The 72,089-nt window shown below is 41.0% G+C and overlaps 1 protein-coding gene and 1 long non-coding RNA gene across 6 annotated transcripts; both read right to left on the bottom strand.

Annotated features, from left to right (window-relative positions):
* Positions 1–21,351: 21,351 nt before the first annotated feature.
* Positions 21,352–70,619, bottom strand: srrm1.S (serine and arginine repetitive matrix 1 S homeolog). Of its 5 annotated transcripts, none has more exons than XM_041583160.1 (18): positions 70,439–70,619; positions 64,826–64,915; positions 61,972–62,094; positions 58,982–59,152; positions 57,630–57,733; positions 53,873–54,073; positions 51,146–51,334; positions 49,428–49,547; positions 48,109–48,371; positions 47,407–47,487; positions 39,074–39,160; positions 28,536–28,671; positions 28,384–28,425; positions 25,780–25,881; positions 23,990–24,460; positions 22,783–22,975; positions 22,531–22,692; positions 21,359–22,227 (listed from the first exon to the last, which is right to left on the bottom strand). In XM_041583160.1, exons 1-18 carry the CDS (start codon positions 70,457–70,459, stop codon positions 22,123–22,125), a joined length of 2,661 nt encoding a protein of 886 aa, XP_041439094.1. In that variant the 5' UTR covers positions 70,460–70,619; the 3' UTR covers positions 21,359–22,122.
* LOC121400607 lies at positions 43,227–47,399 on the bottom strand. Its single transcript, XR_005965848.1, has 2 exons — positions 44,691–47,399; positions 43,227–44,591 (listed from the first exon to the last, which is right to left on the bottom strand). It is a non-coding gene; the product is annotated as an uncharacterized LOC121400607 (long non-coding RNA).
* Positions 70,620–72,089: the final 1,470 nt, after the last annotated feature.

The following is a 72,089-nucleotide window of genomic DNA, read 5'->3' as shown; positions in this document are numbered from 1 at the left end:
GCTCCCCTGCGGTTGCAGGGTATGCTTCCTGAGTATTTACGCCCCTGGGTAATTGGCCTATAGACACAGGGAACCCAGGAGCTACTGCCACCTTTCGACCAGGCTGTACATTCAGAGTTCCCACATCTCTCCACACCAATAGCCACAGCAGAATGGAGAGCAGGTCCCTCTTACACTGAACACCAAAAACAATGCCAATAGGACTTTAAAATCTTTCAGCACAATTTTACATCAAAGTGCGAGCGCAGTTGTGTTCATTTTTATGTAACGGCTGCAAATTGTGTCAGACATAGTGCTGCTTACTGTTTCATTTTGTTCTGAGAGTGACCATTTCCATATGATCATTATGTGTGTGTGTGTGTCTCACACTGTTTCATTTTTTCAGTCAGTCGATGTGATTACCTGTGTGTCTATGTGAGTCTCCTTAATATGTAATATAATATGAAAGATTATCCACACAATTGTGTCAGAAAGAACAAGGCAACAAATCCTGATTTTCTCAAGGATTGTTGCCTAGTTGTTTATAAACAAAGGTCTCACTTCTGCTATAGAGGGGTATAACATTCTTTTAGTCTTCACATTATACGGATAAAATATTTTGGAACAATTCCAGTGAGTTGTGTTAAAAATCTGGAGCATGCACCTGCAAATGACTTATGACTTATACTAGAAAACTATTTATAAGGCCCATAAATCCACTCCTCTAAAGAATTCATTTAGTGACACCCAGGGCTTCAGAAAGAATAGCATCTTTATACAAGGTAAGGTACCCATGTCACTTTATAGGTGGCACACAGATAAATTAATTTACCAGGAACCAGAGGCAGAGGGAAGACAAGAGGAGGCAAATTAATGACATTTTCTACGCAGATTCCTTCATACTATCTCAGGTATCATATATAATAACCCAGAATCATTACATTTTATGTAAAATACCACACAGTAAAGTGTCAGTTTCATGTATAATACCCTAGAACCCATGACAAAAAATATAACGACAATTGCATGTACATTAATCCCAGAACACATGCAGGATAAATGCAATGTAAACTTCAAATGCCGCCAACTTGTTTGTTGTAGGTACATTTTTTAATTATGCTTTGCTGAGGCGTAGCCTCCTCAAGCCTTTATTAAAGGGGTTGTTCACCTTTATTAAAGGGGTTGTTCACCTTTATTAAAGGGGTTGTTCACCATTAAATTATTTTAGTTTGGTATGATGTAGAGAGTGCTATTACGAGAGTTTGCAATCGGTATTCATTTTGTATTACTTGCGCTTTTTTAATTATTCAGCTTTTTGTTTTGCAGCTCTCCAGTTTGGCATTTTGGCTGCTATCTTGTTGCTAGGGTCTAGTTTAATCTAGCGACCAGACAGTGGTTTGAAAGAGAGACAGGAATATGAATAGAGATGAATGAACCTAAATAGAAAGATAATTAACAAAAAAAACAATCACAATATAATTATAGCCTCACAGAGCAATATTTTTTGTTGCTGGGGGTCAGTGATCCCACTACTTTGAAAGCTGGAATGCGATAGAAGAGAAGGCAAATAGTTTTAAAATGATAAAATCAACCCATGGATGCAAATACATGTAGCCCCTAGCATCAGCCTATTCTCCTAAGCCACCAACTCTACAGCTAAGCCATGCTACAAAGTTGACAGGAATGGAAGAGAAACCACACAATGTTATGCCCAATGTAAATATATAGGCTTATTAAAAGTGCATGAAATAAATAATCAACAAGAAAGTTCAAACGTTAATATTTGACTTAAAAACGACTATATGGGCAGTTCATGAGCAGCAGTTTCTAGTTTTTTGTTTTTTTTAACAATTCTTTTATTTGCACAACTGTTAATCGTACAATCAGCGTGAATCACATATTTGTCATTGTTGTACAGAGCAGTTTCTAGTTTTTAATCCGTTGACTAGATTCTTTTACTGGAAGTGTAAGGCATCCTGAGCCATTCTTGGCATCCAAGGAATTCCAGCATTTTTTGTCCCTACATTTAACACATACAATCAATACAGTCTAAATTAGCAGGGGCGATCCTGGCCCCTCCGCCACCTGAGGCAGCATTGCTGCTGCCTCCCCTCCCCCGGAAATTCGCTCTTAAAGTACCAGGAGCAGCATTTTTGCTGCCCCAGGTACCTAGTGGGGCCACTGACGCCTGAGGCGACTGCCTCAACTCGCCTCATTGGCAAAAACACCCCTATAAATTAGGACTTTGGCTTTGCCAACATTAATCTCCTTTGCTTCAGTAGTCAGTGTAATAGATGTTCTTGCATGTTTAGGGCCATTGTTTTGTTGTCTGAACTGAAGTATTTGTGGCTCGGCTTCAGAACAAAGATGGATGGACTGACATTCTCTGAAAGAGTTTTATGTCATAAATCTGAATTCACAGAGCTGCCAACTCTGGAACTAATTTCAGTGGGCACTTGGTTGATGAGTGTTATATGACACTTGCTCTAAAAGAAACCACCCTCATGCAGTATATAAGTGATCTTTTCAGATAAGAGTGGTTTCTTCATATTGATCTTTAGTTTGTCAAATTGTCCCCATTTGTGTTTTTACAATAAACGAATCAGGTAGTTTTTATTGAATATACAAGAAGCAACACAGTAAAATCACATTATCAGTGCTTATACATGCCATTGTTACCAGATTATAAAACAGAGAGTTGGGTTACATTAGTTAGAGGTGCAACATAGAGAACTATACATCAAAAATCATACTAGGAGAAACAATAGTTCATATAATATTTCAACCTACAATTATTACTGTGTTCTCTGTCTGGTTTACAGGATATATATCCATCCATGGCCCCCAGATTTTATGGAACTTAGTAGTAACGCCTCTCTTAGTATACATCAACCGCTGAACTCTGCAAATGTCTAGCATTGTCTGTTGTCAAGTGGTAAAAGCAGGAGGTTCTAAGTTCCTTGTGTTTTTTTAAATTTACCCTTTGGCCAAAAGAAGCAGCTCCTGGAGAAGGAAAGTTTGATATTGATACATTGTTTGGGTGTTCTGGCAATTGTGGTCTGGACAGCAAGTATTTTTGCAGGGTAATCATGTTCCAACCTCGCATCATCCGAATCATACTGACTTATGCAATTCTCTACTTCTCCCTGCCCAAGTAAATTTGCTTACACATTTAAAATCACTTGTATTTCAAGTGATAGCATTTCGCAATTAGTCACAAATAGTATTAATTTTCTTTAATGGTTGTTTATATAGTTAAATATTTATTTGTACCTTACTCAGCCTAATATTTTATTGAAGCTGTAACCAATCCATTCATGCTGCAAGTTGCAGCTGTATGTAAAGCTGAAATAAAGTGGTTGGCAGTGTTGATTCTATACCTCATACCACTCTGAGACAGCCTTCCTGATACCACCCTTTCACACTTACCTTTTCAGCATTGGCACAGGCAAGGGAGAAAAGTACTCACCTTGCCTTATTGCAGGATTGCCCCTAGTGGTTGGACAACTAGCTAATAAAAAACTTGGCTGTTGCTAAGGGTATGTGTATCAGATGGTGGCCCTTAAGGCCAGTAGAGCATATATAAGTCCAATCATAGAAAGCACTCACGGCACATAATATTCATAAAAAATGCGTTTTGGTCCATATATATATATATATACCCAACGATCATGAATGATTGGTTATTGTGGGTTGCACATAACAAATGGGGTTGCACATAAGATCATCCATTGAGTATACCTATACAAGAGAGGACTGCACCTAGGTATTGTTATTAATTAACCTGTCATTTCTAAATCCTCTTGATTCAAATTTGTATTCATGAAGACAGAGACAGATACCCTACCCAAAAAAACAAACATTCAGGGGCTCATTTATCAAGGGGATTCTATGGCTTATGATGCCTATAGAATCTTTAAATATTCTTATTCACTTGTTTTGGAAACAAAGAACAAACTCCCCGATATATACAGCTGGATATCTAATACAGTAAAATGCATTGGGTTTGATATCATCTACATAGCTGTGACTTTAGTTTTAGTCTACATTTTAATATATGTATCTATTATGGTTTTCATTATGAGAGCCTGTTTTTTTTAAAGATTTTCAGCAATTGATGCAGCTGTTGTGACTAAAAACACAGCTGCAGTATGCCCAAAATTGTGTACAGGGCCCATATCTTCCCTAGTAGTTAGTCTTCTCTAAAGTTCTGACCACACGGGCAGCCTAAACCAAACACAGAACACACTCCCATCAATGCTGGTAAGCACACTGTTCTGCATTCCCAATTTTTGTGATTAAAGTAGGCACTCAATTTGTTAATGTATATATATACAAATAGAACTTTACAGACATAGTTCAGGGTCACAGGTTTATAATGTATGCATTCAAAACAACTTATGATTCAATCTGTGCTGTCAGGCACCAGCCCAGTGATATTTTGGCACACCTACAAAACTTCCTAGAAGAATGGCCAAAATCAATAACAGATTGTTGGGCAACATTGTTCTGGGTCCAAGAATAGAGAGGGTACCTGTATATATATACAATACTTGATCTATCCCTGTCATTATCAATAGGACTGTCTATATTGTGAAGTACCTGCCTGGTTTAAACGACCCACATACCATACAACCTCCTGATTTATTTCATCTTTAAAGAGGATTTTTTTTCTTTTAAATAAAAAAAACTTTTTTTGCCCATCAGTTAAAGGTCTGTATCTACAGCTAAAGGACGAAGTGAACATGCCCATAATTGACAGTGCAATAAAGTCAAGGATTATGCTTAATATTGAATGTGTCAATAGGTGTTATTTTATATAAGTAGATTTTTTTTTTTGTGTTACCTTTCCATTAACTATAGTAATATCCTAATACACTACAGCATGTGTTTTCCTTGTAGCAAGATTTTTTGATAATATAAATCCTATTTCTCATCTCCCTCTTCTCAAAATTGCCTATTTTTTATCCCTAGGATGTCTGCTCCTCACACTCTTTTCCATCCTCAAGTACCTTTCCCTTTTCCCCTTGAATATTTCCTTTTTCCCCACAACTTCCTTTTATGGGTACCTTTTCTTTTTCTACTTGCTACTTACCTTCCCTGGAGGCACATTTCTTCCCCCTTTTCCTCTACAGCAGTGCACACATACACTCCTTTTATAAAATGAATGGTTTGTCATTGGCTCAAACACATCTGTAAATTCCATTTGTATATAACAAACAAACATTGGGAGAAAAAAAGCAAACAAGTCAGTACTTCAAGGACTACAGTTCCTCTGCAATGCAACACCAAATCAGCCAGTAATGTTGTATGTCAGATTGTTAGCCCAAAAGAGTTTCTTACCACTTATTTGGAAACTTTTGAGCTGATGTAATAATGGATGACCTAATGTCTCTTTGGAAGGGCTGGGTCCTTCTAGTGGGTAGAAGCTAAAAATAAAACAGAACATGGTGCAGTAGTCAATGAAGCTGATTCATAAGGCTGTTAACATAACTTAAGACCATGGTGCTGTGAAACGCTGTTCTGCCTGCCCGCTTTTTTTTGTATGCAATGAGAAACCTTTTACCATATTTGGTCTGGACACTGCTGCTATAAGTATTACAAGTCTGTTGCTATCACGTTGTGATTTATTTTTCAATTCCCATGCAGTTACAGTCTGTAGTCCTTTCTGTTTTGATGTTTTATAAATAAATCTGAAAAAATAAAAAGTATTTCCTTTGAGACACCTTTGAGTACATATTGAAATGAACCTTTTTTGTGTGATAGAGACAGTGTGTTTTGAGCTGTTTTGTAGACTTCTTTTTTGTGAACTATTTGACTTTGAATTTTGACTGGCTCAAAATGTATTATCATTTACATGGTTGCTAGTTTCAGCAATATCAGGTAACCAGAAAGCAGATTAATTCTGGAATTACTGTATATGTTGTTTTTTCGTTATCACGTATATCACAATTAAAGCACTTTCAGCCTGCCCCTGCTACATTGATACACAAAAGGCATCTTCAAGCGACTTCAACTCTGCTCCACTGCGTGTATGCACACACAGGCGGATCTATTTCAAATCAATGGAGCATGGGCACACAGCGGATCCACTTCTCTAAGCCTGCAAAAATCCACAGAGCACTGGAGCCTACAGCTCCATGCAGGTCCGGACTGAGCATTAAAATAGGCCCTGGCATTTCAGGTACACAGAGGCCCAATCAGCCCACAAAGAGGCCCAAAGAGCTTCCACCAGCCCACTAAATACTTTCTATGGGACCTTATAGCAGCCCCTCTGGCATTTGCCAGAACCCACAGATTGCCAGTCCGGCCTGGCTCCACCTGCCCACTCCCTAAATACTTTCATTGTATAAGGAATATATCAAATCTTGATTAGCATTTACAATTCAGGAATAACAAGAGTGTTCATTTTCTTTTCTTCATCCACAATAAAAGGCCAAAAATGTGGGATGATATTAATATTAAGTAGGATGGCTCCAGTTGCATAGATGCATAATTGGTTATTAAACTCTTCATGTTGTGGTATGACTAACCCAGGCGCGGACTGGCAATTTGTGGGTTCTGGCAAATGCCTGAGGGGCTACTGTAAGATGCCATAGACAACAACTATTTATTGGGCTGTTTGGGCCTCTGTGTATTTGAAATGTCAGGGCCTATTTTGATTCTGAGTCCAGACCTGGACTAACCAGTTAGTAAAGATGGTCATACATGGGCAGATTAAAGCTGGCGATATAGGTCCTTTAGATCAGCCAGTGTATAGGGCAGTGATCCCCAACCAGTAGCTCGTGAGCAACATGTTGCTCTCCAACCCCTTGGATGTTGCTCCCAGTGGCCTCAAAGCAGGAGCATATTTTTGAATTTCAGGCTAGGAGGCCCGTTTTGGTTGTATAAAAACAGGTGTACTGCCAAACAGAGCCTCAATGTAGGTTGAGAATCCACATAGGGGCTATCCAATGGCCAATCGCAGCACTTATTTGGCACCCCAGGAACATTTTTCATTCTAGTGTCGCTCCCCAACTCCTTTTACTTCTGAATGTTGCTCACGAGTTCTAAAGGTTGGGGATCCCTGGTATAGGGGCTTCCGACATGTCTCCCCGAACCGTCGGCACCCATTCTCTTTGTTGAATGTTCGGATTACAACAAGAGAATGGGCGCCGATGGTTGTAGGACCACATCAACTAGCGAATAATCAAACATCGGAAGTCCCCATACACTGGCTGATTAGCCAGGTCTAAAAGACCTAGGGCCGAATTTCCAGATTAAGCCGAAATCGCCCTGCAGTTGGTGGGCATATCTGGGAAAGATCCGCTCATTTGGCGCCAACGTGTATCGTGTATGGCCACCTTTAGACTTCTCTTTTTTCATCTTGGCTCCATTTTTCTTCCCAAAGACACTATACACTGTCAACTATGGAAAGTGACAGTTTTAAATATTGTGTTGCTGCTGCTGCCTTTATAAAAAAAAGTTACAGCTACAGAATCCAGACAAATCTTGCAGATATACAGTAAATTTTGTGGTATTTTGGGTGTGACCAGATTCCCTTCCTTATCACTCATGAATGTGTGGTGTGAACTTCCTGATGTTTGGAACACTTGTTTCTTGCAAGAAGGAAGTCTTAGCCTACTGTGCCAAAGGGGAAGCAAAATGTTAGATTAGAGCAACAGTAGCTAACAGAAAACTATCATCACACTAATTAAAATCCTATTTATTGATACAGAAAGGTATAACTTGTAAGTAATTTTGTGATTAATGTCTACCTTAACCTGTACATAATACTTAGATTTTGGATGCATTTGTCTTGTTTGGTGGATATGCTTTTTGGACTATCTCTTAGAAAGTTATGATGCTGCAGCAACTTTTTAATGTTTACATTTCTAGATGTATATGAACAGAAAAAAAACATAAAATCTGGGGAATACAGGTAAAATTGGGATACAGGAAATCACGGTTTTGTAAAAATGGAGTACACTACAAATAAAAACTTTATATGCGGGAAAAATCACATTTACACATTTACACATTTTAATAAAAATGGTTCAAATTATTATGTAAAATGTGGGGAAAAATACTTAAATCTCGGTTATGCTCCCACTGAAATGCATTATAACAGTGTTCTACAACCCGTGGCTCATGAACAACATGTTGCTCACCAATGCCTTGTATGTTGCTCTCAGGGGCCTCAAAGCAGGTGCTTATTTTTGAATTCCAGGGTTGATTGAATAAAAACCAGATATACTGCCAAGCAGAGCTCCTGTAGACTGCCAGTCCATATAAAGTCTATCAAATTGCCAATTACAGCCCTTATTTGGCACTTTTGTCATGCTTGTGTTGTGCTAGGGTGGATGGAGATGAAGCTTTATTTTAAATTTTTCTACCAATAAATTTATCTTTTAACTGAGCATCTCTGGTCTTTTGGATCCGTTTGAGTGCTGGTCAGCCCTGCTTCTTTATCTTCTGCTGTACCGCTCCCCGAAGCTCAGGGTCTGGGGCTGGTGCACCCGGACCACTTTCACTGTTTGGTGAGTTACCTTACAATAAATTCTGGAGCACCTTGTTGTCCTCTAACCATATGCTTGTGTTGCTCCCCAGCTCTTTTTACATTTGAATTTGACTCAAGGGTAGAAAAGGTTAGGGACCCCTGCAAGAGAATACAAAGAAACATTTAAAAAAAAGTAAAATCCAGAAAAATGTAAAATGGGGGTACGTAAAATCAGGGTTTGATTGTAGCTGTACAGTTACAGATTATGATTATCATCCTTTATTTAATTTATTTAGCATCAACATATTCCACAATGCTTTATACTGAATATATACCTATCTGAATTTCTGCACCAGCGGTGTTTATACATGAATATTTATATATCATTCACACACAGAGGCAAATGTTATGTCTCTGTCTGGAGGAAACCCATGGAAGCAAAGTGAGACCATACAAAGTGCACTGCTTGGAATCAAACCAAGGACATTGTTCTGCCAAGCAACAGAATTAATAATGTGAAACCATCATATATATATATATACATTTCTTCAGACAAAAAATGTCATCAGCAAAATTTTATTTTGTCCCTTTTATAGAAAGGTAATTAAGAAACACTGTTCACCTAACCCTAAAAAGTAACTGAAAAGAAATGGAACTTGCACAAAGCTAATTGCAGGTACACATATATGTGGCTGTATCTTGTTTTACTGTTCTTTAACATGGAGACCTTTACATCTGAATTGCAGAACAAATGCACCCAGAAAATCCCCTAAAAACAAATGAGGTCAGAAATGCTGCATTTTAAATAATGAACTTACTCTACCAACCTAAAGTTTCAGAATCTTCATAATAGTGGTGATTTAGGCCTTCAAAATTGTGCACATGGGGGTCACCATCTTGGATTTTATCAGGCGTGTCTAAGACACGCACATGTTGAGTGTGCTCTGTTCAGCTATTAAGAAACGAAGCTTATCATCCAAGCTTATCATCGCAATCATGATAAACAGAAAACTAGGTTGGCCTGATGCTACAGGGCTGATTATTAAATTCTGATGTGAATTGTGGTTTCTGAGCTGCCATGTACCAATAATCTGAATTATTTACTAGTCAGCTATATATTGTGGCAGTTATATGATATATAAAGAATATTGGGTATTGGGGTCCCTAAGCTTGGTAACTGACAGTAGCAAAGAGTATGTGCAGTGGATCAGCAGAAAATAATATGGCGAGCTACAATATACTATATAGACATTAGAAGGCACAGATCTTCCCTGTTGAAGTTCTCCAGGTCACCACTCTGCCTTCTAAAATGATTACATTGTCCAGTCCCAATTTTTTGTTCCTACAACAAATCCCAAACAATTTCCACTTTAAGAGAAACATCTGAGATAACTACTAAGAAAACTGTTACCATTGTGAAACAAAATCACCAGAAGAAGCAATGGAGTCTATAGTGGGTATAAAGAGTTGTCTAGCAATAACATATAGCAAAGCCTTTCATACAGGGTTGCAACCTTGCACTGATTTGAATAAATGACTGGACTATGAATAGGAGAGGACTGAATTGAAAGATGTAATAAAATAATAAAAATAGAAATAATAATACATTTGTAGCCTTGCAGGGCATTTGGTTTTGGATGGGGCAGTTAGATTCAGTAAGTGGTAAACCATCCCTTTAAAGAATTCTTGTAGTTTCTTAGCAATGACTTGAGAGTTCCTGAATCATGGACATACTGTATTACTCTAAGGGGCAGGTTTATCAAGGGTCGAATTGAAAATTCAAATTCGAAATTTTAAGTTTTTTAATGGTCAAAACTGTCAAATTCGACTAGGGAGTTATTCAAATTCAATTCGAGTTTTTTTTAAATTTTTTAATTCATTTTCGAGATTTATCATACTCTGGCCCTTTAAGAACTCGAATTCGACTATTCGCAACCTAAAACCTGCCGAATTGCTGTTTACATCAATCGATGAGGTCCAGGGATCAATTTGGCCTTCTTGACATTCAAGTTTTTTTTGGAGGAAAAAAAACTCGAATCAAGTTTATTAAATTCAAATTAAATTCGATTCCAGTTTTCGGGTTGATTCTATTCACGCCAGTTTAAAAGATTCGATTTTATTAATAAATTTTGATTGGTGGCATTTTCGAGTTCATGGGAGTTTTAAAAACTTCACGAGTTCGAAATTTGACCCTTGATAAATGTGCCTCTAACAGTTTCACAGGGACATAGCCCAAATGTGATTTAGAAAAACCTAATTTTCCTCGTATAAAAATCAAATCAAATTGAAATGTTTAAGAAGGAAATACAAGTGCCTTGGTTTAGTAGATATTTACTGTACATGTCTCAGGTACAAAATTGTATCACAAAAGCAGTCATTAAGTTCTTTGATGTTGTACAAATAATGCTCCAATCTCCTAAAGCTGTGCCTACACACCACTAACTCTCTAAACATTTTCAAATAGTTTTATGTTCTGAACACAAGGGTTCACTGATCAAGGCAACTCAAATTCCACTTTAATGCAATATGTGCCATTGTTTTTAGCATGTTCAGCTGTTCCTTCAAACATGCCTCACCATGCACAGGATGCTCCATACAACACAATGAGAGGAAGACAGGCTAGTGGTGCTACATTTTGGACAGAGCCCCATATTACCACCGTTGTTTTCTCTGCCATACAGACATTACCCTAATAGAGAACACCCTTATTCCCATTAGTAGTGATGGGCGAATTTATTCGACAGGTGCAAATTCGCAGCAAATTTTCGAATTTTGCCGTCGGCGAATTGTGCGTGTCAATTGTTGTCAGCGTCGAAATTGACGCTGGCAATTTGTCGCCGGCGCAAAAGTCGTGTTTTGTTAATTATTTACCCGTTTTGAAAATTTCGCAGGAAATTTGCGAATTTCGTGACGAATCGAAACAGGACAAATTCTCCCATCACTAGCCATTAGCAGATACCCGTTTCTGAAATTCTACAATAGAGTTCTGCATCGGGTCGGGTACCCACGGGTACCTGAGGAATACCCAACACCTGACAGGGTTGTGGGCGGAAAATCTTAACCTTAATGTGGGTTGGTTTTCAGTCATACTTTTCCGTGTGACCCCCGTAGGGATGTAGCGAACGTCGGAAAAAAAGTTCGCGAACATATTCGCGAACTTGCGCAAAAATGCGAGCGGTTCGCGAACGGTTCGCGAACCCCATAGACTTCAATGGGAAGGCGAACTTTAACATCTAGAAAAGACATTTCTGGCCAGAAAAATGATTTTAAAGTTGTTTAAAGGGTACAACGACCTGGACAGTGGCATGCCAGAGGGGGATCAAGGGCAAAAATGTATCTGAAAAATCTGCCTGTGTGTGCTTGGAAGAGATAGTGTAGGGGGAGAGCTGTTAGTGATTTCAGGGACAGATGATAGTAAGTTTGCTGGCTAGTAATCTGCTTGATACTGCTCTGTATTGGAGGGACAGAAGTCTGCAGGGATTTGAGGGACATTTTAGCTTAGGTAGCTTTGCTGGCTAGTAATCTACTGTTCTCTTTAAACAACTGCCATACGTTGACCTTGTAGGCATTGTTTGCCCAGTTTTTTTGGACGCAGCCACTGAAGCACAGTTGCCAGAAAAAATATGCCATATAAATGCTGAAAATGGTAATTTTTCGCCATACGTTGACCTTGTAGACATTGTTTGCCCAGTTTTTTTGGTTGCAGCCACTGAAGCACAGTTGCCAGAAAAAATATGCCATATAAATGCTGAAAATAGTCATTTTTTGCCATATACGTTGAGTCAACGTATGGCAAAAAATGACTATTTTCAGCATTTATATGGCATATTTTTTCTGGCCTCTGTGCTTCAGTGGCTGCGGCCAAAAAAACTGGGCAAACAATGCCTACAAGGTCAACGTATACACTACTACAGCGGTGGATACGGATTACGTAAAATATATGAATGCTGCTTGAAAAAAAGTAACTCAAGTGGTTTTTCTAGAGACGATAATATTATCAATATTTAGACAAAATGTGAACAAGCTCACACAGCTAGATGGCGGGTTGAAGAAAACAGTGTGCAAATAATGCCTACAAGGTCAACGTATACACTACTACAGCGGTGGATACGGATTACGTAAAATATATTATGGCTGCTTGAAAAAAGTCACTCCGGTGTTTTTTCTGGAGACGGTAATATTATGGATATTTAGACAGAATGTGAACAAGGTCACACAGCTAGATGGCGGGTTGAAGAAAACAGTGTGCAAATAATGCCTACAGGGCAAATAATGCCTAAAAGGTCAACTTATACACTACTACAGCGGTAGTAAAATAAAAAAAAGTAAAATAAAAAAAAAATGAATATTAAAAAAAAAAATTAAAGTTGGTGCTGCTGAACTACTAGGAGCAGCAGATTAGCACACCAGTCCCACTCCCCAACACTGCTAGACTAATAGCACTGGGCTCTTATAGTAGTAGTAGTAGTAGTAGTAGTAAAACAACAAAAAAATAAATAAAAGCAGTCCTTACAAGGACTACTGTTATTGCAGCAGTCAGCAGATGAGATCAGAAGCAGGACAGCTGCCCACTGCAGCTACATACAGAGCACTGCAGTAGAAGGTAGATTACTAGCCAGCAAAGCTACCTAAGCTTAAATGTCCCTCAAACCCCTGCAGACTTCTGTCCCTCCAATAACAGAGCAGTATCAAAACGATTACTAGCCAGCAAACTTTCAACTGTCCCTGAAATCACTAACAGGCAGCAGCTCTCTCCCTACACTATCTCTTCAGCACACACAGGCAGAGTGAAAAAACGCTGCAGGGCTTCGGTTTTTATAGGGAAGGGGAGTGGTCCAGGGGAGAGCTTCCTGATTGGCTGCCATGTACCTGCTGGTCTGGGGTGAGAGGGCAAAAAAAAGCGCCAACAATGGCGAACCCAAAATGGCGAACGTCGCGCGACGTTCGCGAACTTCCGGCGAGCGCGAACACCCGATGTTCGCGCGAACAAGTTCGCCGGCGAACAGTTCGCGACATCTCTAGACCCCCGTCATCGGGTCCGGTTCATGCGGGAGGCTGGGAGAGGTTTTACATATTTCTGTCCTGCCTAGCTGACTTGATGCAGGCGCGCCAGCCAACCGCTGCCTCTTGTGTGAGTCTCGCGAGAGCGTGTGTGCTACTGTGTGCTACTGTGCTCTGATGATGCACGGCCACACAGCGCAAAGCGCACGCCGCTACTAACATCCTCACTCGCTGATTTCTTGGCGTGTGCGTGGGGCTGTGCCTTCATGTGGCTGTGCTGTGTGTGTCTGTGCTGTGTGTGTCTGACTGTGCCATTTTCACACTGACTCCCCAACACGCCCACCTACGGCTAGGCCTAGCAGGCAGCACCACTACCACCACGGCACCACCTCTCTGTCTGTCTGGCACGGCGCTCACTCAGCCTCACAGACACAGAGAATCATTCTGCGCACAGTGCACACTCTTTCTCCATTTTATTTTGTTTCCTTTTAAAATGTCCTTTTTTAAATGTAATTGTCTTGCAATAGTAATTTTTGAAATTCCTCCAGTAGGGGGCGCTGCAGACAGCAGGGGTAGCGGGAGCATGCGGGTCAAATTGCGGGTCCGGGAAGCAAGTATGTGGGTCAGGTGCGGGTAGCGGTTCCGTGTGGGTCAAATTGCGGGTTGCAGGTTCAGGTTGCGGATACGGGTCGGGTATGGGTCCCAAAAAATGGATCCGCGCAGGACTCTATTCTACAAGCATATATACAGCGAAATGATTCTGCCCTCATATGCAAACCTAAAATTTGTCTGCTATTAAAATGAAGTGTTTATCTTATGCATGAGTTTTATAATGTATTACTACTGTATATACAGGTATCAGACCTATTATCCAGAATGCTCGGGACCTGGGGTTTTCCATATAACTGATCTTTCTGTAATTTGTATCTTCATACCTTAAAGGTGGCCATACAAGGATAGATCCGCTCGTTTGGCGATGTCGCCAAACGAGCGGATCTCCCTCCGATATGCCCACCTTGAGGTGGGCAATATCGGGCAGATCCGATCGTGGGCCCTAGGGCCCAACGATCGGATCCTAGCATTCGGCATACGGGCGGTCGGATCGCGGGACCGCATCAACGAACAGATGCGGCCGCGATCCGACGGGATTTTTAAACCCATCTGATCGAGATCGGGGAAGCCTGTCGGGGGCCCCAATACACGGGCCAATAAACTGCCGACACAGTCTGTCGGCAGCTTTTATCGGCCCGTGTATGGCCACCTTAAGTCAACTAGAAAATCTTTCAAACATTAAATAACCCCAATAGGCTGGTTTTGCCTCCAATAAGGATTCATTATATCTTAGTTGGGATCATGTACAAGGTACTGTTTTATTTATTACAGTGAAAAAGGAAATCATTTTGAAAAATATGGATTATTTGGATAAAATTGTGTTGTTGGGAGACAGGGAAATCTGAGATTTCTGGATAATGGGGTTCTGTATAACGGATCCCATACCTGTACAACATAGTCAGCTGAGTCAGTTAGTTAAATAGAAACCAATTGTTTTCAGTTGAAACACTCTTATGGGTAGATTTATCAAGGGTCAAATTTCGATTTTATGGGAGTTTCTAAAAACTCCCATCAACTCCCATAAATTCGAAAAAAAAAGACCGAAAATTTATTAAAAAAAATAAAAATGTTTAAAAAAGGGTGAATAGGATCGAGCTGCAAATTCAAATGGAGTTTTTCACCAAAAAAATATATTTTTTAAATTTTTTCAAAAGTCCACCAAATGACTCTATTGATTGTAGGAGGTCCCCCATAGGCTAAAACACCAATTTGGCAGGTTTTAGTTGGCGAATAGTCAAATTTGAATTTTTTAAAGGGACAGTACATGGTCAATTTCAAAATTCAAATTTTTATTCCCTGGTTGAATTACACTTAATAAACGCGAAATTCAAATTTAAAAATTCGAATTTTCAATTCAATAAATCTGCCCCCTAGCATTAGTTACGACACCACAGGTAGCATTAGAATACAATATGTTAACTAAATCATGTTAAGGAAAGATCTTGTAAGGATATACTGTAATTATCTAATTTTTTTTAACATTTTCAAGGGAATGCAGTGATGGGACAGGGTTCTTCTCTATTCTGTCTTTTTCATCTTTTTACTGTGCATTTTTATTTCTTTGCATAATAATTCATGCTAAAGACTGCCAATTTATTAGCCCAACTTTAATTGTTGTGCAATATTTGTGAATATCTTTGTGGGGGTAAACATAAAAAAGTAACACACAATATTTTCAAGAAATCTGGCTTCTGGCGCCATCTTCTGTAGAATACAGACTAGTTCTGTTTAGTCAAATATCACAGAAATGTGTAAATTTATCTGTAAAATTATTTTCACGAGAAAAACTGTGAAAAGTAAAATAAACAGCAAATTTATAAACTATGTATTTTTTTATGCTGCTTGATCTCTGTATTTGAAGCCATTATATTTATCGTATAACCCATTCGGGTTCATGGGAAAAACTTAGGAGACAAGGAAATTCCTGTGGTAATAACATCAAATTTTTTTTACACAGCTTGATAAATATGGATTTTTTATACTACAACGTCTTATTTGGTTGCCATTTTCTTTACACATTATGGTAATCCCCTTATTGTGAAATATTGCTAATTGTCCAGCACTTTTCAGTTTGCTTTCCTTTTTTTTGCAGTCATTGAATGACGACTTCCTCATTCCAGAATTCAGTTTTCCAATGCTGTTGTCTGGGTCACTGACTACCCCCCAAAAAATTCTGACGTTCACACCACTAACTAGATCCAGGGGGCATTACTAATGAGATAATATCAAGCTAGAGAGCTGCAAAATAAATTTAAAAAGAAATTGTGTGAACTGATTAAGATTGTGGAACAGAAGAGCCAACCAGGGTGTCTGGAGCAAGGTTTGTAGTTGAGTGTAACAGCCTGCCTGGAGTTGAACTACAGACCTGGTGTTTTTGTGCTGTTTGCATTACTGCTGCTCTATGTAAGCAGACAGTTAAGACCTTTGTTCACTCTTAAGGCTATCCTTGTAATTGCAGTTAGGCATGGTTTGTTTACCCTGTTGCCAATCTGGCCACAGGTGATCAATGTAAGCCACTAGTCTGGCTATAAAACCCCCTACAGTGCACTGACTCATTGCCCAGTCAGGTCTATGTTCCATAGTTCCTGGGTGTGTTATATTGTCTGATCCTGTTAATTGATCATTGCCCGACGCTGTTCTGCTGCCTCTAATGACCTCTCCCTGTTCTTCGACTATACTATTGGATCTCACTACCGCAAATCTGTTTGGTATTGACCCGGTCTGTCCCTTGGCCACGCTCCTTGTTTCCCGTCCTTTCTGTATATGTTATGGTTCCCTTGCCTGCCCAGAGCTTTCCCCCTGGTTCTCCTGTGTGGCATCTGAGTAGCGGAGGGCTCCTCCCAAAGCCAAAGGCGCTGCTGTAGGCAGAAGTGTGGGCTGAGACTGGAACTGTTATGTTTTGGTAGCCAAGGATGAGTAGCGTATAATAGTGCTTTATTAGCAGACTAATGCAGCCATTATACAACAGTAACTTTCACTTTTAAGCTGTCAGGAAGTATGCACAGTATAAGTCTGGGCACAGTGACATCTACAGGCTATTTGAATAAACACCACAGGAACCTTGGGGTTTGCTCTGGGTTTTGGGATACCATTTGTTACATAGAGTTTCATTCACATGAGTAAATATGTTAACCCACAGCTTTTTAACTACAAGACCGCTCCACTGTATGTGCGGCTTGTCCGCAGATTCAGCATAGGCCCTGGGACATATATCTGAAGAACAAAATCATTTGTATAGTTTTTTGGTGGTAAGGTACCAGTCACGGTATGCTTTTGTAAGCATTTCTCCTTTATTCAAGTAAAGATGGAAGAAGCCATTATGTATATGTTGCATTTCCTCATTACAAGGGATTCATTCAGTTTTTGTTCCAGTTTTAACATTGGTTTGGTCCTTTCAGCCTCATGAAAAAAGAAAAAAAACAAACAAAAAATCTAGACCCCTTGAACTTACCTTCAGAGGCATTGGCACAGGTTGAGCGGGGGGGGGGGGCACTACACTTTCTGCACTCAGAGGCAAAATTCTGATTAAAAAATCAGAATTCAGCTCTTACAACCCGTAAATGAAAAGATAAATGCAGAAAGAGAATGTGATTATTCAGAAAAGGGTTAGATCTTTTCATTCCTTTTCGAAAACTTCTAATTTCAGTGATAATAATGGGGATGCACCGAATCCCCGAATACTTGGTGAAAGATTCAGCCAAATACTGAACCCTTATTTGCACATACAAATTAGGGGCAGGAAAAAAATCCTTTGTGATGAAAAGTAACGCGCTTTCTCTACCTGCCCCTAATTTACATATGCAAACTAGGATTTGGTTCGGCTAGGCACAAGGATTCTGCTGAAAACGGCCGAATCCCAAACTGAATCCTGGATTCGGTGCATCCCTAGTTAATAATACATTTTCATAACTTTTTAAGATATAGATTCAAGAAATGAATTTTATAGATACAGTAATAGGGGAATGGTCCAACCATGTTTTAGGTTCTATAGTGGAGTTTCACAAGTGAGGGAGAAAGGTCCTTGAATGAGTTATCCATTCTCCTGTAGGATTTGAGACTCAGGGAGTAAAAAGGTATAGTTTCTATATTTTGGGCTTTTCGATCGTCAAGAGGTAATGATCTTTCAAGTATTGAATATGGTTCTTAGAGGCTCTGTCAGCTCGTCCTGCCTTCCTTTATGCAGAGCTTCTCATTTTACAGTCAAAATTATTTAAGAGTGAGAAAAAGAATGTATCTCATTGGGAGCATGTAATTTGATAAGGATCGTGTTTGTGTAATCATATATTGCATATTTAGTACATTTAATATACAACTTTACTGTGCATTTAAAGGAGAACTAACTCCTAAAAATTAATTTGATTAAAAATGTTATACTTTAATACTGAATTTATCATCCTAAAGTTTCATCTTAATAGCAGCAATGATCCAGGACTTCAAATTATCACAGGGGGGTCACCATCTTGGAAAGTGTCTGTGACACTCAACATGCTCAGAGCAGCTGTTGAGAAGCTAAGCTTAAGGGTTGTTGCAAATTATCAAGCAGAAAATGAGGTTGTCCTGTAATATAAGATGATGCTACAAGGCTGATTATTACATTTTCATGCGGTGCACTTGTTTCTGTGCGGTCTTAGTAATTATCTGTATTAATCAGTATTATATTGTGACATTTCTATTGTGTACTGTATATTTTGAGTTGGTCCCTAAGCTCAGTAAGTGACAGCAGCACAGAGCATGTGAGGTGAATTGGCAGAAAAGAAGTTGGGGAGCTACTGGGGCATCTTTGGAGACACAGATCTTTACTTATAAAGGGCTGTGTTGCCTTGGGCTGGTATAGAACCTCAAAACAATGTACAACATTTCTAGCTTACTTTAGTTCTCCTTTAATAACTAAAAAAAAAAAACGCAATTCTAAGTTGTCATAAGTTCTGAAACTGACCTTATAAATGCATCCCTGTATTATTACAAAGGAGGGCTTTTATCAAGGTTTCATTCGTCAGGTTAGAACTGGCATCCATGTTCACATGCTTATGTGTTATTGATAAACGTTTTTCTTTAAGCAACATCAACGTCTCTGTCTCTAAGGGGTATTGTGGTAATGGACATCCAACTTGGTTATCTTAGACCCAATTGCTTATTTGTTGCTGTGAAATAAATATACACCTGTTTTGTGAAGGCTAGAAAGGCTCTTATTACCAATGGCCATTGGTTTTAGTAATTTGTTAAAGTCCCCCTTTTGGCACTAGTAATGTAATGTTTGCGGTGACTTGATGCGAACGTTGACATTTTAATACTATAAAATGAAGCAAATGAATTTGGTACTAAAATCATGTAGATGCTAGTAATTTAATTTTTTGTGATTGTTTCAGTATTTCCTATTAACACACAAATCATAATTGATCGATATAACAGTAAGTACTGCACCAAAATTTAAAACAAATACAATACTGATGGTCAGCAGATGAAGCATGTATAATTGACACTACATTGTATGGTGTTAGAAACTGTAAGCCAAGTGCACACACAGAAAGAAAACCATTTGGGCAATGCTTCACCATTGACTAAAGTGTAATTGAGTCCAAACAACTTGATTGAAGAACACGAATGTGTGCACATAAAATTGACCACTAGCTGGCTCTCTATTTACAGCCTTTTCATATTACTGTATAACTTGGCCAATATGGCTACCAGAGTGTGTATGGAAACTGGCCAATGAGCTGCCCAATTTTTGTTCATTGAATTCATTGTTATCATGCACCAGAAGCTATATCCAGGGCTGCCATCAGGTTAGCAAGGACCAGTCAACATGGGGCCCCAGTGGAGATGGTTACACTCTTAATTTACACTGCACGGATCACTTTGTTTTAAAAGTCCACCTATAGCACATGCAAATCCCTGCTGCTCCCTTGCAATACACACTAACCTTAGACCTACCTTTTCCACATCACTTCTGGGCAGGACAGCCACCAGGAAACTTTGGGGCCGTGTACAAATTATTTATATAGGGCCCTCCATGAACACAATTGCAAAGTACCAAGGTTTTGGCCACTCCCCTTGCGTGTACTATATAAACAGCTGATGTTACTCTATAATAAGCAGTTCCATTAACGACTGACTAAATTAATGGCTAACTGAGTCAGTCAGTTCAATGGGGGTGAGTGACATTTACGTTAAATTTAACTCCTACCCAGCAACTTGCCCCTGCTTCACTGCTCAGCCTTGTCACTGTTTGATTCACACATTTCTACAAAGTAATGCAAGTTGTTGCATAAGTTACATAAATTGCATATGCACAGGGCCAATAATGTTGCTGTGGGGTCTAATCACTAGTCATTCCACTGCTGAAAAGTTAATGTACCGGATGCTCATATCAAACAGTAAACTGCTCCCAATATAAACAGCTGATGTTTATCTAGAAGTAGACAGTTTTATTAATCTGCTAATTAATTAGTTCAAGGCTCAGTGGAATACATTTAAAACCTATCCAATGATCTTGTAGTGAGGCCAAAAATGTTAATGTGCTAATAAGTCTGTCTTTTAAATGGGGTTAGTAAAGTGTGTGTAAATTATGCAAGTTTCCTAAAAGTTTTTGCATAAGTTATGTAAACAGACCCCATGATCTTGCAGTGGGCCCAATTACTGAGCATTCCAATGCTAAAAAAAAAAATAGCTCTGTATACAAACATCTGATGTTATTCTATAAGTAAATAGTTTTATTAATGTAAGAGCAGACTTTGTCTTTATAGAGCTTTAAAGGGGTAATTCACCTTCAGAACAAAGTCTGAATAGCCCCACCAGTTAGAAGAAACATTTTTGCAGTTTATCTTTATTATTTTAAATGGATAGTTTTGAAGCCAGACCATAGAAGCTGTGGATCACTGCTGCTAAAAGGCTCTCTCCTCTGTTCTCTGCTGCCTTTCAGATAGGGATAACCGACACTGCTTTCCAGTGTGCCCAGAAGCCGACACTGATTTAGATACTGCACATGGCTCCCTTCTCCTGCTTCATTTGCATTTCACTAATCCTATTGGCTAAATCTTGCCAGCCAATCCCATGAAAGATATGCAAATGGAACAGGAGAAGAAAGCATGCACAGAGTCAGTTCAGTGTGATTTTTCTATCTACATGTAAAATACATTAGTATAATAAAAACAGTGGAGTCAGAGGTACCATAAACTGAGGAGTCAGAGACGTATGATTTATGTACACACTCCACAGCCATGTTGTAGACCAGTGGCACTTTCATACAATGCAAGACAACCCCAAGGAAGCACACAAACAAATGTAGTCTTTATGTAGAAATTTACTTTTTAATCCACAAATCTTAAGACAACTTTTGTTTAAGCTTTGGAAAATGAAAACATTACAATAACCAAGATCTGGGTTGAGGTTTTTGATTAAGTTTAGGAGAAGGGAGACAAATGAGTACCCCAAAGGCGTGTGTGTGTGTGTCAGGGGGGCTGCCTTTAATAAAGTAATTAAATTCCAGTGTTCCAAGTTAGCTCATTAAAAGAAATACCAGCTGTAATACGAAGAAAAACATGAAGGTGTTGTATACATGGGGACCAGAGTTAAATTGTTGTTGAAAATATACATCAGTACAGAACACCACAACCTTATTGTAAAAGGGTTTTTTACATTTTAGTTGTGTTGCAATCCTTTCACAAAACAATGTATATTAAACGGCCTCCATCTTTATGTAAATATCGCATGGCATTTCTTTTATACATTAACATTACAAAGAGAAAGCCTGTACAGTTATTTAACTTGGTATATCCGAGGCATGTTTATTGATGGCGTAGGAAGAAATAAATAACCCTGAAAATGCGGGCACAGGCAGTTTCATTTTCTCTAAATTTATAGCCACCCTACTCTCCAGTTACAATCTTCCTTGCCACTAATCATGAAACAATTGAATAGTTCTGGTTTTATGCTTTAAATGGCAAAAGGTCAACTATAGTATAAGTGACATATACGAAACATAGAAATGCATTAACAGTTGTCTGAAACCGAGTAAGAAAAAAAATTTACATTGCAGCAAACTGAAGCGACAACTAGGAATGTGGAGAAACCTGCGATTTTCTCATCGAACGCAGAGCCTTCTCTCGTAAATGCTTCTCCAAATCGTCTAGAGTTTCTTCGCCATCGCTTTCAGTCTCCTGGTGGGGGGGAAATGTACAGGTATTTTGTTTAAGGAGGTACACGCCCGGCATCAGCAGAATTTTTATTATGCTGCAGCAGAAGACAGAAAAGGAGGCAGAACAGTGATTGGTGACCAGAACTAATGGTAAAGGGGTTCTTAACATCCCGCCATCTATTACATCAGACAACAGATGTGTTACGAGTGCATGTACATGAAAAGGCAGCATTTCAACAAGTCGTGACCACCAGTTTAGGTCCTGACTTGGTTCGTAAATGGTAAAATGTAAACCACGTTATGCAGAGATTTCCATTCTTCTCACCTTCTTTGCTTCAGTATCTTCATCTTTATCTACTGGCTCAGGAGAAGCAGCTGAGGCTTTTTCCTTCTTATGTTTTTTGTGTTTCTTGTGCTTCTTCTCCTTCTTATGCTTCTTGTCCTTTTTCTTTTTCTTCTTTTTTCCTCCACCCTCCTGATCAGATATCTGAGGGGTCAAAAAAACAAGTTTTTTTTTGTTTTGTTATGGAACTGAAAACATTTCACCTAACTTATCTATTGATGCGGTTACTCTTACCTGAACAGGTGACTGACTAGGAGTTGTGCTCTTGGCCCTTTTGGCAGGCTCGGGAGCTGGAGACCAGTTGCGGGACTGAGGCAGTGATCTAGGTGGTGAAGGAGAAGCTTGTTGATTTTTAGGAGCTGGCTCAGGCGATCCTGACACTGATCTGGATGTGGTTGCCCTTCTGGCTGGTTCTGGACTTGATTCCCTAAAGACAAATGTTCATAATAAATAGTAAACATATTACATGAAAATAAAAAATGTACAGTAAAACCGTACATTCAATTTTATATCTACCTATATTAATCTATATATAATGATATATATATTTCTCTCTCTCTGTAGGTTTGTTCTTAAAGGGCACCAATCATAACTAAAATCATTTACTAAGTAAATACACTATGTGAAAGTTCAAGAAATCCGATTTTTAAAAGTTAGAATTGTTTGTATAAATCAGCTCACTATACCTTCTGTAAGATCTCCCCTATCTGCACTGCAGTTCTAGCTGAGGCAGACATCTTGGATTTCACTGGCTCCTCCTACCTATATCTTCCCAGCCAACTGCAGCTCTGAAATCTTGCACATGCTCAGTTGAAATTCCTTGATTGCTTAGCAACCCTTCTAAGCTATTTTTAAATCAGCCAAACCTATGTGTTAGCTGCTGTTCAGTAGTGCTGCCACCTGCTGGAAGTTAGTGTGTGCCCTTCATTTGCAGAATAACATCACCAGCAGGGGACAAGATAGGGAAATCTCCTGATACTTCTAGTGGAGGAGTTTACTAAGACAAGGCATTCTGGGTAGAATACTCAAATCAGTGCTACAATCTGAGCATGCTCCTGAAATTTGCATGTTATAGTCTCTGTTATAGTCGCAGTACGGTCTCCCTCAGTGAAAGAATCCATCTGACAAAGTAAGGGATTTTTTTAAAGCCTGCAGCTTTTTTCAAAAAACTATACATGTAGTTTCATTAAACGTGTTTAGGTTGTTCTGGTCAGATTGTGGTGTTTTACTTTGGCTGTGATAGGTGCGCTTTAAGAATTTTTACGTGAGTTGGAACAGATTCATTTTCATATTAAATGCAACTTAGTATTTATTTTGACCTTTCTGTGCTCTGCAGTAAACAAAGCCATATATCTATGCTTTAATATTTGTTGAAATAAGAATAACAATCCATTGTTAAAGTACAAGGTGAATTGGTATTTCAAATTCAATATCCGCTTACTTTTTTATTTTCTTCGGTTCTGGGGTTCTAGACACCCTTCTGATCGGCCGTGGACTAGGAGAGGGGGATGGCTGCCTCCTCGGTGGAGATACTGATGGAACTCTCCTCTGTTCTGAAGGGGAATCTGAGCTTCTGTCTAACCGACTGAGTGGGGAAGGAGATAGCCGATTAATCTGTGGTGATGACCGGGTCTCACGGCCCGATCTGGCTTGAGGAGACCCTTTTCTATGTTTGGATGTCAAAGATGGGGAACGCCTCTTGCCTCCTGGAGAGCCCTTATGTTTGGGTGGTGGTGAGCCGGACATTCTACGTTTTGAGGGGGGAGTTAATGAGACCCTGCGTTTTGGAGGAGGCGGATGAGGTGATGAGTTTCTTCTTTTGGGTGGAGGGGAGGGAGAGTATCTTCTTTGTATAGGTGGAGAATATCGCCTTTGAGCAGGAGAATGCCTGCGTTGGGGTGGAGACGGAGATCTATGGAGAGGAAAAAAACATCATTACCTATAGCAATAACTGGATAAAAAAATCACACACAAGGAAGTACGTGTTTCTGACAAAAAGCACTACTGTGGTCAGATAGCAGCACTTCCCTACATACAAAATTATGCCAACCCACAGGCCCAATGCAGGGGTCAAGACCTAACCCCCAAAAGGGAAAAAAGTTATAAACTAGAAAAGAAGGGTCAGAAGTAAAACAAAGGTGGCTGCTGTGGAATTCTACACCTATGACTAAGCGCCGGAGGGTGCGAAACGCGTAAGGTGGGGTATGTGGGGTTGTATGTACTAGCTACTGTTTTAATGTGAATTACAATAAATTAATATTTTTTATTTGAAGAGGCCTGGGACTTATATCGTTTTTGATATAAAAAATTTTTGTAGTTGAATGCCTTTCTGAACTGGGGCGAGTCCCTTGTGCCTGGCTGATTAATGATATGGACTCCCGATTTTGAATTACAATGCTGTGGAATTCTGCATCCATGTATGCACACTGAATCGTCTAAAGTCTGGAGACGGGCGTGTCGGAACTGTTTTGCTCAGCTATAAGAGATTAGACGTGTATCATTATTTTTAAACTTTTATTGCAAAACCCCCTTTTTCCTCATGGTCCTACAACGGTTCCTTATTCTGAAATTATTTCTACTTAGACTTAAAGGGCACATTTAAACAAAAAAACTGTTTCAGAACCTGCACTTGGACAGTTATATTTTTTTTTCCATATGTCCCTGGGAGGAGATATTGGTGGGACAGCTTTGTTCTGACAAATGCATGCTCGCAATGAGTCTACCAGCTCAATCATTATGATTGTGTGCAATGTGACATGCATGCACATAATAATCGAGAGCTGTGACTTAATACAAAATTAAACTATTTTCCCCCCAAACTTGGGTGCAGGCTCTTTTTTTTTATACCATAGCAACTACAGTTTCTAAGCCTAGCTGGATAATGTTGTCTCACTTTGACAGTGAAGGCAAAATGAAGAAAACTGTACACAATGATTCAAAGATGAGACAAGAATGACACACAAAAAAGAGAAAAGGAAGGTACAAGTTAGCACCACTGGACAAGAATATGAAACAATTTCAAAAGGATGGCTGCAATTAAAATACAGAAGTGCTGCACCAGAGTGCTATAAGGAGGCAGAGATTTCTGGGTATTTTTGTAATCCCGGGGCAAGTTTTGGAATACAATAAATAGATCTACACCTATAAGCTTGCTCAGTCAAAACAATTTAGAAGTAATCTACATATAATATTCATTTTTAAGTAAGGCCATTTACAGAAATCAGCAGTTACCTGCGTCGACGAGAAGAAGAACGACGTCTTCTGGGGGGAGGAGCAGGGGATGGACTTCTTCGTCTTCTTGAAGGGGGTGGAGAAGGGCTTCTCCTTCTTCGGCTAAAAACAAAGGTGTTTTACATATAAATTTAAATTATCAGTACCTCCACCCACTCCATGCACATCTGTCTCTGCTCAAGATATTGCTGAGCACTTCAAAAACAAAATTGACACTATCAGAAGGGACATTACACTACTCAACCCCCCTAGACTTCCACCACCCTCCCCAGTCTCTCCTGTGCTCCTTCACCCGTCACTGATGAGGAAGTCTCAAAGCTTTTGGCCTCTTCTCACCTTACCACCTGCCCACTTGATCCAATTCCCTCAAAACTTCTCTGCAATACAAATCCTTGTCTAATCAAAGCCTGAACTCACCTATTTAATCTTTCACTCTCAACTGGACTGTTTCCTTCTCAACTAAAACATGCTCGTCACCCCCATTCTGAAAAAACCCTCTCTTGATCCCTCCAATCTAGTCAACCTCCGACCTATCTCTCTGCCCTGACTCGACTAACTAATGATCTTTTAACCGCTAAAGCCAACAACCATTTCTCAGTACTAATACTGCTTGATCTCACAGATGCATTTGACACTGAAGATCACCCTCTCCTCCTCCAGTCAGTTGGCCTTCGTGACACAGCCCTGTCCTGGTTCTCTTCTTACATCACCAATCGTTCCTTCAGTGTCTTCTACAACGGAGTAGCATCTTCTCCCCTACCTCTTTCTTTGGGGTTCCTCAAGGCTCTGTCCTGAGCCCATTTCTATACTTACTCCCTCGGCAAATTAATCAACTCGTATGGTTTCCACTACCACCTCTATGCTGACGATACTCAGATCTATCTCATCTCCTGATCTCAACCCAGAACTCCTAACTCGTGTCCTGTCCGCTAGCTCTACCTGGATGTCGCAAAGCTGCCTTAAAGCAAACCTCTCTAAAACTGAAATGTTTCTCTTTCCTCCAACTAACACCAGTAACATTCCAGAAGTATCCATCATAGCTATCAATTCCACTATCACCCCCTCTCCCCAGGCCCAGTGTCTTGGGGTTATCCTAGATTCTGCCCTATCATTCACTCCTCATATCCAGTCACTTAAATCATGTCACTTCCACCTAAGGAACATATCCAAAATACGATCATTTATCACCCAAGATGCTGCCAAAATTCTTATTCACTCTCTCATCATATCACGTCTAGACTACTGTAACTCTCCTTTAATTGGCCTTCCCCTCCAGAGACTGTCACCTCTCCAGTCCATAATGAACACTGCTGCAAAGCTCATACACCTCAGCAACTGCTCCTCCTCTGCCTCGCCATTCTGTCAATCCCTGCACTGGCTTCCGCTACCTTTCATTCAAAGCACTTCATAACTCTGCCCCACCCTACAACTCTGAACTCATCTCTATATACTCACCCAACCGCTTACTACGCTCCTCTACTGACCTGCTACTCAACTCTTCTCTCATTACCTCCTCACATGCTCGCATTCAAGACTTTGAAAGGGCTGCACCCCTCCTCTGGAACTCTCTCCCACGGTCTGTCCGACTTTCTGCTTTCAAGAAATCTTTTGAGAAGCCTACCTTCACTCACTGAACTACCAAATGCAATACCACATTTCTCGCCCACTTAATTCTATCTTGCCCGCTTCCACACCTTGTGTATTACTTCTTTCCCTTTAGAGTGTATGCTCTTTTGCACAGGGCCTTCCTCACCTTTTGTACCGTTATTGATTGTGATGTATGCAACTCCTTATTTTCTATGTATAGAATTCATGTGATTTAGTTGTATAATCACATTTACTTTACAGTGCTACGCAATATGTTGGCGCTATATAAATACATGTTAATAAAAATAATAATATAACACTAGAAAATAAGATTTGTGTCTTTTTCAGATTTGAGACCAACATTGTAAATATTTTTTTGCAGACAGTCCTAATTTGTTTAAGTTCCTGGCTGGGCATCTTCTTTTCCAGGGTATGAATATACATGCTGGTTCCTTGTTAGGTAAACATTTGTGAAGAGATAGGGACTAAAGGATTGACCAGTTGTTATAAAAGGCAACTCCAGACTGGCTGTTAAAAGGTATACAATTATATTTCCATATTTTAGAAGTGACAACCTCAGGAAAATTTCTTGGAGTGGCACTTTTTGAATCATTATTTTTTCATCTACAGTATGAAATACTTGGCCAACTGCTCCCCATAGAAAGGAACAGGCAGCAGCTAAAACTCCAGGGCTGCACACTGCTGTTCCAACTCTAACTCGTGCCTAGGAATATAATTTAATACAAATATGTATGTTTATTAAAGAGACTTATGAATTAACAGCCTACTAACTACCTTTACCGGTTTTCTTTCTGTGCTATAATAAGCAATTTCAACAAAATAAAATACTATGCAAATATTCAAAGAAAACAAGGTATTGGGCAGCAGCATAGCACAGTGAACTACAACAGCTACGAGGTTTCTAAAAACCACTAGGATGTGTTGAATTTTGTCAATTCATGATAATGTAACAAATTTCTCAAAGAACTAGCAAATAAATGTCAAATCTAAACCAACCTTTTCAGCATAGGGGACTGCCACCTCTTTCCAGTCAGCATCCTGATAGCAGGTCGGAAACAAACATTAAGATAATGAAAACCTAAATCGCTACAGAAACCTTCAAAACACACTGGAAACAAAAAGTTCTACAACAATGAAGAATTGTTTACCGTGGTGAGGATTCTTTAGCCCGTTTTCGTGAAGCAGAAGGGCTACGAGAGTGTCGCCTCCTCCTTCCAACCTCTCCATTCTTTACAGAAATACGTTTTGGCCTTTCGTCTTCAGAAGAGGATGAAGAACCACTTTCTGAAATTTAAGAAAAGTTGTTGTTTTGCCTAAAAATAGCAGGACTGAGCAAAAAAATACTCGTTTTAAATATGCATAAAGAAGCCAAAAAACAGGATTTTTGTTACTCACCGTTAAATCTGTTTCTCTGTAGTCGAAAGGGGGACACAGGGACCGATGGGGACACAGGGACCGATGGGGTTAAGCTCCATCCTCCAGGAGGCAGGACACTTGAAGTAATTAAAGGGGCGTGGCCAACGGGCTTTATCCCTCACACTGTACATTCCTATTCAGTTTGTTCCAAAGCTGCTAACGTAAGTATTAAAACTATCAACAGACAGAAAGTAAACCAAGGAACTATTCAAACGTGACCAAGCGGTCACCAGCTCGCCGAGGCGGGAAGCCCTGTGTCCCCCTTTCGACTACAGAGAAACAGATTTAACGGTGAGTAACAAAAATCCTGTTTTCTCTGTCGTCTTAGGGGGACACAGGGACCGATGGGGACTTAACAAAGCAGCCCCAACAACAGCAGGGTGGGAGCGAGCTGTATATACATATATGAATTTATTTGATTACGGATTGCAACACCATCCGTCCAAGAGAAGCTTCGGCGGAAGAATATGTGTCGACTTTGTAAAATTTGGCAAATGTATGAGTAGAGGACCAGGTAGCCGCCTTACAGATTTGCTCTAAGGAAGCTGAGTTACGCCATGCCCAGGAAGCACCCACCGCTCTGGTAGAGTGAGCCCTGAGTCCCTCTGGAGGAGGTTTTCCTTTTGCAGAATAAGCTTGCTTAATCGATTCTCTGATCCATCTAGACAAGACCGACTTAGAAGCTGGCTGACCCCTGCGGGGACCAGATGGAAGAACGAACAGAGCAGGGGATTTCCGAAAGGATTTGGAACGATCAATATACCATCGCAATGCTCTGACAACATCTAACTTGTGTAGTCGGCGTTCCTTATCATTCTTCGGATCTGGACAGAGAGAAGGAACTACGATTTCTTGGTTCACATGAAATGCAGAAACAACCTTGGGCAAGAACGTCGGTACCGTTCTGAGAACAGCTTTATCTTTATGGAATATCAAGTATGGAGGTTCACATGAAAGGGCGCTGAGTTCCGATACTCTTCTAGTAGATGAAATTGCCACCAGAAAAACCACCTTATAAGTAATCCATGTATCAGAGACTGAACTTAATGGTTCAAACGGTGGATCGAGCAATGCTTCCAGCACTAGATTGAGGTCCCAGCCTGCCACGGGTGGGCGGAATGGTGGCATGATGTGTGCCACTCCTTGCAGAAACGTGCGTATAATATCTTCATTCGCTAGGCAAGATTGAAAGAGGATTGACAGAGCCGACACTTGAACCTTTAAGGAGCTAAGCTTGAGGCCCATTTTTAAACCTTGTTGCAGAAAGGAAAGTATTCGTGGTAACTGTAGTTCAAGGAAAGGAAAGTCTGACTCCTTACACCAATTGTAGTACGAGTGCCAAACTCTGTGGTAAGACCTGGACGAAGATGCTTTTCTAGCCTTCAACATGGTAGGTATGACCTCTTCATCTAATCCTTGGCTCTTCCAGATGGAAATCTCAACAGCCATCCCGTCAAAGAGAACAGTCCGGGGTTGTGGTGTGTTATGGGCCCCTGCTGCAGAAGATCTGGTCTGGACTCCAGCCGAACTGGCTGAGCGATTGACATTTCCCGTAGATCGGTGAACCACGTTCTCCGAGGCCAGTATGGTGCTACCACAATTACCGTCAATTGAGATTGTTTGATCTTTTTGAGCACTCTCGGTAGCATAGGAAGTGGAGGGAATACATAAGCTAGATTGAAATTCCAGTGCTGGGTCATGGCATCCACCCCCAGTGCCAACGGATCCCTGTAGCGGGCGAAAAAATTGGATTTTTGTACTTACCGTTAAATCCATTTCTCTTGTACTACATTGGGGGACACAGGCACCATGGGGATAAGGATCCTGTTGCTGGAGGATGGACACTAAACAGTTAACGAAGCTCCTCCTCCGGCACTGGGCTTTATCCCCTGCCTACTTCCTGTAACCCTCAGTTTTTTGACCGAAGAAGGAAGGACCACCCGGAGAAGTCAACTTGCAAACAGAGGAGAAACCTCGCCCCCCTTAAACTTGAACTATAACTACAAAACGATTAAAATCTGAAAATATAGGGAGGGAAGGCCTGTGTCCCCCAATGTAGTACAAGAGAAATGGATTTAACGGTAAGTACAAAAATCCAATTTTCTCTTGCCTAGATTGGGGGACACAGGCACCATGGGGACGTCCCAAAGCTACCCATGAGGGCGGGACCTATATCCCCAGGGCTCAGGAAACAACAGCCTGAAGTACCCTTCTCCCAAATCCTGCTTCTGCTGAAGCGAAGGAGTGTATCTTATAGAATTTGGAGAAAGTGTGAATGGAGGACCACACTGCCGCCCTGCAAACCTGCTCAGCGGAAGCTTGGTGACGAACCGCCCAAGAAGTGCTTAGGGATCTGGTGGAGTGAGCCCGGATTCCGGCAGGCGGAGTTCTACTCTTAGCTGCATAGGCTCTGATGATGGCTGTTCTGATCCATCTTGAGATCGTAGCCTTAGAAGGGCGGAGGCCCTTTCGAGGACCCTCTGGAATGACGAACAGACTATCCACTCTCCTGATACTCTTAGTTGCTGAAAGGTAAACCCTCAAGGTGCGCACCAAATCTAGTGTGTGAAGCTTCTTCTCAATTGCCGACTTGGGATGTGGACAAAAAGACGGCACCACCATATCCTGATTAATATGAAAATCCGACACCACCTTGGGAAGGAACTCTGGAGTTGGTCGCAGCACCACCTTATCCTCATGGAATACAGTGTAGGGAGGCTTACATGATAAGGCTGCCAGTTCCGACACCCGTCTGGCCGAGGTGATTGCTAGCAGAAACACCGCCTTTATAGTTAGGGTAGATAGCGGGATCTCTCGGAGAGGTTCAAATGGAGGATCTTGCATAGCAGATAGCACCAAATTGAGATCCCATGGAGAGACAGGATGACGATATGGAGGGGCCTGCCGAAGGGCGCCTTGAAGGAAGGTCTTAATGTTAGGTCGCAATGCCAACTGCTGTTGGAACAAGATGGATAGTGCCGAAACCTGAACCTTCAGAGAACTAAGAGCCAGACCTTTATTCAAGCCTTCTTGCAGAAACCGCAATATGTTTCCCTCATGCAGGACCTGTGGGTTCTCTGAGTTGTTCTCGCACCAAGCAATGAATGTCTTCCACACCCTGTGATAGATGCGAGCGGACACCGGCTTTCTGGCCTTCATCAATGTAGGTATGGCCTCCGTGGGAACCCCAGAGTTGGAAAGGATGAGGGCTTCAAGAGCCACGCCGTTAAATCCAGCCGTGGAGAATTCGGGTGGAACAGCGGTCCCTGTGACAACAGGTCCTCTCTGACTGGGAGATGGAAGGGAGCCTCTGCTGCTAGAAGCATGAGTTCTGCGAACCAGGGTCTTCGGGGCCAGAAAGGAGCTACCAGTATTGCTTCTACTGCTTGTTCCTTTATTCTTCTGATGACCCTCGGAAGTAGGGCCAGGGGAGGAAACACGTACACCCTTTGAAATGGCCATGGAGCCACGAGTGCGTCCACTGCTATCGCGAACGGGTCCTTGCTTCTTGCCATGTATCCTGGCAGTTTGTTGTTGTAGCGAGAGGCCATCAGGTCTACCTCTGGCGTACCCCATCGTGCCACGATCTCCTGAAACACCTCGGGATGAAGGCTCCACTCTCCCTGGTCCACTGTCTCGCGACTGAGGAAGTCTGCTGCCCAGTTGTCCACACCTGGAATGTGTACCGCCGATATTGCTGGTACGTTGTCCTCTGCCCACAGAAGAATCTTTCGAGCTTCTGCTAGGGCAGCCTGGCTTCTTGTGCCTCCCTGATGGTTGATGTAGGCTACTGCCGTCATATTGTCTGATTGTACTCGAATCGGCCGACCCTTCAGGCAGGTTGTCCAATGGGATAGGGAATGCCGTATGGCCCTGAGTTCTAAGATGTTGATGGGAAGGGAGCTTTCCTCTGCGCTCCATTTTCCCTGAACAGTGAGGTTGTCTAGAACCCCTCCCCAGCCCTGGAGACTGGCATCTGTCGTGACAATAGTCCACGAGTGGTTGGGGAAGAGTTTTCCGGACTGCAGTGTCAGAGGTCGAAGCCACCATGACATGGAATCTCGAACTGGGCCTGTCACCAATATTCTGCGATCCAGGTTCCCTTGAATCCTCTTCTGGTGCTGCAGTATTAATCTCTGCAGCGGTCTTGTGTGGAGCTGAGCATAAGGCACTGCTGGAAAAGAGGCTACCATCGTTCCCAGGGCTCTCATGGCGATCCGTAACGGTATGGAAGTGTTCCTCTGAATGGCTAAGAGCCGAGTGCGGAAGGAAGCTATCTTGTCTGGGGGAAGGAAGGCCCTTCCCCTGGATGTATCCAAGGTTAGACCAAGGTACTCCGTCCTTTGAGAGGGTGTGAATACTGACTTCTGATGGTTGATAATCCAACCCAGCTGGGATAGAGTTGTCATCACCTTTTGAAGGTGGATTGAGGTCTGGGACAGAGACGGGGTCTTGATGAGAAGATCGTCTAAATATGGAATGACCCCCACTCCCTGGAGTCTCAGTTCTGTCAGGGCTGCAGCCATCACCTTTGTGAAGACTCGCGGAGCGGAGGAGAGACCGAAGGGGAGAGCCACAAATTGCCAATGTTCTCCTGCGGCAAAGAAACGAAGGAATCTGTAATGGTTGGGATGAATAGGTATGTGTAGGTATGCGTCCTTGATGTCGAGTACGGCCATGAACTCCCCTTTGTCTAAGGACAGAAGAACGGATTGCACTGACTCCATCTTGAAATGTTGTTTGCGGACGTATCTGTTCACCCTCTTGAGGTCCAGTACTGGACGATAAGAACCGTCTTTTTTGGGTACAATAAAAAGGTTGGAATAGAAGCCTCGACCTCTGTCGCGGGGAGGAACGTGTTGTATGACCCCCGAAATTGCCAGGTCGTGAACGACAGATCGATATGCAGAGCGCTTGGGTTCCTTTGGTGGCAGGCGGGAAACGAAGAATCGTGGTGGGGGAATCTGAACAAAGTCTATGAGATAACCCTGGGCTACTATCCTTTGTACCCAGGGATCCTGTACTTGCTGTTCCCACACCTCCCGAAAGTGTCTTAGGCGGCCGCCTAAGAGGATGCCCTCGGGGGTGGGCACCCCCTCATGCGGAGGAAGACTTGTCTTGAGAGGGCTTGTTGGCATGTCGAGTTGCAGACCAGCTGGAGCCTTGCTTGGACTGAAACCTGGAACGACCCGCCGACTGATGTTTATCTGTCTGTGACCTCTGTCTCTGCCCCTGTCCTTGACGAAAGGGCCGGAGAAATGGCCTCCTCTTGAAAGTGGGACGCTTGGGTCGGTTCTGTGGAAGAAGGGTGCTCTTACCCCCAGTAGCCTGAGATATTATTTTATCAAGTTCTGCCCCGAAGAGCTGTTTTCCACCGAAGGGAAGACTGACTAGTGATCTCTTTGATGTAATATCTGCGGACCATGTCTTCAACCATAGAAAACGCCTAGCTGCAATGGACTGAGCTGAGGCTCTAGCAATTAGTTTTGCGGCATCTAGTGCTGCCTCACAGATGTAGGCATTTGCATCAGCGATCTGGGACAGGATCTGATCAGTAGATGGGTCCTCCGAGCCAATGAGCTGTGCTACTTGCTCGACCCAGACCTCCATTGCTCGTGAGACCCATGCAGTTGCGAAGATGGGTTGTAGAGCTGCACCCGCTGCTGAGAAGATGGCTTTGCAGAAGCCCTCTAGACGTCTATCAATGGGGTCCTTAAAGGATGCTGCATCCGCCACAGGAATGGTTGTGGTCTTGGACAGCCGAGACACAGGAGGGTCTACAGTAGGAGGAGAGGACCAGAGGTCAATACACTCCTGTGGAAAAGGGTAAGACTGAGTGAAACGCCTGGATAGTTGAACCTTACGATCTGGCGTCTTCCATTGTGCCTTAATAATGTCTTCTAGCTGTTCATAGGCTGGAAAGACTGTATTAGACTTCTTCTGTCTTTTGAAGATATTCTTGCCTGGTTCAGCACTAGTCACTGAGTCCTCAATATTTAAAGTCTGAAGAACAGACTGGATCAGGTTTTCTACCTCCTTATGGGAACGAGGGGAATCCTCTTCCTGATCAGAATCATCCCCTGAAAGAATCTGGCCCTCTTCTCCTGAAAATTCTTCCTGCTCCTCAGGGGAGTCTGGTGGAGAAGGAAGCTGTCGCTTGGAAGTGGCAGCCTGGGCCTGCGCTCCTATCCTGGGTGGCTGCCCAGATAGGTGTTCTAGTACCTTGTCTAAGGTCTCTGGTATCCTGGCGAGGTTCTGAAGTCCTGCCAGCGATAAGGTTAGCGCTCGCACCAGTTCGGAATCCGAGCTACCCTGGCTAGCCGAAGCTGCCGCTGAGCCGGATGGTAGGGTGGCATTAGGTTGGGAAATAGCAGGGGTAGAACCCTCCTGGCAAGATACACACAACGATTCAGCAGAAGCGCCTGAAAATTTGGCCTTACACCCAGTGCATGCAAAAAAGGAAACTGCCTGTTTGTGCCTAAGAGAGGATCTAGTATCCACCTTGTCAGCCATGTCTAAGGAGGGTTCCCTGACTGACTATGACCCTAGAAGTAGGCAGGGAATAAGAGGCCCTCTTTCAAGCAGTCTTGACGTTATCTGCAGTAAAGAAAGGGAACAGAATAAGTTTCTCACTAACTAAGAGAGTTAAGGAAGTATTGTAAGTAAAACTTACAGTTAGAAACGGTTAGAAACCAGCCGCAGTCTCTCACACAGAGGCAGTAGACGGGCTCCGACTCGAGTGGCGCGTGTAACAGGCGCGCAAGATGGCCGCCGATGACGTCGGCGGAACCGGAAGAGGCTTCCGCATGTGAAGCCCTCAAGAAAGATGGCGAACGCGCGCCTCTTCCTAGTACCCGGCCCTCACTAAGATGGCGGCCGCACCGGAAGAGCCGCATGGCGGCCGCGCCGCATGGCGGCCGCTCCACCATGGCGGCCGCGCCGTATGACAGCTCTCAGCTGATCTGAGCCGGCCGCGCGGAAGAGCCGCATGGCGGCTCTCAACTAAGATGAGCCGGCAGAAGAACCGCACCGGAAGAGCCGCATGGCGCCGCGCCGCATGGCGGCCGGGCCGCCTGACAGCTCTCAGCTGATCTGAGCCGGCCGCGCGGAAGAGCCGCATGGCGGCTCTCAACTAAGATGAGCCGGCAGAGAATCGCTAACTCTCTCCTAGGAAGGCTGCGCCTACCAGGTGACCCTACCACTGCTTCACTAGCTGCCTAGGGAATTACATAAGGGGGAAAAGGGGAAGAGACAAGCTACTTACCCCTCCACGCCAGCCGAATAGTGCCCAATGCTGGTGCCTTGACCCTGGACAGACCACTGGGGCGGCCTCCGAAGAGCGGGATCCAGTAGTCACAGGGTAATGAGGGGAGCCTCAGCCTGCAGACCTCCGTGGAGCGGAAAGGCTCTAAGGGGCACAAATAAACTAAAATCAACCATAAAAATAGGATGATGTCGGCTGGGGGGGTTCTGGAAAAGGTAACCCTGACCCCCATAACTGGCATGGTACATGAATGCCTCTATACCACTGCTCCCTGCCAGAGTATCCGTCCTCCTTCTGAGGACACTAAAGAAAAACTGAGGGTTACAGGAAGTAGGCAGGGGATAAAGCCCAGTGCCGGAGGAGGAGCTTCGTTAACTGTTTAGTGTCCATCCTCCAGCAACAGGATCCTTATCCCCATGGTGCCTGTGTCCCCCAATCTAGGCAAGAGAAACCTTGTTACTTTTCGGTTGCTTCTGGAAGCCATTAGGTCTATGCTGGGAATGCCCCATTGATTCGTGAGTTGATCGAACACTTCTGGGTGTAGTTCCCATTCCCCTGGATCCAGATGATTTCGACTGAGGAAGTCTGCCTTTGTATTGGATATTCCCGGAATGTGAATTGCAGATAGCTGTACTGAATTGATCTCTGCCCAGTGTAGAATTTGTCTTGCTTCCGTCAGTGCTGCCCGACTTCTCGTGCCTCCCTGACGGTTTATGTACGCTACCGTTGTAGCGTTGTCGCTTTGAATGCGTATTGGTTTTTCTGCAAGCTGTCTCGTCCATTGAGCTAGGGCTAGCTTTACTGCTCTTAGTTCTAGGATATTTATCGGTAGTCTGGATTCCTCGGGAGACCATAATTTGGTTCCTCTGTGTCACTTCTAGGAGAATTTTCCACTTGTGCCGGTGGAATACTCCCTGAGGCGCTGGCTGCACCCTGCCCCTGCGTGCAAGACCTGCACAGCGACTCCCCCTGGCCCCCTGAAAACTTATTCTGACAATTTGTACAAGCAAGGTATCTCACCTGTGCTGAAGTAGGGACCTTCCCCCCCCGACCTCGTGAATATTCCCACTGGCCTACCTTCTGCCATGTTATATATATGAAGGTATAGTGTGTGGGGTATCGCCAGTAGATCACAGAAAGTGTTTCTCTTGGAGAGCCTGTCAGTAGCGTGCTTATCGTTGCGCTGTATGCTATAAAATGGCCGCCTGGAACGCATGTATGCGTTCCAATACGTGCGCGCATGCGCACCAGCGCGTTAATTCGCGCCGAAAAAAGATGGCCGCCGGAGAATCAGAAGGTGGAACGCATATGCGTTCCACTCTCAGGCGCTCCCGGCTCAGCGCAAGTAAGTGCACAACCAGCGCTTCCATCCTCTGACACAGAAGACGGACCATGCGCCCAACACACACAGGCTATAGAGCGGATACTGTGGCCAGCACCCCAGAAGGGCAGCGTCGGTGGAGGTCAGGGGGGGGAAGTGGAGGGGGGGGGCAATGGGGGGGAAACCAAGGTTAGGCAACGTTCCTGTTAACAGGTAAAATGCCACTTACCTTTCCCCCCACACCGGCTAGACCCTCTGTACTGGTTTCTGCAGTACAGGCAACGTCTAGGTGGTCTGTATAGCTTTATGCTAGAGAATGACCCCGGTGTGTATCACCACGTAGGGGGCTGCCATACAAAAAACAGGTAACCCTGCTTTTTCGGCCTCACCCCGGGTATCAGACAGAGCTGAACGTAGCGTCAAACGCAGATCCAGCCTCCCGGTAGCAGGACACTTAAAAAACTGAATAGGAATGTACAGTGTGAGGGGTAAAGCCCGTTGGCCACGCCCCTTTAATTACTTCAAGTGTCCTGCCTCCTGGAGGATGGAGCTTAACCCCATCGGTCCCTGTGTCCCCATCGGTCCCTGTGTCCCCCTAAGACGACAGAGAAAATGCACTGCAGAAAAAAGTGGGGTGCCAATCAATTTGCAGAATCAGGAACATCCCAACTGGTGAAAATTTGTTTAAAAAAAAAAAAAAAACACTAAAAAAAGTGCGTGTATGTGAAATGATTAGAAAACCACATGTAGTATGTGAGAATTGAGATGTAAAGCACACTTTAAGGACAAAAAACTTGACTGCATTTTACACTACTGCACATGTGGACAGGGGAGTTTATGGGGGTGCCGGAGCCTGAGGGAGCAGTTTCAATGATGCGCCCCACCTCACTTGCACTTAATTGTTATTGTCGAAGTGCCACCCTGGGAAACTTGACAACAAGGTTCACCTTGCTTCATAGCAGTAGTGGCTCTACATGTGGAGATCAGGTTTCCGTGTCCTTCAATAACATATTTACATTAACAATGCTTTTTACAGAACACCACCTGACAGGTAGTTTACAATGTTTTAACTGTAATAAAAAAGTGCCAGGGATATTTATGACAATGATTGTGTTAACTTCTGTCCAAGTTTCTATGGTGTCTACTAGCATCTATGAAGGTGTTGCTAACTAGCTGGCAATTTGGGTACCACCTGAGCTACTGCTGATTAAAAAAAACAAAAAACTGACTTCTGAAAACATATTCTGTTAAAAGAAGGCAGCAAGCGACCTGTTCAGGTTTAGTGCATGGGAAGGGTGCGCTGGCAGTACAATAGAATTCATTGAATACCCCAAATTCCTTATAGGCTATATACATATAACCAAAAAACAGTGCCAGCATTGGATTGCCCTGGTAGAACAGCTTAAACACAAAGCAAAAATTAAAGATAGATTAGCAGCCCTTGAAAATTTGCAGGAACAATGTAATAAAAGGGACAGACTTTGCGCCAGGTCTTATAACAGTAGCCAAATAGCAGGCAACCATTTTTAGTGCCCTGTTTGCAAACAAACCGCTAGATTGCAAACGCTACTAAAACTATAAACATTGCAATTTTAAATTACATTAACCCACTGTGTTTAAGCAAGTAATAAATAATAAAAATAAGTTAAAATAGCTGCCACAAGAAAACTTCCCAACTTAAATACCTGAAGATGACTGCTGATTCTGCCGTCTGTACTGCCGACGCTGCTGCACAGAATCTGTTGGCGCCATTCTTCCTCCTTTGTCATCATCTGGATAGTTGATTTAAAAAAGAAAAGAAAAAAGAATGCTATTTAAAGGGTCAGTAATCCCTCAAAAAGAACATATTGGTTTAACGTTTGTATCTGTTCATCTAGCATCTAAAAACATTATTTCTTTGCAAACAACTTCTTCTCTTACTTGAAAGTCTTTCATTCTATAGTATTTCACAGAGCCATGAATGGAATTCAACTACTGCATTGTTAGGGGTCATTTATTTCTGGCCTAAGTTTTTAAAGGGGAAACACCATATTTTGAGGGAGAGAAATTTTTTTTAGCGATTTATTAAACCCAGAAGCTGCTACAAGCAGAAGTACTCCATCTCAAACCTGCCGAGATCATGTAGAAGTAGGGACGCACCGAATCCACTATCTTGGATTTGGTCGAACACCCGAATCCTTCGCGAAAGCTTCGGCCGAATACCGAACCGAATCCTAATTTGCAAATGCAAATTAGGGGTAGGAAGAGGAAAACCTTCATTACTTCCTTGTTTTGTGACAAAAAGTCACACAATTTCCCTCCCCGCCCCTAATTTGCATATGCAAATTTGGATTCGATTCGGCCGAATCCTGCTGAAAAGGCTGAATCCTGGCCGAACCGAATCCAGGTGCATCCCTATGTAGAAGTCAATGGCAGATGTCCTGTTTACAACTAGAAGAAATGATCATCTGCACTAGGTTTCGTACAATAATCTTAAGAATTCGTAGTTTTCAAGAGATAAAAAAGAAAAAAAAAAACGGAGACTTAAGGTGTCAAATCCCCAAAAATTTTACAATTTGGATTTTTTTTTACGCACCAGATTGTTTCAAGTAAGTTTATTAATAAATACAGTAAAAATGTGCACGGGAGTTTGGTCGAAGTGGTCTTTACAAAAGAAATTTTCAGGTTTTATTAAAACCCCTTTATCTTCCTGTCTAAGACAGAAACCATTGTTTTCTATACAGCTTCAGTCAACTATGTAAACATATTCCTCGATATCAGAATATCAAACGGAATCAATGCCATTATGACTACACAACAGTCTATTATGTTCCAGAAGCAAATAAATTATCAGTGCAGTAGAACAGTACGGGTATGGGAGCCGTTATCCAGAATGCTTGGGGGCCTGGGGTTTCCCAGATAATGGATCTTTCTGTAATTTGGATCTTCATACCTTAAGTGTACTATAAAACATTTAAACATTATATAAACCCAATAGACTAATTTTCCGCCAATACGGCCTTAAAGGGAATCTGTCGTCATTTTAAACTTTTTTTTTTTTCATTTTTATAAAAAACACACATCCATGGCAAATAAAATGTTAATCCACAAATCCATGCATAAGTTATTTTAGTTTGTATTTTGTCATGGGGGCTTCCATTTCTGCTCATTACACATTCATCCTGTGCTGCTCTAACAGCAGGCACAGCATTACCTGTGTGCTTGGAGGCAGCCACTCTGTAATGAAAAGCCAAGTCGCACTACGACATGAGAATCTAGCTGTACACTCCCCCTCCCCTCTCTGCCCATGCGTGTGATGTTTGGAGGAGAGAGGTCACATGGTTTGCAGGGAACCAATTACTTTCACTTTCCTACGTCCTGCTCTACAGCTGCACTAGCAGCCCCTCCTCCCACAGACATTATCAAAGCTCCTGCCGTTCTGTAAGTTTGTTCTCTGCTTTCCTTTGGTGGGGGGAGCTTTCTCTCCTTGCTGCCTTCCTAGTTAGTTTTACTGGTTACTAGATGAGGTAAAGGAGCTGTGAGTGCCCTCTGCTATCCACCTCACACCTTGCTCCTTTCCTGCCTGCAATACTACTTTTTTCATTAACTACTTACTGCCTCCTTTCTCCTGAGCTATTTTAACCCTTCCTAGACTTCCTCCTAAGTTTTCCTGGTTTTCAAGTATGTCCTCCTTATTTTATCCTTTTTTTTCTATTCCCTGTCATCAGTCCTGGGAGTGTACTCCTGTGTTTCTGCCATTCATGTTTGTGTAAACAAATATAATAAACTATATAAAATATTTTTTCCAGTGCCCAAAATGAATTGTGTGTGTGAATATATATATATATTTTTGATCAGTGATCACAGGACTATTTTATTTCAGTCCTTCTGAAGTGGTGTCAGTGGGAGCTTATCTTGATACCTGCCTATTGTTCAATTGACAGGCTCAGCAGACAAGGCTCTATTTACATTACAGCAGCTTGTAGGAGGGAGGGGTAATGACATCACTCCAACTTGCAGTGCAGCAGTAAAGTGTGACTGAAGTTTATCAGAGCACAAGTCACATGACCTGAGGGCAGCTGGGAAATGTCAAAATGTCTAGCCCCATAGCAAATTTTAAAATTAGATATAAAAAAATCCATTTCTTGTTTTGAAAAACAGATTTCAATGCAGGATTCTGCTGTAGTAGCACTATTAACCGATACATTTTGTAAAAAAACATTTTTTTCCACGACAGTATCCCTTTAATTATACAGGTATGGGATTCGTTCTCCAAAAACCGGTTATCCAGAAAGCTCTGATTACTGTAAGGCCATCTCCCATAAACTCAATTTTATCCAAATTTAAAAAAAAAAATTATATCCTTTTTCTCTGTAATAGTAAAACAGTACCAAGTACATGATCCAAACAAGGATATAATCAATCCTTATTGGAAGCAATGACAAACAAAACTACACAAGATGGAACGACAAACAATACTACACAAGAGTGGGTCAGCATTGTTTATAAAACACAAAACTCTATGATGTATACACAGGCTGTATAAAATAAAGGGTAAAATTGATTCCTTAATAGTTGTATGAGCATATTTAGCTTTGTGCACAGAAGAAATAGGAGTGCCCTTGAGGCTTCATGTTTTTCTTTCCTTGATGACATAAAATGCAACTGTATCACTTAAAGAATAATTGAAACTTTTTTTACAGTCTAAAAAATTACTTTAAACAGCCTCTAGAATAACATACCTTTCACTGTGCATTCAAATTTATTTTGTTTCTCTGTTAGAGCCAGTTTAACTACAGCTTCTTTAGCATGAAGATAAGCCAATTTTAATTTGTGAGCACTCCTCTCAGTCTATAAAGACATAAAAGAGGTGCCAACTGTCCATGCATGCCCGATTGATTTCCACTGACGCAAATACAGTAAAGCATGCTTAGTAGAAACCTCTTTGAGGTCATCAGTCGGAGAGAGGAGTGCTCAAAAAGCAAAATGGGTGGAGCTTCACGCTAAATAAGGAACTAACTAAAAGCCACACAGAAAGAAATCGCCAGTGCTTGGTCTAACCCATGCTGTGGTTTTAACCACTAGGAGCACTCTTGTGCCAGCACTCGGTCTAACCCACAATTTGGAGTTGACCAGCTGCTATAAACGATAAAAGGAGATTGTAAAATCTCTCTCTCTCTGGTAGCTTGGAGACACAGGGAACCATGGGATATAGTCGATGCCATTACAGTGATCCCCAACCAGTAGCTCGTGAGCAACATGTTGCTCTCCAACCCCTTGGATGTTGCTCCCAGTGGCTTTAAAGCAGGAGCTTATTTTTGAATTCCAGGCTTGGAGGCAAATTTTGATTGTATAAAAACCAGGTGTACGTCCAAACAGAGCCTCAATGTAGGTTGACAATCCTCATAGGGGCTACTAAATGGCCAATCACAGCACTTATTTGGCACCCAAGATAATTTTTCATGCTTGTGTTGCTCCCCAACTACTTTTACTTCTGAATGTTGCTCACGGGTTCAAAAGGTTGGGGATCCCTGCATTAGGAGGTAGGACACAACAATAAATGAAAACTAGCTCCTCCTCCACTGGCTATACCCCCCAGGAGCCTGGTCCAGTTTGTCCCAAAGAAGGAACGAAGTAGGTTTTAGTTTTTTGAGGGCGTCAATCCTTGTGCTATATATGCTCGTTGTATTGTCTGATTGATCCATCTGGAGATGGAAGCCTTTGTGGCTGGAGATCCCTTTTGTGGTCCTGAGCATACAACAGAGAGCGAGTCTGTTTTCCGTACATCACGGACCCTGTGTAGATTTTAGAGAGCACATACAGGATACAAGGAATGAAGTGCTGTTTCCTTGGGGTTTGTCAGCAACAGACAGAATGTAGGGATGGTCATTTCCTGGTTTATGTGGAATGCCGAAACCACTTTTGTTAGAAAGGTAGGTATCGTGCAAAGCACTGCTGTCAGGGTGAAAAGTGAGGAATGGCGATTGGTAGGATAGAGCACTGATCTCGGACAGCCGTCTTGCTAAGGCAATTAGAAAAACAGTCTTCCATGTTACCCAATGCAGAGGTATCTATGTCAGTGGTTCAAACAGAGCTCTCTGAAGTACCTTTAGAACTAATGTGAGGTCCCATGTTGCTACAGGTTTGCGGAATGCGGAGCCACATGTGCTATTCCCTGAAGAAAAGTTTTGACATCCAATAAAAGGGCTAGCCTTCTCTGGAATAAAATGGAGAGAGCCGAAATCTGGGATCTGAGGGAACCGAGGGATAGTCCTAAAGACACTCCTTCCTGGAGAAAATCCAAAAGATTAGGCACGGAAAATTTTTCAAAGTCTACTTAGTGTTTGAGGCACCATTGTCTATAGCTAGTCCACACAAGGGTAGTACGCTATGGCCGATGTAGGCTTTTGTGCCGTGCATGGTGCAGATTACAACGTCCGAGAATGCCTTTCGCTTTAGGATGTTGGTCTCAAGAGCCACTCAGTCAAGTTGAGGCTGTGGGGTGCAGAATTGGACCCTGATGGAGTAGGTCCACCGGTCCTCTATTGACATCTTGATGAGGTCCGAGAAGCAGGAGTGTCGTGGCCATTTGGGTACTATGAGGACGAGAGTGGTCTTTTCTCTGTACCTTTTTGATTGTTCTGAGTATCATAGGAATTGGGAAGGAATGCGTATGCTAGCTGAAAAACCCCACAGAGCCTTGGGGCATCGGCTGCTAGCACCAGAGAAGGCCGGCATGTTGGTACCTGTCGGTTATGGCGGGACACCATTAGGTCTACCTCTGGCCAGCCCCATCTTGCGGTTAACTCTTGATATAGCTCACCTTTTAGAGCCCATTCGTCTGCTGAGAAAGTCTGCTTCCCAGTTCTGTATTCCTGAGATGAATATGACCGGTTTTGTTCTGCCCAATGAAATATGCTTGACCTTTTGCCTTTTTGTGCCTCCCTGGTGATTTATGCAAGCCACCGTTGTCTAGTTGTCAGACTGTATCTTTACTGGTTGGCCCGATAGTTCTGCTTGCCAATGCAGTAGTCCCAGTTGAATTGCCCTTATCTCCAGTAGATATATGGATAAGCGACTCTCCACCTGAGTCCACAGTCCTTGTGCTGATCTGCCCTCAAAACAGCTCCCCAACCTGACTCGCATCCATTGTCATCAGTCTCCAATGTGTTTGCCTCTGGAGAGTAGTGGTGTTCGTAACTACCAGGTCAGGGATACTCACATCTTGTGTTATAGGTGTATTCTCTGTGATAAGGATTTTCTTTTCCATGATGTGAGAATGTTCAATTGAAGCTCCCTAATGTGAATTTGGGTGAATGGGACCGCTTCTTTCATTGATACCATTATCCCCAGTACCTTCATGCAGAACCTGGTTGCTTGTTTTTGCCAGTAAGGAGAGTACTAGATCCTTTAGATGTACAATCTTTTCTTGGGTCAAAGACACTCTGTGTCGAATAGAAGTCCTAGAAACACCATAGACTTTTTGATGTGGAGGTGTCTTATGTCTAGAGAGGCTAGGAATTGGCCTGGGGTCATTGCTGCAATGATGGAGCGTAGAGATTCCTTTTTGAACTTTCTTGTGCATATGAACCTGTTGAGTCCCTTTAGGTCTAGTACCGGATGCACTGGTCCGTCTTTTTTGGGAACTACAAACAGATTTGAGTTGTCTTCTATGAACTGTCCTTTTGAGGGAACCGAGGCAACGACCTCCGCCTGGCGAAGAGTATTCAGTACGATTTTGAAGGCATTTAGAGGCTGTATGCCGTGGCTGGGAGTGCCTAGTGCTTTGGGAAGGGCAAAAATCTTCCTCTATGAAAGGAAGAGCGAGCTTTTGGTTGGGGAAGTAGTGTGCTCTTTTCTCTTGTCGCTTGACTAATAAGCTTATCAAGATCTGTACCACAAAGGAATTTGCCCTTGAACAAAAATGATGTTAGTGATTTTTTGGATGATAAGTTTCATACAAAGGGACCTACGGGTGGCTATTGATAGTGCCGACGCTCTGCTAACCACTTGCGTTGCGTCTAAGGCCACCTCGCATACACATTAATTTGCATCTAATTTGGGATGCCACTAGAGAAAGTCCCTGTTGTGGAAAGAACTGCTTGAGCCAGGGAATCCGACCATGTTTGGACAGCTATGCTAACCCACGCTCTGGCAAGCAAAGGGCAGTGCCTGATGCGGAGAATAGAGATTGGAGTAACCCATCCAATTTCTTGTGCATCTGGTACTTCCATCTGGGACTGGCAGTGCAGTGTTCTTAGCCATGAAACGTCCACCCAAGACTTTGAAGACCATTTTTCTGTGGTATCTGCAGAAAATGGGTATAGTTGAGGAAGCTACAGTTTTTTTTGAAAACGGCTTTCTGGTTTGTCCATTCCTGTTAAATTATTTGCTCAAGCTGCGAGTGAGTAGGTGAAGACCTACTGTTTTTCTTGAACAGGACCTTGGATGTGTCTGTGCTGGATTCTGGTTCCTATATGTTGAGAGAGTAGGTCATCCACTGCTTACGAAGAAAATTTTAATGGTTCCTCTTCCTGAGGGTCTGAGTTGTGACATATCTCACCTTCTGCTAGACACAGTATTTCCTCTTCATCTGGAGGCGCCGGTGAGGGGTCCCTGGAGTATTCAGCACTTTCCTCATCTGATACGGAGGGTGCCCTGCGTTTAGATACCCTATGTCTGGGGTTGTCTAATTTGGAAAGAATTTTGTCTAGTTAGTCTAGTTTTGGTATGCCTGTAGCCAATTGGGCAGCCCAGTCTGGGATAACTGGTTAGGCTATTGAGGGACCCTCTGGTGCGGTAGCAGAAGGGCCCCAGAGTGGTTTGTTCTATCTGAAGCGGAGTAGGGCCTGGGAGTTCCCATCAGGCTCAGGTGGTTTGCATATAGAGCTTAGTGGCTCTTTGTGCACTGATGGCAATCTTTTGTGGCACTTGGCACAAGCCAGGAATTTGACAGAGGTCTGCTCTCCTCAGACACAATGTGATAAGGAAAAGGATGAGAGGCTTAGGAGCCACTCCCGTGTAGTGCTGAGGGTAGAACACAGCGAAGGACAGGCTAGGAGTACAGTTCCCTCTTGACGTGATTCACTGCTCTGGATTCAGGCGCCATGTGCAAAAAGCATGTTCCGGAAGAGCGTATTGCAGGGGAACGCAGTTCCGGTTTGGGCTGTTCGCACCAGTGCGCGTCACCCGATGCTCGTCTATACGCATCACCAGTGATGCGCTATAGAAGTGTGCTTGTTGACACTTGTGAATCTTGGTGCGAAAAATCACCAGGGCCGCATTCCCCCAGAGAGAAGGGTCCTGGCTGTTATCCCCTGCTTGCCCAGGGAATGAGCTGCATTGAGTGTTCCAACTGGGTCTTCGGTCTATCTCTTTCAAAAAAACAGGGCTGGTGCGTCAGTGCCGGCTGACTTCTAAGGAGCCTGTTTTGGTTCCCTGTGTCCCCCAAGCAGACACTAGAGAAAAAGCCAATATGTGTACACAAAGAGAAAAATTGCCAGTGCACTGTTTGCCTTTAAAAATAATTAATTACGAAAAAATTAGGTGTTAGTACAACACTTTGCCAAAATTATTTAACATGTGCCACGTCAAGGCCCCTCATTGCACGCAAGTCATAAACTATCCATTAAGTACGTTGTGCATTTAAAATCAAGTCAACCAACAAACAGTGTGATGGAGTAGAAAGACCAACAGTGCGCTGGCCAAAAGTGTGGTACTAACACCATTTTTTGTAATTATTTTTAAAGGCAAACCGTGATCTCTAACTAAAAGAGCTGCAGTCAAAATGGCTATAAGAAAGAAAAAATATATCTGAAAGCAGGGAGAAAGCTATGTAATCCTTGGGGTGTTTAGCGTAATTAAGGGGACTCTAAAATAATAGGCTTACTTATCCTTTATACACAAGGAATGAGAAATAATCTTCTGGTGCCACTGCGTTTATCGAAGCAGATGGAAGTAAAATGTAACATTTTGATTGTTTTGGGTTTTAAGGTAACCGTAAATGTAACATATTAAAATAGCATGTTGATATACCTACCAGATTCTGATAAATCCCTTTTACGGGGCTTTGAGGGAGGTGACGGGGACTTCCTCATTTCAATAACTTTATGTTTTGCGACTAAAATAAAAACCAGAATATTTTAAGGATAAATGAAGAAAATCAAATATTCTGAAAAGAAAATTCTAAAGAATACAAAGCTTCACCAAGAAAAGTTTGTTATCAGGAAGTATTATGGGAGATATCCAAATACCAAGCCCTAGACCAGTGTTTCTCAAACTGTAGAACTGGCTCAAAGCAGGGGTTAAATAAAGTGGCTCAGCCTAATGACAACTTAGGATGAGATTTGTGTTTATTTATTCTCCTGGAAGGGCAAGCTTAAAGATCAATTAAGGATAAAAACGATTTTCTGTACTCAAAACATTGAAATCATGTTATCAGCGTGTTTTCATCATTCACAGTGAAATGTATCCAAGTTCAATTGTTTAGAGTCAAGCAGGCAGCTAGTCACCTTTGTCCTAGCTTCAACTAGACGATTTCAACTGAAATGGTTTTTTTAGTTGCTGATTTAAACAATCGTTTCAGGAAAAACTTGGTCTTACAAGAGAACAAAGATCTTTTAAAAATCTTTACATGTATGGCCACCTTTAGTCAGAAAGCCAAAGTCCTAGACAAGGCAATGCAATACATACAGAGACTTATCTTTAAAAAAACAAACTGCTAATAAAAAATGGAAATTACCTGGAGGCCTTGGAGGAGATAAAGAACCTCTAACCTTCCTAGGACGAGAGGACTGAGTTGGAGATGGGGATCTTCTCTTTGGAGGTGGAGTTGGAGATGGCCTGTACCTTCTTCGTGGCGGTGGACTTGATGAAGGGGAAGATCGTCGAGGTTTGCGGGGAGGACTGGAAGAGATCCTCTTGAGCTGCTTCTTTGGGGGTGGAGGTGACCGTGAAGATGATGAAGATGAGCTGCTTCCAGACAAAGAAGCAGAACGTCTTCTCCTGAAAAACATGACAAAGATCACAACTATGCAATAATTCAAAGACTAATCTAGCTTTTGACATTTTCTGGGTCTTTTATAAACTTTTATTTCCTATAGTAGCACATATGTTGCAGGGGTCCCGAATGTTTATTTACTTGTGAGCCACATTCAAATGTAAATAGAGCTGGGAAGCAACACAACCATGAAACCTGTTCCTGGGTGGTACAACACAGTTGTAATTGGCTTTATGTTAGCCGCCATGTAAACTGGCAAGCTACATGAGGAATTTTTTGGCAAAACACCTGGTTTTTATGCAATTAAAACATGCCTCCAAGCCAGAAATTCAAAAATAAGCACACACTTTGAGGCCACTGGGAGAAACATGCAAGGGGTTGGAGAGTAACATGTTGCTCACGAGCCACTGTTTGGGGATCACTGTTATAGCATCATTTAGTTATTACAATAAAACCAATAGAAAAAATTTAAAATAAACAAGTTTCCTCAACATTAATAACAGACACATAGCCTGTGTGAAGGTTTTGTCTAAATTCCATATGTGAGGGAAGCACACCAATACATACCAGCAATGCCTTTAAAACATGTATTTAACAAAAATGTAGTACACTACATTTGTGCTTCTTAAATGTTTTAAAGGCATTGCCCGTATGTATTGGAGTGCTTCCTCCATAAATTGAATTTGAAGGTGTTAAAATGGCCATACATGGGCAGATTAAAGATGCCGATATCGGTCCTTTAGACCAATTCGGCATCTTATAATTGTCTTATAATTGGACAGGTTTGATTTTTCCTGCGATCGAGGACCACATTGGCTAGTTGATGCGGTCCTACAATTTGTCGGCACCCATTCTCTTTATTGTAATCCAATCAATCGGCCCATCAAATGTTCGGATTAACCCGAAGTGCCCTGCCGTATGTGGGCATATAGGGGAAAGATCTGCTTGTCTGGCGACCTCGGAGCGGATCTTATCATGTTTGCCCACCTTTATTTGGACTGGAGTTGAATGCACCCGAATAAGTTAAGAGGTGTGCCGAAGATCAAACATTTTGGTCTCACCTCCTCACTGGACTCCTGCTTCTCTTATGTCTAGGTGGAGGAGGCAAGCGGCGAGGAGGGCTCCTCCTTCTTGGAGAAGGCCTACGTCTAGGACTTGGTCGTCTCCTGGGACTGTAGGACCTATTAAGGCAATATGATTTTAATGTGATTTAACTGCACATACCTTCACATCCTCCATAAAATGGTAAAACAAATTTTATAGGTGCACTATATGCAAAGCCAGATTACCAATCTAAACAGTAAATTAACAAATCTTTGGAAAAAGTTAAACGAACCACCATAAATTAATCCATATTTACAGTACTTTTTACTATGATACCATAAAAAAAGACCCTAAATGAAGGAGTTAGCCAGAAAAGAGTTCATGGTAAAAAATAAAAACTGGGTTAATAGATAGGCTGTGCAAAATAAAAAATGTTTCTAATAAATTAGTTAGCCATAAATGTAATCTACAAAGGCTTGAGTGACTGGATGTCTAACATAACAGAACTCCTTGCTTTTCAGCTCTCTAAGTCTGCATAAAGCAGCAACTTTAGGGGTGGGGACCACGTGGGACATAACTGGTTCAGTGAGTTTGCAATTGATCCTTAGTATGCAGATCAGTTAAAATAAAACTCAAGCCACTGATTGCTTACTGTCTGGTAACCAAATCAGTGGAAACCAAAAGAGCTCCAAAGTAGGAAGTAGTGTTCTGGCTATTATGTTACACATCCGGTTACTCTAGCCTTTATAGATTACATTTTTGGCTAAATATAATTTTTTTATTTTGAACAGCCTATGTATCCAGTTTTTATTTTAATACTGAACAATTCCTTTAATTATTTTTAACAATTTATAATGCTTATAAGTCACTACCAAAGACATTTTGCAGAAATGCTATATCTATATTGAATATTGGTTTTTAGAAAGACCCATTTTCCCGATTGCTAATTTGAGACAGTTTCAGAGCAGATCCAGACATTTTCTGGTAGTCAATGATTTAATCACAAATTTTAAACAGTCTACCAGAAAATGGCATAACCCTGATTTTAAATCAGTTGAGAGTATACCAGATTCATTGTGACATAAAGCTACAAATCCTTCAATATCAGACACCACAACAATCTCTGCACTATAATGAAAACCATTTTAACCATATTTATTTATTCCTCTATTCCAAGCATGCAATCTTCATCATTTTATAGTATCAGCATATTTTGAAGCACTTTACAATATTATAGCAATATAATAAGTTAATTACAATTTTCTATTTGCTTGGTTGAATTTTCTTGGGAAAATCATGCATCTACTCCAGAAACTATAGATGGTTGGCGGTTACCAACATTTGAAATCATCTATTTGTAACCTAGTAATTTTCAAATTGAAGCCTGATCAAATTTTGGACCACGAGGACAGGCTTCAACCCTGTAAGCCTGAAATCCTAACTAGACAAAATTAAAAATATTTTAAGAAGTGCAGGAAGAACCATTAAAGAGAGGGCAAGCAGACCAATTAATTAACAGTGGCTGAAGTACCGGGGGTGTGACTGCACCAGGGCCCGCAACCCCTCAGGGCCCCCCGGCGGTTCACAAGCGAGTGAATCCGCCCGAAAATTGGTTTTGGAGGGGGGTTACTTACGTTACTGTTGATTAAGTTGCCTAGCCTTTAGTGCCATAAATAAGAACATTGGTAATCTGAAAATGACTGGCAGAAGAAATGTAACTATGAAGATTATTTACCTGGACCGTGACCTGTGGCGTCTACGTGGCCTGGGGTGTGAAGGAGACCGAGATTTAGATTTCGACTTTGAGCGTGAATGTGATTTATGGCGATGCCGCTCTCGCTCTTTTGCCTTGCGAGTATTTGGTTCAGGTGAGCTCTCCTTGTTATCTGCAACAGGCTCTGGTTTCATAGCCTTTAATAGATCACTGGAAATTAAGAAATCAAACATTTATACACAAGCAACATGAAAAAATACATTAAAAGATTTGCATTTGTCTTGACCAACTCCCTTCAGATTTGGAACACAGTGGATTCTAAATATTTACTCCACCATACACTCCGGCAGCTCCAATATTGGGGAATCCTAAATTTCTTCCAGGAACCTCCCGATCACCGTTTCAATTGGTGGGTTAATAAGGGGTTTACATCAGTATATTTTTTGATGACACCAAGAGGAGCATACTCACTGGTGGCCCTAACAAAGAATTTTTCTTTAGCCCTCAATGAAATTTTTAGTCCCCACCAAATTTTACATTTTATTTTTAACTTTGTGGACCTCTTCAAATTCACAGGAGGAACAGCCATCATTTTATGAAAGATGGTATAAAGATGGAGTTACCCCAAGGGGTGCAATTTTGATATTATATAGACAGCTTAGCTGACCTGGGAATCAGATTTAGGAAGAAAGCTATCGGAAAAGAAATGGTCACAAATCTGGGTCAATCTTAAGAGTAGCTCAGTGAATACAATACTTTTAGAGGCAGGATACAAGGTGTTGTTCAGATGATATCTTAACCCAGCCAGAATCGCTAGGATATATCTTGAGAGAAATGAGAACTGTTTCAAAGCGTCTGCATCTAGAGGAACAATGGTCCATATTTGGTGGACCAGTCCTAGAGTGGTACATATTTGGATCTGAATATACAATTTAATGTTCTCTATTTTACATATTAATTTAAAGTGCAACCCCTTTGTAGCTAGTTTGGGGGCTACTCCAGACTCATTACCCAAAAATCAAAAGAAACTGTTAAACAGCTTCTTTTTGGCAGCACGTCAGATGATAGAAATATCCTGGAAATTTTCATTAACGTCAAACAGGTAAAAACTAAAGTAAACTGCATTTTTTGTAACGAGAAGTTAATCATATTATATAAATACCAAAACTTCCTGTGTTGGACTATTGTTATCAAGGTTCTCCCCACAACACCGTGTATCCTTATGAGCGTATGTTAAAGGGGTGGTTCACCTTCACTTTTTTCAGTTCAGTTGTTTTCATATTGTTCCCCAGAAATAAAGACTTTTTTCAATTACTTTCCATTGTTTATTTTTTACTGTTTTTCCAAATTCTAAGTTTAATGTTGAATGTACGTGTCTCTGGTGTTTGAGTCTGGCAGCTTAATAATTCAGGTGCAGGTCTAAACCATTATAATTTTGCAACATTTAGTCGATACAATTCTCAGCAGCATGTCTGGAGTATTAGCAACTATTGTATCAATTCTAACAGCTGCCTGTAATGAAACCCAGAGATTCTGCTCAGCAGGGACAAAGATAATAAATGTATCAACTAAATGTATCCATTTAGAACAGTTTCCCAGGGCTGCTTCAGAAGGTGAAAAATTACACTTTACACCAATATTAGAAAAACTATGACACATAGAAAATAGAAAGTCATTGGAAAAAGTCGTTATTTCTGGTGATCTATCTGAAAACAACTAGTTGTTTGAAGGTGAACAACCCCTTTAAGGACCATTTTCTGGCAATGCTATTGTAACAAGTGAAACATGAAGTCATATGTTTGCACTTTATTTGGTTTTATTTTATTTTAATTTCTTATAACGTATACACATTTTATTTCATGTATATCCGTGATGCATGGTTTTATTATAACAATAATGAGATGGTGTAATATTTTTCACAAATATGATTCTATAATAGTCTTATTGTTATGCAATGTATACAAATTACTCATTGTGTACATGTTTTAAAAAAAACAGCATAACAGCATAACATTTTCTCACTAAAATGCCACGGTAACTGACTGTTTACACTATTATCCCTTGGCACCTATATTACAAGACTTGGTGAAAACACATTTTAAAGGGGTTATGTACATCTTTTTAGTTGGTTCAACAAATAGGGCTTGTGCTAAACATACCCTTTCTTAATTTAATTAAGATGTATTGTTTTGTGTTACTTCTTGCACTAACAGAATGGAAATTTATGGGGCAGTACACCCCTATTCTTCAACATCAGTTCAATGAAAAAGGCTTGTACTGGACCCACTTTTGCCCTATTATTTTAATCATAAAAATATATTTTTTGAGCTAAAGTGCGAACACGGAAAGGGACGCTATGCCATGCAACACAACACACTTGCACAATGGGTAAATGCTGGGAGAATATTTTTAAGTGTCCCAACATGGCAACACGCACCAGGAGCTCCCTCTCAGTGTGGCCAACAGTACTCGCGAGGGCATTTCTGGTAAAAAAAAAAAAACAACAAAAACCCACACACAACTATTCCTTCCACCAGAGTGTGGGTTACATAGACACACACATTGCTAAAAGACATTTAAAGAGCAGATAAAAAAAAAACCACACAAATCTATTTGTCTGCATTTTTCTGCAACATATAGCTTTCCTCCAAATACATGAAATACCCAAACATACACAATTACTATAGACTTAAAAAATGCAATCCATTTAAACTTTATGGATATGAAATTCAAGATGTAACTAATTACCTTGTTGATGTGGCCTCCTGGCCAGAAGGCTCTCTCCCTTTAATTGATGGTTCCGGTTCTGGTATTACTATCTCTTTTTTCTCAATGACAGGTGAAGGGCTTCGGCTTTTTGTCTTGTGACGTGGTGAACGAGAGTGACTTCTCTTCCTTTCCCTTCTGACTGGAGATCTTCTCCAAGGTGAGGAAGACCTTGATTTCCTTCTATCAAAATATCACAAACATGGATTAAAATAGGACTCTCAATATTAAGAGAAGAACATTAAAGTTTACAATATTAGTAAAAGATGAAAAGCAATAGAATGCTTTTTTTCAGTTCAGGTATTTTCAAACAGTACATCAAATATAAAGTGTGGAAGGCAAACAACCACTTTAGGACAAACCCAGGCTAAAAGCCAATTAGGATGAGAGCCAGGAATGAAAGCTTACTTTACTTGCTGTACTGAATGACAACTACGGTTAGGCCCATAAATCTTTGGACAGAGACAACTTTTTTCTAATTTTGGTTCTGTACATTACCACAATGAATTTTAAATGAAACAACTCAGATGCAGTTGAACTGCAGACTTTCAGCTTTAATTCAATGTGTTGAACAAAAAAGATTGCATAAAAATGTGAGGAACTAAATTTTTTAAACACAATCACTTCATTTCAGGGGCTCAAAAATAATTGGACAAATTAAAAAAAACTGAAAATAAAATGTTCATTTCTAATACTTCGTTGAAAACCCTTTGCTGGCAATGACAGCCTGAAGTCTTGATCTCATCGGATTCTGGGTTTCCTGCTCTGCCAGGCATTTACTGCAGTTGCTTTCAGTTGCGGTTTGTTTGTGGGCCTTTCTGTCCTAAGTTTAGTCTTCAACAAGTGAAATGCATGCTCAATTTGGTTCAGATCAGGTGACTGATTTGGCCATTCATTCATTGTTTTGGCTGTATGTTTTAGGTCATTGTCCATATGTACTATGAAATTCTTACCAATCACTTTGACTGCAGTCTTCTCTTATATATAGTAGACTTGGATATCAATATGCCTACCTTCTGAAGAGTGTTGTTCACTTGTTTGGCTGTTGTGAAGGGGGTTTTCTTCACCATGGAAATGATTTTGCGAAAGTCCACCACTGTTTTCTTTCGTGGACGTCCAGGTCTTTTTGCGTTGCCGAGTTCACCAGTGCTTTCTTTCTCAGGATGTACCAAACTGTAGATTTTGCCACTCCCAATATTGTAGCAATTTCTCTGATGGGTTTTTTCTGTTTTTGCAGCTTAAGGATGGCTTTTTTCACCTGCATGGCAAGCTCCATTGACAGCATGTTGTCAAAATCTTCCACATACAAGCACCTACTTCAAATCAACTCCAGGGCATTTATCTGCTTAATTGAAAATGACAAAGGAATTGCCCACACCTGCCCATGAAATAGCCTTTGAGTAAAAATGTCCAATTAATATTGAACCCCTGAAATGAAGTGATTGTGTTAAAAAAAGGTTTTAGTTCCTCACATTTTTATGCAATCTTTGTTTAACCCACCGAATTAAAGCTGAAAGTCTGCAGTTCAACTGCATCTGAGTTGTTTTATTGTGGTAATGTACAGAACCAGAATTAGAAAAAAGTTGTTTGTCCAAAGATTTATGGGCCTAACTGTATGTGTTTACAGGAATTACATTTTTTTTCTTTTTTTAACTTGCAGCACGTCTTTAGTTTTATCCCAGTCCACTGCATTTTCTTTGTAAAAGTAGCACCAGCCTGGGGGGGGGACCCAGTAATTCTACAAGAATGAAGATTTCCTTATCCTTCAAAAAGACAAACAAAAACTTGTTTAGGTGTTAAAATAGGCTTTATAAACGTACCATTAAATCCTTTTCTCTGTATTCGACAGGGGGACACAGGGGTAAAGCTCCATCCTGCAGGAGGCAGGACACTTGATTACAATTAAAAAGGGGCTTGCCTGGACTAAATAGGCTTTACCCCTAGCACATGAAAGAACGGAAGGAAGAATGCAACAACTGTAACTGTGCAATCTGGGTGGGAAGTCCTGTGTCCCCCTGTCAACTACAGAGAGAAAGCTCTGCAGATCTGCTCAGCTGAGGCGGAGTTGCACAAGGCCCAAGAGGCCCCCCACTACCCTTGTGGAGTGTAACTGGATCCGATGAGGTGGCGACTTGCCCTTAGCCACATAGGCTCTGTGTATGGCTTCCAGAATCCATCTGGCTAGTATGCCTTGAAGGCTGCCTGTGTTGCTCTCGGCCCCGTCAACGACCTCTTGTAGGAATGATCTAATGGAATCGTTAGTCTGTGCTGAAAAAAAGAGGGTCAATGCAGAGACCTACACCCTGAGGGAAACGAGCTGTAGGCCCATGTCCAACCATTTCTGAAGGAAGGAAAGAATAAATGGAATGGACAGATGTTCAAAAGAAACGCCTTTGTCGTGGCACCACGACCAGTATGCTTCCCATATCCGGTGGTAGGTTCTTTCAGACACCGGCATCCTGGCTTGCAGTAAGGTGGATATCACATTGTCAGAGAATCCCTTTCTCCTCCAGATGGACTCTTCAACAGCGAAGCCATCATTACGAACAGGACCGGATTGTGATGATTGATGGGCCCCTGAAGCAGTAGTCTGGCCTGAGCAGAAGCAGCAATGGCTCGGCAGCAGACAACTCAATCGTGGAACTAGTTCTTCTTGGCCAGAAGGGTGCTACTACTATGACTAGAAGGTTTGACTGCCGCACCTTCATGAGCACTCTGGGAAGTGAAGGGAACAGGTAAGCTAGGTCGAACCTCCAGACCTGTGTTCATGGCATCTATGCCATCTGCCAGATGTAGCGACAAAGAATCTGGGAACCGTGCGGTTGTGTCTGGATGCCATGAGATCGATCTGTGGTTGACCCCAGTGATGAACCAGCATTTGGTAGACCTCTTGGTGTCGTTCCACTTCCTCTGAATTTATCGGATGGCAGCTGAGAAAGTCCGATTGAATGTTAGTCACTTCCAGAATGTGGATGGCTGACAGGTTTACAGTGTTCAGCTCTGCCCGGGCCTCTCTGAGAGCGCCGCTACTTCTTTATTCTCCCTGGTGGTTGACGTACGCCACGGCTAAAAATGGCCGTGGCGTTGTTGCACTGAATTCACACCGCCTGGTGTCGTAACATTGCTGACCAGTGGGGTAAGGACAGCAGAACCGCCTGTAGTTCCAACACATTGATGGATAACTCTTCTTCCACCTGGGACCAGGAACGCAAACCTGAGGTATTGGGGGTGTGGTGGCCATATCGGAACATGAAGATAGGTGTCCCAGAATATCCAATGACATCAGAAGTTGTCTTGGTTCCATTCCCCGAATGACCTACCCGTAGAGTCTCCACCTTGAACCTGACTGCTTTGATGTAGCCTCTGGCCCTTACATGGAAGTGTCTTCAGCGACTTTTTGGAGCTAAGGTTGGCTGACCAGTTCTTCAACCAGAGTGTGATCCAAGCTGCTACCGCCACTGCAGAGGTGAGGTCTGTAAGCTGGGTCGTATTTAGTAGAGGTAAGGTAGTGGTCTAGAGACTGGTGCTTGTTCGACGAAAGGACCTCTCAAGCCACCAACAAAGTGCTCTGACCACGTCTAGGCTGTGAAGATGTCATTTGTAGGCTCCCGACAGAGATGCCAGATATTGCATTTATTCTACTGCACCTTATGTCATGCTCTCTGCATAGGCGACAATGCAGTGCAGACAGTTTCCAGCATACAACACATGCTCCTTAAAAAGATATACAAAAACTAACCTTCTTGGACTTCTGGATCGATCCTTTTTGTCTCTGTCATCTTTGTCTCTTTTATCCTTGTCATCATCTTGCTTCTTTAAAGTGGTCAGCTTTTCTTGTTCAATCTGAAAATACAGAGATGGTCACCGCTTTGTAACTATTTTTAAGGTGTACCAATCGGACCCAAAAAGGATTTTTACCACAGCTCCCTCCACTCCAATTTAAATTGACATGTAAATACAGTGCATACAAGTGGTGAAATAAGTTCAACGTTACACTTTGTATAGTATTGTATTAAAGGAGAAGGAAAGGTTAAAACTAAGTAAGCCTTATCAGAAAGGTCCATCTTAATATACCAGTAAAACCCCAAAGTAGTGCTGCTCTGAGTCCCCTGTCAAAAGAAAAACTGCATTTCTTTCCTTCTATTGTGTACACATGGGCTTCTGTATCAGACTTCCTGCCTTCAGCTTAAACCTCATTGCCCTGGGCAAGAGCATGCTCAGTTTGCTCCCCCCCCCCTTCTCTGCTGTAATCTGAGCCCAGAGCAGGGAGAGACTCAGGCAGGAAGTGATGTCACACCATGTTAATACTGCAGCTCCTATCTTAAACAAACAGAGAGTTTCTAGAGCTGTTTACTCAGGTATGGTAAAACATTCTACAGAATAAATATAGCATTCTAGCTTGCACTATTGCAGCTAATCTATTGGCAATAAAATGCCTCTGTAGCTTTCCTTCTCCTTTAATAATGGATTACTATATTTGCAAAACACTGCAAGTTCAACATTAACATGCCAAAAAAAAAATCAAGCAGAGTGTAATCAATTGTTAATACAAAGGTTTACACGCGGAGAACAGCAAACCTTAGGCTTTCATTATTCACTACAACAATGCATATAGTTTATATGCCTAACCTATAGTGAAGTATCAACTACTATATAAATCTCTTAGATCATATAAATATATAAACAAGCTGCTGTGTAGCCATGGGGCCAGCAACTCAAGCACAGAACACATAGTAGATACTAGATAAGTTCTGAAGAATCCCATTGTATACTACAGAACGTATCTGTTATTTGCGGTGTTCCTGTGCCTTTTATCCCTTTTCAGCTCTAAATGGCAACCCCCATGTCTTCACAGCTTATATAAATTATATTTGTGTTTATGAAGCAAACACACCAGCTTTACCAGAGCAGCACAACAGTACTTTATATTTACATTATCTTACATTACCTTAGGACACCAATTTTTTGGTGTTACTGTTCCTTTAAATAGACACCTTTTAACATCACCAAACTTGCCTTTTCAACAATTTTTTTTGTTTTTACAAAGGGTTAACATTTGCAAGAAAAATATTGATGTATTCAAACTCTTACTTGTCTTTGTTTTATCTCTTCCTTTTTAAGCTCCAGGAATTCAGAAGGTATACCAGCAATATTCTCTTGGGCACTTAGCAGTAGTGGCCATAGCTCACCCATGAACTCTCGAGCATTTTTGCCATTTAAAAATCCCGTAAGATTTATCTGCATCATTTTGGAGTCTGGGTTCTGTGAAGAGACATAACAGGAAGATTTACGAATTAGATACACCTTTAGCAGAGATGTTCTTTTTCCACTTAAAAAAATAAAATAAAGTACCTAACACTAATTTACATATTTTGCGAATAAATATATTAATTCACTGATGTCTGACTTAAAATTTTGCAAGCCTAAATTTCATTGACTGCTAATTAAACCTTTGTGGCTTTGGAATGTTTTGAGATAATCTAAACCTACAATTCTTGGGTAAAAAAGAATTTACTTATGTTTTTTTAAAGGAGAAGTTCAAGATTATATTAATTTTTAGTATGTTATAGATGTACATTTCAGTTATTCTTTATAAATTATTTTTTTAAGTTCTTTGAATTATTAGCCTATTTCGGCTTATTCCAGATTGTTATTGAAGATTCAAATGGACTTTTGGGAAAACAACCCCAGTAATCAAAAAGAAAAAAAAATATATTGTGGCACTAACTTTGTTTTGCTTTTTTTTTTTCTACTACTTATATATCTTTGCAGGGCTTCTACTACTTATATATCTTTGCAGGGCTTCTTAATTAATCTTTCATTTCAATTTCAAAATCATTACCTGGTTGCTAGGGTAGGTAAAAGTTAGCATCCAGATAACAGTTTAAGCCTGATAGCTGCAGGAAAAACATGATAATTCAAAAAACACAAAAAAAGAACAATTACAAATTGTTGTCTACACCATACCAAAAGTTATATTAAAGATGAACAACCCCTTAAGATGAAATGTGTTATGAAACAAAAATGTCTAATAATAAATATAATTGCTTATCATCTACAAACCTAGCTACCAAATAAATAATAATTGAACTCATGGGTAATATGAGAACATGTGTTGACCATAAAAGGCTGAGTTCTCAACAGAAGTGGGCAGCTTGAAACACTATGGGGCAGATTTATCACGGGTCGAAGTGAAAATTCGAATTTAAAAATTAGATTTGAGCTATTTTTAGTGTACTTCGACTATCAAATAGTCCAAAATTTAATTCGAAAAAAAAGTGACTATTCGAATATCGAAATTTATCATGTGCTGTCTCTTTAAAACTTCGACCAGTCGCCATCTAAAACCTGCGGAATTGCTGTTTTAGCCTATGTGGGACCACCTAGAACCTATTTGGAGTCATTTTGTGGACTTTGAACAAAAAATTTTTTGGGGCAAATACTTCGATTCAAATTCGATTGAATGTGGTAAAACTTCGATTCGAATACAGCCTATTCACCGAAGTTAAAAATTTTGATTTTTTTTTTAAAATACATTTAGATTGGTCTTTTTTTATTCGAATTTCGAGTTGATAGGAGTTTAAAAAAATGCCCATCACCTCGAAATTCGACCCTTGATAAATCTGCCCCTAGCAACATAGCTCCATGTGAAAAGCATAGCGCAACAGCACAAAGTACAGATTCCAGCAGTCTTCAGCCTCTTCTCGGGACCTTGGGGAGAGGATTTTTGGAATCTCCAAGTCCCCCTGGAGAGAAAGGTGTTCGCTTGGCTTGCTTCCGACTGCCTACAGCAACTCAACCACCTTGAGCTTAATGTTATATCATTTATCTAAATTGCAAAAAACGAACAAGCAATAATGAGTACACAACCAAAATTATCAATGTTCTACGCATTAATCTCATGCTTCTCATTAAATAAAAAATAATAGAAAAGGGACATAAATAAGATCTTTACCATTAAATTACAGAAGATCTTGTAAACACTCTTTATCCTGTAGGTCTATTTACACCCAGTAGCAGGCTGTAACATGGAGTCACTTACTATGTGGCATAAATATAATAGATGCAGGTATGAAGCAGAAAAGAGTCAGGCAGGACCTTGTCATGAACAATTTAACATCTTCAAACAAGCTGTATTTAAAAAGGCAATTAAAATGTAGATCCTATGTTAAGCATAAGAGGTTTTAATTCAACTGCCTTTTTAGTTAGCAGTGGAAAAATAACAGTGGTCCATTGTGCACATTTAAACAAAGTAGGAGACGCAGTGTATGTAACCAATAACTTTGAATATATCGATTTAGTTTTAGGTAAACAAGCTCATTCATCCCACCTCCCTAGAAGTGTGTATTTTAAAAATTGTAGTAGTAAAACTTCAGAAATGCTGTCATTTCAAAGCTTGAACGGTCGAATAGTGAACTATTTTGCTGAGGAAATAAAAAAAACCTTTGGAAGCATTAATGTGGAATTGCAATACAAGCTGACAACACCAAATTGGCCACTTTAAAGTAAAAAGTGGGTACAGTAGGAATGCGTTTCCACCATACACTTCATTGTTTAATGGAAATTATCTTGTCTATCATGTCTATTTAATTCACTCTGGATTCAAGCACATTGGGTAAAATATTTTAAACCAATGTTAACCAACATACAAACTGATGTTATCTACAGACTGTTACCAATTTGGTTTTCCTTTTTTTTGTTCTTGGCCACTGTAACAGAACTCACCTCCAAAACATACACTGCATCATCAAGAGATGGGTCAGAGCGACATTGGACACTCACTCTGCTGTGCCCTAATTAGTTGATGGTGCTATACTTCACACGCAAGGAATAACTTCCATTTTGGTTCAAGCCTTTTAAATCATAAATCACATCATCATTAGAAAACTGCCATCTAACTCAACAATGTCACACAGTAACATCAATAAAATAACTTCTTCCTGAACTGTAGTCTGCATACCATGTACCATCATCTAAAATAAATCCACTTTAATACAGTGAATGCTCTGACAAAATACATGCTATTAAAAAAAAAAAAAAAACATTTTTAAACACTCAAACCCTTCAACGATGAGTATTACCTTTACTTCCAGCTGGTTGAAGATAAAGTCAATGACTACATCATCTTCAAATCCCAGGATTTCTGTAACACGTTTGGTTATCCATGGCTTAATTACTTCTAAATTTACTTTTCCCGTATCCACCTATACAAAAAGAGTGGGGAAAAAAAAAAAAAAGAAAACATTTAAAAACAGCAGCAATAAATAGTGGTATTAAATGTCTAGCATGTGTGTGGCCTGAATTGTGAGAATAAACCTACACCTGTTTAGATGAGTAAAATACATGGAAAATAGTGTGGAGTAGATGAATCTAAAAAGTATCTAAAGCACGCACAAGTGTGTATATTGTGTCATGCGAAAGGGAAAGTAATGTATATTTCTCAACTACTCATGTTAAACAATTATACTGTTCACTCAGGCTGTAAGAAAACCAGTTCAGGTTTCTGAAGTATTAGTTCTCACCCCTGAATAAAAGGGATGTGTTTTGCAGTAGCCCTGGAATGCACCTATGAACAAAGAGCCTCAATGCCTAAAGAGATTGCACAACAGTTAGCAACCTATTTTACTTATATTCTTCTATGTGTCTAAGAGGCTTTTATACAGAGGGAAATTAAAGGTATACTGTTGTGGGAAAACATGTTTTTTACAAAATGCATCAGTTAATAGTGCTGCTCCAGCAGAATCCTGCATTGAAATCTGTTTTTCAAAAGAGCACATTTTTTTTTTATATTTAATTTTGAAATTTGCTGTGGGGCTAGACATTTTGACATTTCCCAGGCGCCCTCAGGTCATGTGACTTGTGCTCTGAAACTTCAGGCACACTTTACGGCTGCACTGCAAGTTGGAGTGATAGGACCCCCTCCCTCCTACCAGCTGCTGTAATGTAAACAGAGCCTTGTCTGGTCAGCCTGTCAGTTGAACAATAGGCAGGTATCAAGATAACCGCTACCTCTTCAGAAGGATTCTGCTGACTGGACTGGGAGGAGCTCTGTCTGCCTGCTGTTACCAGTGTTTTGCTCCACATCCTTGGACTGAATTGACTTATATACAGTACCTTACTGTGCTATGGGGTACTGAAACACTATTTTCAGTGTGTAATAATAACCTACAATATGCACTGTCGTAACTTTCTCTGTCTAACACTAAGGGGCCCCAGCCTGAAGGCCAGTTAGGGGGAAATTTGGGGTGAATGCTTATTTGTATCCTGGGTACCCCTGGAACTATAGCAGGGTGACACCCCGATGTTTCTATATATCTGTAACCTTGTTATGAGCTAAGGGGGCCCAGTCTGAAGGCCAGTTATTGGGCAGGGAGGAGAAAGGCAGTGGTGGGCTAGGAAATGTTAGCAGAGCTGTGGCAGTGCAGAGTGCCATTGGGAATCATTGAGTTAATGCAGGTCCTACAAATAGTACTGGCTTATGGTTTATTTATACCTCATAACAGGAGTGCACTGCCAAGACTGGTGTGCTTGGGAAGCAGGAAAAAACTGAGAAAGACGAAGTGTAGGAAGGGTTAGATAGTTCAGGGTTGGTTTCTATAGTTCAGGAAAGGAGAGAGAAGGCAGCAGGTAGTCCATCAAAAATAAACATTGCAGGCACTGAGCAAGGTCTGTGTGGGGATGGGATAGCAGTGGGAACACTATAACAGCTCTTTCGCCTTATCTTGCAAGTAACCAGCCTCAAACAAATACTCTCAGCAAGGAGTACAATTTCACCCTCCCACCTCTGTAAATGTTAGTGCAAAGGAATTCAGAGTGAATTTACTGAAGAGCAGGTTTAATAGTGGTCTGTGCCAGAAGGGCTGCTCATGGATGCTGGCGAACAGGCAGTAATTCGGAAGTGAAAGCAGCTTCTCTGAAGACCATGTGAACACTCTCCTCCTGACGTCACAGATAGGGGAGGGGCAGTACACAGCAGAGAGGGGAGGGGGAGTGCACAGCAGGCTCCTCATGTCGCAGTACGACTTGGCTTTTTATCAGTGAGCAGCTGCCTGCTGTGCCTGCTGTTAGTGCAGCACATTAGAGGAATATATAATGAGCAGATATGGAAGCCCCCATGGCAAAATAAAAATAACTTATGTATTGAATTTTGAATTAACATTTTATTTGCCAGACTGTTTTTTGAAGTGTACTCTTTATAAAAAGGCAAAAAAAAAAAAAGTTGAAAATGACAACAGATTCCCTTTAAAGTTTAGATGCCCTGTTCAGACAAACAGGAGCTTCTTTCCTGTTTGGATTTTGTTACACATAACTGTGGATGTTCCTTTAGAGCAACATGTATGTTGTTGGACTGGCAAGTCCTGTTTTTACTAAAAAAAATTTAAACAAACTGAACTAAAGTCGAGCATGCCTACTGCTTTGTAAAGCAAAACATAAGAACCATGAATACTCTATAAATTATATCCTAATAAACAGTGCTTAGTATTTTTAGCAGTTACAATTGGTGCTTAATGATGTAATTTGTGTCTTTGGCCTTGTACCATAAACTAGTCAGGCAGCTCCTCAGTGACTAATTATATCCTTATATTTTGCAACAGGGGAACATTTACTGCAAGAGTGCTCTTCAACTACCATATACAGTATCTGGTAAGGTCACTAGAGAGGCGTCTTTGTTAGAAGAGTTGTAATGCACTGCTATGACCCAGGCTACTCAAACTACCTCCTGTTGTGCTGGCTTAAGAAATTAACATCAGATTTGATAATGACTTCACGTAAAGCATCTGGATTTAAGGAGATACTAGAAAAAAAACTGCCCTTAGTGCTAAAAACACACCTTTCAATTGGCATACATAAAACATTCCTTGTGTGTAGTAAATTAATTTCACAAGGATTATATCGGAGAAAGGAATACATTTTAAAATAAACTTTCAAAAATACCTTCTTTTCCAGACATTCTGCAAACTTCAGTTGTTTTAAAAGTTTCTTCTGTTTGTTGCTGAATCGATTGTCCTGCTCTGCACTTGTACCCTGAATATCAGAAAATAAAATTGTTTGGTACACATCCTAAAGCAGCATTAATGGATACAGATTCTGTGTTAAAATTTTATAGCATGCACCACAATTAAAATTGTAAACAAGTTTGAAAGCAATTTACAGTCTGCATGTAACACAAGACATCTTTAAAGGAATTGTTCAGTGTAAAAATACAAATGGGTAAATAGATAGACTGTGCAAAAAAAAAAATTGTTTCTAATATAGTTCGTTAGGCAAAAATGTAATGTATAAAGGCTGGAGTGACTGGATGTCTAACATAATAGCCAGAATGATGACTATGTCTTCATGATGCTCGCTTGTACATCCTTCTCAAGAATCTGAAACACTAACTATACTTTATTGCTTTAAATAGAACTAGATTTCTTTATATTTTTAAAGGGGAACTCAACGCAAACATAAGCTTTTCGAAAAGTAAACATAATTTCAAGCAACTTTGCAATATATATCAATTAACAAATATGCAGACTTTTCATGTTTTTTAATAGTTTTGGACAGTTCCCTAAGCCTAGCCCCCTGCTGATCAGTCTGACTACTTTGCTGAGCTGGCTGACTACTGCTATTTGTATCGAAGGCCATCTGTCCCAAACCTACATCCTCAAAACCCCATAATTCCCTGTGCACGAGATTTCAATAAGGAAAGGAACATCACAGTGCAATGCATTGTGGGTTATGTAGTTCCTGCATGAAGACGTTTTTACAATTTTTAACATCAGTGTTTAGTCCCTCCTTCCCTGCCAGGATTTAAAATGATGCAGAAAGAGAAGAACGGTTGACCAGGTGGACTGCAGCATAGAAAATGGCATTTATTCGTACTTTTTGAAGAAACAGGTAACTGTGCTGGGTATATTAGGGGTTTCTGTGTTATGTGGGCCTCTTCATCAAATTTTGGTTTGGAAGCCGGAGTTCCCCTTTAAGTTTTTACTGTTTTTTCAAAAATTGAAGTGGAAAGTTCTAATGCATGTCTGAACTGTTACAACTTGCAACATTCGTTGATACATTTTTCAGCAGCATCTATGGAATATTACCAACTATTTCATCAATTGTAACAGCTGCCTTAAATTAAACCCATGGATTCAGCTAACTAGGGGAAAAGAAATGTATCAACTATATGTATCAATTTAGGACAGTTTAGAGTCAACAAACACATGCTTTAGAAACAAGGTGAAAAAACCCAAAAACCCTCTTCAATATTAAAAAAAATGGTCAAACAGAAAATAGATATTAATTGATATAAATGTTTATTTCTGAGGAACTATCTGAAATTAACAAATGAAAAGTGTTGAAACAGTATACCAACATATTGAAAATGAGCTTGTGCCAAATGAGTGGTGCTTGAAATTTTGTGAACCATTTAAGTGTCTATACAGTAGAACCCCCATTTAAGATTTTCAGGGGACTAGGAAAAAATGTAAAATCAGGAAAAGCAACTTTTTTCTTCAAATACTGAAAAGATTTAGGCACAGGAGTAAATTTTACTTTGAGATACAATAATTACTGTGTTAATAACAAGGGTTAAGCATTGCAGCATTAATGTTACACTATGGGGGGGGGGGCATGTGCAAGGCAGTCACACAACCTAAAGTAATAAGTGATTGGTGCAGGACTATAAAAGGGGCAAATTGCAATTGATCTTTTACAGAACCATGGAAAAATATATATCTGATTAGTATTTTAAACCTCTTTCACAAATAATAACATTCATAGAGGTAAAAAAAGCAGTTTTTGGGTACATCAGGGCAAAATTTTGATGTAAACTCCAGGAAAACATTACTTAAAATCAGGGAAATGCACCCATTGAAATGTATTATACATAGGTGGGGCCACAAATAAATGTTAAATACGGGAAAACTTAAAATCAGGGTCGTTTAAATCTAGTACTGTATTTTAATATGAACGTGACCTAAAACAACATCTGGTTTTCAGAAAAGTCTAAAAAGTACATGAAGACCTAATTAAACAAAAAATATATTTGTTATTCTCCTTTACTAACATCGCCTCCCCTATACTGAAGATAATACTGAACTAACCAAAGCTTGTCAATTGTTATTGCATATTTCTTTTTCTGAAAATAAAAGAGATTTAAAAAAAAAATATATATATATTTGGTCATGCAAAAAAAATTATTCACTAACATTTCTGCATATGGCAAAAGTAAATCAGTATTCACTTACTTTTGCTCAATATTTGGTGCGCCTTGTGTTATAATAATGCAACTAAACATTTGTGGTAACAGTTGCTAAGTCCTGTACATCGAGGAAGGATTTTAAGCCCATTCCTCTATACAGAACAGCTTCAGCTCTTGGATCTTGCGGGTTTCCTCACATGTCCCACTTGCTTTAGGTCTTGTCACAACATTTCAGTTGGATTAAGGTCAGGACTATTCACTTCTTTGGCAGAGGGGAGATTTATCAAGGGTCGAAAAGTAAATTCCAATTTTAAAATTCACACATACGAATTTTAGCCTCCCTATTCGAATGAGAGATGTATCACAGAAAATGATACAAAAAAAAAATTTAAAAGCTTTTCATTTCAGTGAATGAGAATTGCAGCTAAAGCACTTGGAAATGTAGACGTGATTCTTTGTTTACACATTAAAAATTTTAAAGCTTTTGAAAATGAAAAGCTTTTAAATTATGAACCATTTAAAGCTTGAATGAATAGTTGAGCAACTATGAAGCAAAGGCCCAGCTTTCAGAGCAAGCATACACAAACCACTTTTATTACTGCAAAAAAGAAAAAAAAATGTAGGCTATTTAGATATTGAAAGGAGATTTAAAATGGGCTTGTGGTTAAAATCCTTTGGTTGGTGGGCTGGACTTTAAAAAGTTGTGTCACAACATTCATGTGCATCATAACTATTTACCTATCCCAAAACCTTCAGGAAAGCAAGCAGTACTGCAAGGTATAATGGTCTTAAAAAGGAATGTTCTCTCTGGTCCTACTTCAGGGAATAGCTTCAAGTGTAATATACATAGGTTCAAGCCCCCTTTTGTAGTCCAATATTTGTCCTAGTTCACCTAAATTTAGAACAAGGTTACAAATATATGAAACCGACTGTCATGCTAGTCTTCCCTGCCATGATTTAGAGAACATCAATACAATGCACAAGTGCTCACCTAAACAGTCATTAACTATTCTACTGACTAAATTGTAAGAGCATCTTAAACTACAAATAAGCATGCAACCCATTTCCAAATAACCACCATATGTAAGAAAAGGCACTAAGTTTGCCCAGGAGCAGTAACACATAGGATTTTTGTTTTAAATAGGTGCCCAGTAAATACTACCTTCTGATTGGTTATTGGTTACTTAGGGGGTTATGTAATAAAAGGCACTAAGTCTTAAACCTTTTGTGCTGTAGTGTTATACAGATCATGGACTTCCAGTCTGTGATTCTGGCCCTGCAAGAAGTCCATGATCTGTATAACACTACAGCACAAAATCCAGCCTGTGCTTATTAAAGCATGTTTCCTACTTCAGGTTCCAAAGTAAACAACTTGTACAAATATCAATTAAACTTCTACAACAGTAATAAAGTTACTACAAATCCGCTAGAAAGCACATCCTTAGGCCAGGAATAGGAGGGGTAAACACAGTGTAGAACATATCCAGATATAATGCACTAGACCCTTTTGGCTACCAAACCAGTTAGTGTTGCAAGTTGGTGAATGCTACCCAATCATACATGTGGCTGGTGAAACTCCAAGTTCCCCCTGTATTTCACAAGCTATGGCCATTGCTCTATAGGGCCACACACTTAGTGTACGTGCTACAAGGCAGGGATTTCTTGCTTATTGAGTCTCTTAAAATAACTAAATTTTTATATACTTATACTAATTATGCATGTCCTTCCGGTGTGTTCTTTTCTATATTGTACACAGTTGCATTCTCTACAGGTGCTTCATTAAAGAGATATGGAGACCAGAAATAAACTTTTTTTTACATCATAACATTGTCTTTCCATATTATTTATAATTTTGCCATAAAAGTATTTGCCCAATGCCGTTACATTGCCCATTTCATCCCCATGTTCCTCTATGAGGAGGCTGCCATATTTATGCAGCAGTAGTTCGTTAGCATTAGAATCTTTAACTGACAGATTGAGAAGGGACAGTCAGGTTGGCAAAACAGTCAGGTTTAGGACCTACAACAAACAATTACTTACAAATGCAGCCCTATCCGCAAAAAACAATGTGACCTATGGGTAACTTAATGGACATTAATATTTTGAATAGTAGATTTTTAGTGTCAGTATCACTTTAATGACGGTATATATACATAGCTAAAGCAAACTAATACATAACAGAATTTAGCCATATATATATATATATATATATATATATATATATATATATATATATATATATATATATATATAAAAAAACAAGTCCTTTACAGCTAGTACTATTCAGCAATGGGCTAGCCATCTAGTTTCACAGCCACCAGGTCCTGAACCTTCAGGCAACAGCACACAGGACAATGCAAAGTGTGTTTTTTTAATCCCAAATTGCCGCTTAAATTGGCCATACACAGGCAGATAAAGCTGCCGATATCGGTCGTTTGGACCAATTTGACAGCTTATCTGCCTGTGTATGGGGGCTTCCGACTGGTCTTCCCGATCGATATCTGGCCACGATATTGATCGGGACGGTTGGATTTTTACCCGACCGACCCGTCGGAGCCGCTTGGCGCATCGTAATTCGATCGTTCGGCCATACGGCCAAACGCTCGAATTACCCCCGATATAGCCATGCCGATATAGCCATGCCATACGAGTGAATCTTTCCCCGATATGCCATTAACCAGCATGGCAATATCGGGGGTAATCTGAACATTCGGCCGTACGATCCGATTACGATGTGCAATGGGCTCCCGTGGGATCGGTCGGGTCAAAATCAAACCTGTCCGATCGACCAAACGAACGATCTCTGCCGGGCGAAAGATGTCGGCACTCAACACACGATCCGAAAATCGTACGAATCCTCAATTCGTACGATAGGATCTGTGCGTCTATGTCACAACAGAACCAGGGAAGGCAAAACGCCTCATGTTAGTGGTTTAGATAGGCAGATTTACAGAACGTTACGTAGGTCTTTTCCAGCTGTACACATAGTCAACATTCTCTATTCGCAGCAACAGTCAACGCAGGAAACCCTAACTTTCTACAAGTCCCACAATCTACGGAGATATTAATGAAGGAGCTGCGAGTGCGCGTTCGACAACCTACTATGATATCATTTAGAGAAGGGGAAATAAAGCAAAGCAACCACGGTGGCTTCCCACATTTATGCTGTGGATTGTAACACTATGCATGTTCGTCACAGAACTATGGTGAACCCCAGCCATTGTATAGGCCAAAACCTAAATTACCGACTTCGGAGCCCCACAACGTAAGTCCCCTCCCGCCTTTCGTCGGCACCACAAATGCCAAACAAGCATCTATACAGAAATCATCCCATAACAGCCCGTATGCTTCACCAAAGGCCTTGTACTCACGCGGAAAAATCCCGCGTCCATCTTGCCTGCCTCGCTCTCTCCACACGCAGTCCAGCGTCAAGTTTCCCACAAGCCAACGCGGTGAAAGAGGGCAGGCGTTTCCCTGTCACGTGACCAAAGGGAATGTCAGCGATTGACTAGTTGCGCGGTTGAAAATGTATGTGTGTATGGTACCAATAAAGTTTGATACAATTGAGTTTTACTGATTGTCGTCGTCGCTAATTTATATAACGCAGCAGGGATATGCCGCGCTTTTTATGTTAGGACAAGGATTACAGGATAAACATTGATAATGCGCAGTATAAGTTGTACATGTTTTATGTTCAAAGAATGTATAACTGACTGGGTGGAAACGTGTAAAAAGTCATCGTTTAATAGTCATAGTTTAATTTGAAAAATCTGTCAACAAAAATGAAAGTGATGCAGCGACATATATGTGAATAGTTGTTATGACAACGCCATATTTACACAAGATTAAACATGAATACCTCCCAACTAGTGATGTGTAGGTCAGGGTTTTCCTGACCCGCACTCGACCCTAACATACCTCCCAACATTTTGGAAGTAAAAAGAGGGACAAAAAATTTTTTCGCATGTAGCGTGCCAATTTTTTTGGAGCACGCCCCTTTCTGTGGCTACACCCTCTAATTACCATGATCATTTTACAAAATCTGGCAGGTTATGAAAGTTTGAAAATAATTCTCCTTATCTAAACTGTTTTTTTGTGTTTCAAAATTGTTACAAAGTATCTTATTTGCACCTGTTAGGTGTTCTGTGCTCTCTGCTAAAAGCCAATTAAGTAAGAAACTTTGTTTCTTTTTCTGGCTGTTCAGTGCAGAGAAAATAGGGACTTTCCAGTACAAATGAGGGACTGCAGGTTGAGCTGTCAAAAGAGGGACTGTCCCTCTGAAAAAGGGACAGTTGGGAGGTATGCCTAACCCGCCCTACTCCAGCCCGCACCCGCCCCGCCGATGACATCACAATGACGTCACAAAAGTGGCAGACGCGAGACAATAAAACCGGAAGTCGGAAGCCGGCATTTGAAGGTGGCGGGCAGGGAGAGCAGGAGAAGAGCTCAACCCACACCCACCTGCCACCAGCGAGGAGCAGTGCGAGGTCGACCCGAACCGCCCGACCTGCAGATCCCATGCGTATCGGGTCGGCACGCACATCACTGCTCCCAACATTAGAAAAAATGTAACAAGGGAGAAAAAAAAGCATGAGGCGGGGTCAGATTGTTGAACACACCCATTTTATGGCCACACCCCCAATTACCAAGTCCGTTTTACAAAATTTGGCAGGTTATTTAAGTCAGAATACATTTTTGAGCCTTTCAGACCATGTTTGCCAGGTTTGCTAATGAATGTGAAATTGCCTTTTACGCTGTAATTCACAGTTATCCCAAGAAGCCTGCTTATCTTAAATTGTTACAATTGTTTTTTTGTTTACCTTAAGTTGTTACAAATGGGTGTCTAGGGCCCACCAGGAAACCTCATCTTAAGGGCCCACACTCCCCCCCCCCCCCGCAACAATATTAAATAATGTTTTCAGTGCAAAAAAACATCTGGAGTGCTGCTGCCTTAATTATTTTACAGAACCATGCCTATAAATTAACTTTTAGTATGATGTAGAGAGTGATATTCTGAGACAA

The sequence above is a fragment of the Xenopus laevis genome, chromosome 2S, assembly GCF_017654675.1.
Source record: "Xenopus laevis strain J_2021 chromosome 2S, Xenopus_laevis_v10.1, whole genome shotgun sequence".
In the NCBI taxonomy this organism is placed as follows: domain Eukaryota; kingdom Metazoa; phylum Chordata; class Amphibia; order Anura; family Pipidae; genus Xenopus; species Xenopus laevis.
The sequence above is the reverse complement of the archived record's forward strand: the minus strand, read 5'-3'. Positions and strand labels throughout refer to the sequence as shown.

Bases quoted from the DNA above. Each gene is read 5' to 3' on its own strand.
- srrm1.S (XM_041583160.1), bottom strand. From the start codon at position 70,459: ATGGACGCGGGATTTTTCCGC. The intron at 64,916-70,438 runs GTGAGTACAAGG...TCTGATATTCAG, and splicing joins TGGACGCGGGATTTTTCCGC to GGTACAAGTGCAGAGCAGGA. The intron at 59,153-61,971 runs GTAATACTCATC...GTCTCTTCACAG, and splicing joins TCAACCAGCTGGAAGTAAAG to AACCCAGACTCCAAAATGAT.